The sequence below is a fragment of the Papio anubis genome, chromosome 1 (genome assembly GCF_008728515.1).
Source record: "Papio anubis isolate 15944 chromosome 1, Panubis1.0, whole genome shotgun sequence".
NCBI lineage: Eukaryota > Metazoa > Chordata > Mammalia > Primates > Cercopithecidae > Papio > Papio anubis.
Window position 1 is genome coordinate 106557636 of NC_044976.1, and position 72089 is coordinate 106629724.

A 72089-nucleotide genomic window follows, 5' to 3' on the forward strand; every position below is an offset into this window, starting at 1 on the left:
TCCTGGGCCTCCCGGGCTGTGATGGGAGGGGCTACCATGAAAGTCTCTGACATGGCCTGGAGACATTTTCTCCATGGTCTTGGGGATTAACATTAACTGCTCCTTGCTACCTATGCAAATTTCTACAGCCAGTTTGAATTTCTCCCCAGAAAATGGGTTTTTCTTTTCTGTCTCATAGTCAGACTATAGATTTTCCAAACTTTTATGCTCTGCTTCCCTTATAAAACTGAATGCCTTTAACAGTACCCAAGTCACCTCTTGAAGGCTTTGCTGCTTAGAAATTTCTTTGCCAGATACCCTAAATTCTCTCTCAAGTTCAAAGTTCCACAAATCTCTAGGGCAGGGGAAAAATGCCCCCAGTCTGTTTGCTAAAACATAACAAGAGTCACCTTTGCTCCAGTTCCCAAGAAGTTCCTCATCTCCATTCTAAATCACCTCAGCCTGGATTTGATTGTTCATATTGCTATCAGTATTTTGGGCAGAGCCATTCAACAAGTGTCTAGGAAGTTCAAAACTTTCCCACATTTTCTTGCCTTCTTCTGAGCCCTCCAATCTGTTCCAATCTCTGCCTGTTACCCAGTTCCAAAGTTACTTCCACAGTTTCAGGTATCTTTTCAGCAACGCCCCATTCTACGGTTACCAATTTAGTGTATTAGTCCATTTTCACATTGCTGATAAAGACATACCCAAGACTGAGCAATTTACAAAAAAAGGTGTAATTGTAGCTGGGGAAGCCTCATAATCATGGTGGAAGGCAAGGAGGAGCAAGTCACATCTTACATGGATGGCAGCAGGAAAAGAGAGAGTTTGTGCAGGGAAACTCTTGTTTTTAAAACCACCAGATCTCATGAGACTCAATCACTATCATGAGAACAGTGCAGGGAAGACCCACCCCCATAATTCATTCACCTCCCACCAGTTCCTCCCACGATATGTGGGAATTGTGGGAGTTACAATGCAAAATGAGATTTGGATGGGGATAAAGCCAAGCCATAACAGGTGCCTAATAAATGCTCACTGCAAGAACAAATGAGTGAGTGAATGCTGGTAAATAAATGCTGAAGTGGCCTGGGGTTAGTGGCTGTGGCTGAGTGTCTGGGTATAGGGCTCTGGGGCCCACTGACAATCATCTTCATTTACACTGTGATCAGAGAGCTGGTCAGCTTGAACTTGAGCACAGTGGAAGGGGCTGGGCTGGGAGAACATCATAGGATGTGCTCTCCCAGAGAGTGGCCTAAATGACTTCAGACTACTCCACGTGTCTCCCAGTGAGAGGATATGGCAAAGGAGGGTTGCTCCCTCCATAATATTGTTACTCTTTTGGTGCTCTTCTCAAAAAAGGACATTCCACAAGAACAAAAGGGCTGGTAAAATTCCTATTGGGCGATGAGGAAGCCATGCCACACTTTTACAAATGCAACCTAATGTCAAGCTCAAAGTCAAAACACTGTAAAGTACAATCTCTGCTTGCATAAATTTATTCTCTTGACTAGGAGACAAGACTAATAGGCAAGACACAAATATGGCAGCATTTTTCTAACAAAGGTTCCCTGAGAACAGAGGAGCAGATGCTGGCAATTGCGCCCTGTGCAGCTGTGGATAGGGACAGGTATGTGGGCAGGGAACTGTGTCGGCTACAGCCATCTTACCTGTCAGGTATTCAGGTAAGCGAGAAGCTTACAGAAATAACTGATAAGTTATTTCTGAAGTCTGGGTAGTACTGGAGTTGAAATGCAGAATTTCTCTGCAGTCTTATGTTTTAATTTTTAAGTCAAATTTTGCATTTGTAATCTGCATTATAAAATTTTAAAAAATTACTTACCAGTGAATTCAACTTAGAATTTTTTCCCCACAATTTCAAGACAAACTGATACTCCACGGCAAGATGAGCCAGGCCAATCCTGTAGCTCTGGGTCCCCCTTGGTACTGGGAACCCCAGGGCTGTAACTCTAGTTGGTAAATGTGGAATTTTGATATCACAAAAAATATCATCTTGTGTCAAAATGCATCATACAGACAATATCTACAAAGGCTGCTCGGGAAGGGCCAAAATGTTTGGAAAGACTACATGGAGCCAGATGTAAAAAGCATGATTCAAACCGGTGCCAAACATCTAAGCCAGCTAAGCTGTAGGACACACTTTTTGCTTTATTTACAATTTTTTTTAAATTAGGAAACTGAGACTTAAGAATTTTCTCTGAAATAATAAAAACTGGAAAACAAGTAATTTTAGAAACAAATATATATTTTTGATAGAAACTGTAAGTAAATATTCAGTACTGCCAGAAATATACTATCTTCGACTCTCGGCTTTTATCCAAAAGATACAGAATTATTTTTTGGAAAAGATACAAGATGTACAGACAAATCACATTCATACCTTACAAATGTTAAATCGGGAACAATTTAAATTCATAATGAACAATGAATATTTTCATATTTTCCAGAAGTTTGAAATTTCAAAAGTTAGCAAAATTATTCATTTCCATAATTTTTATGAGTAAAATTAGAAAGAGCTGATCATGTACCTTAATATTGTCACTTTATATATTACTCAAAAGTACAAATAACCCTTAAAATAGAATCCCAGGCTTATCATATTACAAAAATACTAAGATATTTATCAAACATAACTAATATAAATGAAATTACATTTTAAAAAATGTTTCACAAACACCAGTCCATCTTTCTCTTTGGTTCAGAAAATAAAAGAGGTAGGTTCAAATAAAGAAAATGCCTATTACATCATTAGATTTTCATTAAAATGCTGGCAATTTATAACATAAATTATTAGAAGTCAAATGAGTTTAAGAACTAAATTAAAAACTGATAATAACTTCAACTAGTAAATATTTTTCTATGTTCCAATCACACAAATAAGAAAAGAGAGTTGACTACAAAAATGGTATTAGTAAAATTTAAAAAAAATGCTCTCATTATTATAAATTAAGTCTCCTATATCATAACATGTTCCTAAAACTTGGGGCAAGAGAAAATATGAACGCATATGTTTACAAATTGGGCCTTTCATTTAAAAATAGGTATCTAATGTATAAGAGTAATACATACTACTATTAATATGTATCTCTCACCTTTGTGCTGCCCAAATTGAGAACAGCAAGTTCAAAGATATTCAACAATGAGGGAGAAATAAGCACATCATTTGCTCACGATCAACCCACTTCATGCAATTAAAAAAGAAATTTCAGGTTACTAAGAACGGTCCCAAGAAGTCTTCCTGACTAAAATGGAATCTGATTCAAAATGTAGGAAACAAAGGACAAAGGAAAACAAAGATGCTCTTCAGAAGCTGATATAAGTCAAAGGATTTCATTTCTTGCTGCTTTTCAAAGCAATGACAGAATAAACAGAATCTTTCAAATAAGTTGTCTTGTGTTGATAATTGAACAGTAATACACTGAAAATTAGTGTATAACTCCAGGAACCAAATAACGGTACATATAAAATGGAAAAGTGCCCACTGAAATAAATATAATTTCATCACTTCTCTTTAGAAATTCTACCACTGTGTTCACTCCTATTCAGCTGAGAGAAAAATAAGGACATAAACCCTACACTTCTTTGGATGCTTTTGCTGTAAGGTATATTTTAAATGTAATGATTTTCTATTAGTGGTTCTTCTACAAGGAAATTTAAAGAAATCCATAAAGACATTCAAAATATATAAAACAAGACATTTAAGTATAAAGGAACTGGCATAAACATGAACCACCCGAAATAAAGATTAATGATTTATAACTCTACCACACAAAACAAATTTTGTTCAAGCAAGTACATTTTCAGATTTCGGATTCAGGGCAGAGATTTGCAGGATTATTAAGAAAAGACAAAGTAAAATTGTGTGGCCTTTTCAAAACACATTAAAACTATGATTTTTAACATTTCTGTGTACATATAATTGAGCCCAAAAGTTTGAAGTCACCATTGTTGTCGTCTTCCCTTTTGTGAAAAAAATGCAGCTTCTTTTGCCATAGACTTGTTTCAATTCGAGGAGAAAAAGTCACTCCAAGGATTGTTGAAAAGTTTCAATTATCACGCTAAAGCAAAAAAATGCAACATCATTTCTGGGTTACTCCTAAAGTTTGCTTCATATTTTCATAAACCACATAACTGATGCCTACAGCAGGGAGCACCTTCATGAAGTTTGGGGTGATGCCTCTGTAAAGTCCTGGAATTCCTTCTTTGGAAATGATTCGTCGAAAGAGGCCAACCATGTTCAGCTGTGGGGAGCCTTCTAACATGGCTAAAAAATAATAAAAGAAGAGAGTAATTTAATATTCAAGCATGTTTCATTATTATTACAACAAACAATTATGATTCAGAATGATATTCTAGAATACGGTAAAAGGATAACATTTATTCCAAGGAGCCCAAGACAATATCCCTTTTATGATCCTCTTTGTATAGCACCTAACAGTGCGTGTCCTAACTATAAAAATGATGGTAATAATAGTTATTTATTAATTACTATGTTCTAAAGACTGGGTTAATTACCTTCCATACCAATCCTGCAAAATAAATATTATATCAATTTTATAAGTGAGCAATTGGAGGCTTAGAAAGATGGAGAAATTTGTCCTAAAAATCCTAAGTAGAAAATGTTGGGGCTGAGATCCAATGGTCTGACTCCAAAGCTGGTATACTTTCCACCACCCCACACTGCTGCTGTCTCCTTCTTACCAGACAAGCGCTGAAGAGAGAACAGTTAAATCCCAGGATGTAAGGGGAGTATGGAAGAAGCTCTGGGAAGCTTGGGGAAAGCACAAGGACCTGGGCCTTGGAAATGACCTCAACAAGCAACAAGAGAAAGCGAAATCCAGTGTTGCTGGCACAACCAAGACAACGGGAGGACCACCATGTGCTATGGAGATGCAGCTGATTGTCGTATGTGGTTATTACACAGATAGTGAATAAAGTGGGGCCAGATTATTAAAGGCTTTGAAATTCCCACTAAGAACTTTGGAACTGATACCGAAAGGTTGCAAAGATGTTTGAACAGATATAAAATGATCAGACTTTGAGGTCAGAAATGACAATCTATCAGCCACAGACAATCTATCAGCCATATCAGCCATGCAAAGGTCTGGATCGGAGCTGGCAGACAAGAGGGTTGGAATCAGACTGCATGTGTCTGATTTCCAGTCCCACTATTTACCACAGGTATAATCTTGTGGGAGTTACTTAATTTCTCTCTGCCCCAGCTGCTCATCTGAAAAATGGGGATAATAGTAGTATTCCCATCCCCAAGATGGTTATGATGGTGAAATGAGAGAATACATAAGAAATGTGTAGTTCACTACTTTGTGTTTTTCTCTACAGCCATGACTGTCTCTCAGCTCCTCCAATACACCATGTTGGTGCCTGCCTCAGTGTCTTCACACATGCTTTCCCTCAGCTGGAATGTTTTCTGCTCCCACTCCACTGGCCTGTGCCCACTCATCTTTCTAGTCTCAGCTTCACTGACAGCATTCTGCAGCTCCCAAGTTAGGTTATAGCTCCTTGTTCTGTGCTCCCCTAACAAAAGGGGAGTTGGTTTAACCAGGTTGTTTACTTGCTGGATATACGTCTTCTCTACTCTACACTGGTGGGGCCACATCTGACTTGTTGACTGCTCTACCCCAAGCATCTGTCAGTGTCTAGAATAGGACATGGCTCAGGGAGTATTTGCCAATTAATGACTGACTGCTTGGCTGGGGTTGCTGTGGCTGGCACTTGGAAGGGAGGTTGGGAATGGAGCTGTAGATGCCCAAGGTGTACTACTTAAGAAAACAATGGATAAGACTGACCAGGGAAAACATCAAAGAGAAAAGAAAGGCATTTGAATGCATACTTTAATAGAGTTGGGATAGCAATAAAAGTGAGCAAATGGTAGCAGTTATCAATGGGCTGGCAGAACAACCAGGACGGTACAGTGTAATCAAAGCCAACCATGGAGACAGTGTCACAGTGAGGAGGAATCACAGATCAAAACTTGTAGGGTCCACACAACACTAAAAACTGATTCCAGCCACCATTTACCAAGAATTTAACAAACCCAAGATGCTTTATTTATATTGTTGGTAATTCTTACAACACTGTACAATTTTCATTCCCATTAAAAACCCAAGAAGTCTGAGGCAAGGATATGAACCCAAATCCATCAGATACCAAAGCTTATAATCTTAAAACGTGCATGTAACACAGTCAAAAAAATCTTACTCTGTTTATGTATAAGGCATATGTATGCACACAGTACATATGCAATGCTTCAGTCACATAAAAATTTCATGACGAGGGAGTATTCAGAAAAAGAATTTCTGAGAAGATTCCTTAAGGAGGCAATAATGAAAAAATGGTTGAGAAATGCCATCTTAAAACTACACTCTGCATCTGAGTAGAACTTGGAGTTCTAAAAGCATATTACTGGTGCAGCACTTTTATCGGTGTGGTTCTGTAATCAAAAATTCACCTTGAGCCTGCATGCGAGTTCTCACCAAAGCCAATGGGTAGCTGGCCAGCTGACCACAGGTGCTGGATAAGGCACCGCATCCCAGCAACACCATGACTCCAGGGTTCACAGAGTCTTTTGCAAAATTATCCAGCCAATAGGACTTCAAGAGCTGCCAGAGAAATAAAGAAGAAAAATAATTAACGAACTCTACAACTTCACTCAATGCAAACATTTTCACAGTTATTCTCAGCCTCATGACAAGCCCCATATCTGCAGCACGGGGCCACGCATTTGTAGAAGCTGCAGGCACTGTAGGAGGCAGCGGCTCTGTGGAGAGGTGGGAGGCCACTAGGGATGCAAAACACATGAGCTTTGCACTGGTTACTCACATTCTTCTAAACAAATGTGAACTGCGTACCAAACGCTGCAGGATCTAAAGAACACCTCTTATGGTGAGTATTAATAAAACAATATAATTCTACTAATTGTATCTCATTTTACACTTTACATATATTTCATTTGGGCCTTACAAAAACTCTGACATAAATCTATTATTCTGATTTTATTCTGATTTATTCTGAAATGAGGAAAATTCATCTCAGTGGAGTTTTTCTTTGTTTGTTTTTTTGAGATGGAGTCTCACTCTTTTCACCCAGGCTGTAGTGCAGTGACCCAATCTCAGCTCACTGCAACCTCTGCCTCCTAGGTTCAAGCGATTCTTCTGCCTCAGCCTCCTGAGTAGCTTGGATTACAGGCGTCCACCACCACGCCCAGCTAATTTTTGTACTGTTAGTAGAGACGGGGTTTCACCATGTTGGCCAGGCTGATCTCAAACTCCTGACCTCAGGTGATCTGCCCGCCTTGGCCCCCCAAAGTGTGGAGACTATAGGCATGAGCCACCACACCAGGCCCAGAGTTTTTAAAGAAGGACTCAGAACCAGGCATGCTGATCAAAAGGCCATACTTTATCCCCTATTACTCTAGATCTCTGTATTTCATTAGAAGGCAATAATTAGGAGAAACTGCATAAAATATATATGATAATCAACTTTTTAAACATAAGCTATTTTAAGTATAAAATACATGTTAATTGTTATATAACTAGTTTAATTTTTTTAATCCTGTAAGACTAAAAATTTTAAATCCTACAGGATTAAAAAATTATCTCAATGGATTAAAAAATCCATTGAGTGCATTTCTCAAGCGAAATCTTGCAGGTCAGAAGGAAATGGAATGTTATATTCTATGTTTTGAAACTTAAAAAAACTGCCGAACAAAAATACTGTATGGGCAAAACTGTCCTTCAAAAAAGGAGAAATTAAGACTGTCCCTGACAAACAAAAGCTGATATAGCTTATCACGACTAGACCAGCCCTACAAGAAAGGCTAAAAGGAGAAACAAAAGGATGATAAATAACAACACAAAACCATATGAAAACATGAAACTCTATGGTAAAGGTCAATATTTAGAATATTATAAAATTCTATAGTGTTGTAATGAAGGTATAAAAATAACTTTAAAATCTATTTCAAAAACAAAATTTAAACAGAATTTAAAGAAGAAAAGCAAAAAAAGTAACTATAAATCTATGTTAAGGATATATAATATCAAAAGACATAAAGTTGGTGGGGAGGAGGTGAAAGATGTAAAGAAACAGTTTTCTATACCACTGAAGTTAAGTTGTAAACAGTTTAAAATAAGTTGCTATAACTTTAGTATGTTTTATGTAGTTGCAATGGTAACCACAAAAATAGCATCTATAGAATGCACACAAAGGGAAATGAGAAGGGAATCAAAACATACCACTACAAAAAAAAAAAAATCAACAAAACACAAAAGAAGCCAGGAAGAGAGGAAAGGAAAGACAAAAAAGCTACAGGACAAAGACAAAAGGCAGCTAGCCAAATGACAACAGTAAGTCCTTCCCTATCACTAACTGCTTTAAATGTAAATGGATTAAATCCCCCAATTAAAAGATACAAATTGCTGAATGAATAACACATACAGAATCAACTATACCTTATATATGAGACTCACTTTAGATCTAAGGACACACATATGCTGAAAGTGAAAGGATGGAAAAAGATATTCCGTAAAAACGGGAACCCAAAGAGAGCAGAGTGGCCATAATTACATCTGACAAAATAGACTTTAAGACAAACTATCACAAGAGACAAAGATGGACATTACATCATGATAAATGGGTCACGTTACCAGGAAGAAATAATAATTATAACTATATATGGACCAAATATTAAATTCCTACATATATGAAGCAAACATTTATAGAACTGAAGGGAGGAATAAACAGCAACACAGTAATAGTAGGAGACTTCACAACCCCACTTAATGGTACTGGGGAAGACGTGGACAAATTGGAATCTTGGTGTACACTGATAGAAATGTTAAAAAACAAAAAGGTCTAGTCACTGTGGGAAATGACATGGAGATTCCTCAAAAACTTAAAAATAGAATTACCATCTGACCCAGAAATTCCACTTCTGAGTATATGTCAAAAAGAAATGAAAACAGTATCTTGAAGAAATATTTGCACAACCATGTTCACTGCAGCACTATTCACAATAGCCAAAATGTAGAAACAACCCAAATGTCCATCAACAGATAAAGAAAGTGTGATATATATATACCCAATGAAATATTATTCAACCTCAAAAACAAAAAAAAATCCTGTCATATGCTATTGCTATCACATGGATGAATCTTGAGGAAATTATGTTACGTGAAATAAGCCAGTCACAGAAACAGAAATATCACATGATTTCACTTATACAAGGTATTTAATGTAGTCAAACTCATAAAATGAGAAGTAGGTTACATGGCGCTGGGGTGAAGGGGAAATTGGGAGCTGTTGTTTAATGACTATAGAGTTTAAGTTTTGCTAGGTGAAAAAATTCTACAGATCTGTTGCACAACAAACCACAAACAGCTAATACTTACTGTACCATATATCTAAAAATGGTTAAAATTGTAAACTTTATGTTATGTGTTTTTAATCATAATTTTTAAAAAAACTCAGCACAAGAAGTAAAGTCCTAAACCATGATACCACCTCACATCTAAGAGGATGGCTACAATAAAAATAAGCTTTTTTAAAATGGAAATTAAGTGTTAGTAAGGGTGTGGAAAAACTGGAACCTTTGTATGTTGCTGGTGAGAATGTAAATGGTGCCGCCACTGTAGAAAACAGTCTGATAGTTCCTAAAAGCTAAACACAGAATGACCACATGACTCAGAAATTCCATTCCAAGATATATACCCAAAGGAATTGAAGGCATAGACTCGAACAGATACGCAGATGCCAATGTTCACTGCAGCATGATTCACAATATTGAAAAAGTAGAAACAATCCAAATGTTCTTCAACAGATGAAGGACTAAACAAAATGTGGTATATACACATAACGGAATATTACTCAGCCATGAAAAGAAATGAAGGGCTCTGATACATGCTACAACATGAACAAACCTTAAAGACATTATGCTGAGAGTAATAAATCAGACACAAAAAGAAAAATACTGTGTGATTCTACTTATAAGATACCTTGAATGGGTGAATTCCTAGACATAGAAACCTGATTAGAGGTTATCAAGGGTTTGAGTTAGGGAGGGTAGGAAGTTATTGCTTAAAGCTTAAGGTGTTTCTGTTTGGAGTGAGGAAAAGGATTTGGAAACAGATAGTGTTGATGGTTGCACAATATTGTGAATGTAATTAATGCCACCGAATTGTATACTTACAATGAGTAAAATGGTAAATTTTATATTTTATCATAATTTTTAAAAATTATGTAAGAAGCCAGGTGCGGTGGCTCACGCCTGTAATCCCAGCACTTTGGGAGGCCAAGCCGGGCGGATCACGAAGTCAGGAGATTGAGACCATCCTGGCTAACGTGGTGAAACTCCGTCTCTACTAAAAGTACAAAAAACTGGCTGGGCGTGGTGGTGGGCGCCTGTAGTCCCAGCTACTCGGGAAGCTGAGGCAGGAGAATGGTGTGAACCCGGGAGGCGGAGCTTGCAGTGAGCCGAGATCATGCCATTGCACTTCAGCCTGGGCAACAGAGTGAGACTCTGTCTCAAAAAAAAAAAAAAAATATGTAAGAGGCCAAAAATGATTTGCTTGTATACTTCAAATAAGTGAAATGTAAGGAATATGAAGTAAATCTCAATAAAAAAAGTCCAGTCTTCTTTAAAAAAAAGTCCAGTCTTCTTAAAAAAAAAGTCCAGTCTTCTTAAAAAAAAAGTCCAGTCTTCTTTAAAAAAAAGTCCAGTCTTCTTAAAAAAAAAGTCCACTCTTCCTCTATGCTGTAGCTTAGGTCCCATCCTAACATGCACCCTGGCTCATGTCTACCACAGCACAGCTAACCACACTAGGTTTTAGTTGTTTGTTTGTCTCCCCCACCAGACCTTCAGTTTCTTCAAGGCACACAGTGAGTCCTTTGAATCCCCAGATCCAGTGTCTAACCCAGAGGTTTGTATAGTGTGTGCTCAATAAATGTTTGTGAGATTCATAAATTATTAAATGATTTAGATTACAGGGTTGATCCAAGATTTGTATTCTTCAGTACAAGAAATGAAACTGTATTACTCACATTAGTCACGTTAATCACTTGGCTTAGTGTCAGATTTTTGCAAATCCAAAACAAAGGAATTTATTTGCTTTGTCTTCCCTGAAAACAATCTCTATAACCACCTTTTAAGGTGAACAACTATACCTAACTTTGAATCTACTCTTCATTAATAAAAGCAATTCCCAAGAAAATCTAATACAAAAGTGGCCCTATGTACATTCACACTCGTTACTTGAAAGTTCAAATAACATATACTTGAATTTACTTCTGGTCACAAACTGTTTTATGGTATATGTCTACTTCACATAAAGTCCAATTCTAACAAGAGCTATTTAACTGCATTTTCAGATTCAAAAGATTCTATAAACTCACCTCATACACAGCAAGATCTATGCCTGCATAAGGTATGATACCTAATAAATTGGGAACATAACCTTTGTAAAAAGCTCCCAAGCCTTCATGTTTCAAAATCTTCTTGGCACAATCATATATTCCGGAGTATTGCCCAGTTTTGCCTACAGCCAGCCTGGTTTTCATAACCTGGATATAAAAAAAATAACAAAATATTATTGTTCATATTAACTCTATCATCACAGAATTCAAATGAAGTAATTTTACACGGATCAAATACCTAGCACATATTGTCACTCAAAAGACTGTACAGTTTGTTGATACATTCTCCTTCATGTATTACCTCTATTGAGGGGCTAAGACCACAGCCAGAGAGACCCGTTGACTGCAAGGAGGATCTGGTGAAGGAAGTGACCAAGGAAATGGAGGCAAGATAATCTGTTAATGCCTTAACAAAACTGACCAGTGACCACCTGCGTCTGGAAGGTGAGGGAAATGGTAGTATAAAGGATAACCCCAGTGTTTCTAGCTTGGAACACAGGATGGGGCAGTGGGGAGTTGGGAAGGTGATACTATTAATTGATATGGAGGATATAAGGGGAAAAATAGGTATTAAGATTTTTTTGAGAGGTATGTGGAGTAATATAAACAATCATATTAAGATGCTTGGAAAAAAAGCTATATTAGCATGCATACCACATATTGGTGAAAATCGTATTTATCTTGCTTAAGTCACCAGTTACTAAAAAACCCTCTGCTATATCAATAAATTCCACATCTACAATATTATTTTTTGCTATAAAGCAGTAGTTGGAAAACTTTTCCTGTAAAGACTAAATAGTAAAATATTTGTCATTGCAAGCCTAAAATATTAGGTCTCAGTTGTACATTCTTTTTGTTTTCTTTTGTTTTTGCCTGCTTTCTAAAAATTATACTTTAAGTTCTGGGATACATGTGCAGAACATGCAGGTTTGTTACATAGGTATACATGTGCCATGGTGGTTTGCTGCACCCATCAACCGGTCATCTACATTAGGTATTTCTCCTAATACTATCCCTCCCCTAGGCCCCCACTCCCAACAGGCCCCAGTGTGTGATGTTCCCCTCCCTGTGTCCATATGTTCTCATTGTTCAGCTCCCAGTTACAAGTGAGTACGTGTGGTGTTTGGATTTCTGTTCCTGTGTTAGTTTGCTGAGAATGATGGCTTCCAGCTTCATCCATGTCCCTACAAAGGCCATGAACTCATCCTTATTTTATGGCTGCATAGTATTCCATGGTGTATATGTGCCACATTTTCTTTATCTAGTGTATCATTGATGGGCATTTGGGTTGGTTCCAAGTCTTTGCTATCATGAATAGTGCTGCAATAAACATACGTGTGCACGTCTTTACAGTAGAATAATTTATGATCCTTTGAATATATAACCAGTAATGGGATTGCTGGGTCAAATGGTATTTCTGGTTCTAGATCCTTGAGGAATCGCCACACTGTCTTCCACAATGGTTGAACTAATTTACACTCCCACCAACAGTGTAAAAGCATTCCTATTTCTCCCCATCTTTGCCAGCATCTGTTGTTTCCTGACTTTTTAACTAACTGGTGTGAGATGGTATGTCATTGTGGTTTTGATTTGCATTTATCTAACAACCAGGGATGATGAGCCTTTTGTCATATGTTTGTTGGCTGCATAGAGGTCTTCTTATGAGAAGTGTCTGTTCATATCCTTCACCCACTTTTTCATGGGGTTTTTACTCCTTGTAAATTTGTTTAAGTTCCTTATAGATTCTGGATATTAGCCCTCTGTCAGTTGGATAGATTGCAAAATTTTTCTCCCATTCTGTAGGTTGCTGGTTCACTCTGATGATAGTTTCTTTTGCTGTGCACAAGATATTTAGTTTAATTAGATCCCATTTGTCAACTTTGGCTTTTGTTGCCATTGCTTTCTGTGATTTAGTCAAAAAGTCTTTGTCCATGCCTATGTCCTAAATGGTATTGCCTAGGTTTTTTTCTAGGGTTTTTTATAGTTTTAGGTCTTATGTTTAAGACTTTAATCCATCTTGAGTTAATTTTTGTATAAGGTGTAAGGAAGGGGTCCAGTTTCAGTCTTCTGCATATGGCTAGCCAGTTTTCCCAACATCATTTATTAAATAAGGAATCGTTTCCCTATTGTTTTTGTCAAAGATCAGATGGTTGTAGATGTGTGGCATTATTTCTGAGGCCTCTGTTCTGTTCCATTGGTCTATATATCTGTTTTGGTACCAGTACCATGTTGTTTTGGTTACTGTAGCTTTGTAGTATGCTTGAAGTCAGGCAGCGTGATGCCTCCAGCTTCGTTCTTTCTGCTTAGGATTGTCTTGGCTATACGGGCTCTTTTTTAGTTTCATATAAAATTTAAAGTAGTTTTTTCTAATTCTGTGAAGAAAGTCAATGTTAGCTTGATGGGGATATCATTGAATCTATAAATGTCTTTGGGCAGTATGGCCATTTTCATGATATTGATTCTTCCTATCCATGAGCATGGAATGTTTTTCCATTTGTTTGTGTCCTCTCTTATTTCCTTGAGCAGTGGTTTGTAGTTCTCCTTGAACAGGTGCTTCACATCCCTTGTAAGTTGTATTCCGAGGTATTTTATTCTCTTTGTAGCAATTGTGAATGGTAGTTCACTTGTGATTTGGCTGTTTGTCTATCACTGGTGTATAGGAATGCTTGTTATTTTTTCACATTGATTCTGTACCCTGAGACTTTGCTTGAAGTTGCTTATCAGCTTAAGGAGATTTGGGGCTGAGATGAGGAGGTTTTCTTTCTTTTCTTTTTCTTTTCTTTTTCTTTTTTTTTTTTTTTTGAGACAGAGTCTCGCTCTGTCGCTCAGGCTGGAGTGCAGTGGCCGGATCTCAGCTCACTGCAAGCGAGGAGGTTTTCTAAATATACAATTATGTCATCTGCAAAGAGAGACAATTTGACTTTCTCTCTTCCTATTTGAATACCTTCTATTTCTTTCTCCTGCCTGATTGCCCTGGCCAGAACTTCCAATACTATGTTGAATAGGAGTAGTGAGAGAGGGCATCCTTGTCTTGTGCCGGTTTTCAGAGGGAATGCTTCCAGCTTTTGCCCATTCAGTATGATATTGGCTGTGGGTTTGTCATAAATAGCTCTCATTATTTTGTTATACATTCCATCAACATCTAGTTTATTGAGAGTTTTTAGCATTAAGAGGTGTTGAATTTTATTGAAGGCCTTTTCTGCATCTATTGAGATAATCATGTGGTTTTTGTCACTGGTTCTGTTTATTGATGAATTCGGTTATATTGATTTGCATGTTGAACCATCCTTGCATCCCAGGGATGAAGCTGACTTGATAGTGGTGAATAAGCTTTTTGATGTGCTGCTGAATTCAGTTTGCTGGTATTTTATTGAGGATTTTCACATTGATGTTCATCAGGGATATTGGCCTGAAAATTTCTTTCTTTTTTTTTTTTTTTTTTTTTTTGAGACGGAGTCTCGCTTTGTTGCCTAGGCTGGAGTGCAGTGGCACCATCTCGGCTCACTGCAAGCTCCGCCTCCTAGGTTCATGCCATTCTCCTGCCTCAGCCTCCGAGTAGCTGGGACTACAGGCACACACCACCACGCCCGGCTAATTTTTTGTATTTTTAGTGGAGATGGGGTTTCACTGTGTTAGCCAGGATGGTCTCGATCTCCTGACCTCGTGATCCGCCTGCCTCGGCCTCCCAAAGTGCTGGGATTACAGGCGTGAGCCACCGTGCCCGGTGAAAATTTCTTCTTTGGTTGTGTCTCTGCCAGGTTTTGGTATCAGAATGATGCTGCCCTCATAAAATGAGTTAGGGAGGAGTCCCTCTTTTTCTATTGTTTGGAATAATTTCAGAAGGAATGGTATTAGCTCCTCTTTGTACCTGTGGTAGAATTTGGCTGTGAATGTGTTTGGTCCTGGGCTCTTTTTGGTTGGTAGGCTATTAATTACTGCCTCAATTTCAGAACATGTTACTGGTCTATGCAGGGATTCTGTTTCTTTCTGGTTTAGTCTTGGGAGGGTGTACGTGTCCAGGAATTTATCCATTTCTTCTAGATTTTCTAGTTTATTTGCATAGAGGTGTTTATAGTATTCTCTGACGTTAGTTTGTATTGGGATCAGTAGTGATATCCCCTTTATCATTTTTATTGTGTCCATTTGATTCCCCTCTCTTTTCTTCTTTATTATTTTGGCTAGTGGTCTATCTATTTTGTTAATCTTTTCATAAAACCAGCTCCTGGATTAATTGATTTCTTGAAGGGTTTTTTGTGTCTCTATCTCCTTCAGTTCTGCTCTGATCTTAGTTATTTCTTGTCTTCTGCTATCTTTTGAATTTGTTTGCTCTTGCTTCTCTAGTTCTTTTAATTGTGATTTTAGCGTGTCGATTTTAGATCTTTCTCGCTTCATCCTGTGTCGCCCACTTTTTAAAAATGTAAAAAAGCATTCTTAGCTCAAGGGCTGTACGAAACAGCCCATAGGTCTGTGTTTTGCCAACCTATGTAATAATGAAAGGATGTCTAATTAGGATACCACCATATAATCAAATCCTGAGATTCCATTACTAAATTTATCACACAGAAACTCTTTGGACAGGAGTGAGAATTATATTTCTCACCAACACAGTGGCAGCCAGCCTCTAATGTGACCCCCAATGACATTTGTCTCCTGGTATTCACATCATTATACCATCCCCTCCCACACTCTACCAGGGTTGGTCTGTATGATCAACAGAATACAGCAGAAAAGGCAAAAGATATCAGCTTTCGTCTTGGGCACTCTCTCTCTCTCTCTTTCTGTTGGATCACTGACTATAGGGAAGCCAGCTACTGTGTTTTGAGGATACTCAGGCAGTCTACAGAAAGGCTCATGTGGTAAGGAACTGATGTTTCCAGCCCATAGCCAGTGAGGCCTGGCTGCAACCATATGAATGAGCTTGGAATCCACCCCCAGCCGAGTCTCGAGGTGACTGCAGCACTGACTACCATCTTGACTATGGGCTGTGAAAATCCCTGAGCCAGAGGCACCCAGCTAAGCTGCTCCCAGATTCCTGACCCATACGAACTCTGCAATGATAAATACTTGTTTTAAACTGTTGATTTTGGGATAACTTGTTAGAGAGCAATAGACAACCAACACAAACACCATCACACAGTCAGACTTCACAATGGTACTCACCTCCATTGGATATATAAAAGTCTGTGCAGTTGCTCCAGCCATGGAACCAGAAATAAATCTCTCAAATGTTCCGATTTTTTGTCCTTCTTCAGTAAGTAACTTCTTGTACTGTATAAATAAGTTTTAAAATGCACATTACTACCTGCCGTGGACTGAGCTGTGCCCCCACCAAACTCATATGTTGAAGCCCTAACCTCCCATGTGATGGTATTAGGAGATGAGGCTTCTGGATTAGGGTTATGAGGTCATGAGGATGGAGCCCTCATGAAAGGATCAGTGTTCTTATAAGAGCAGACACCAGAGGGCTCACTCTCTCTCTCTCCCCTCACATGTGCACCAAGAAAAGACCATGTGACCACACACCAGGTGTGTCTATAAGCTTATAGACCATGTCTATAAGCTGGAAAGAGAACCTCACTAGAAATCAAACTGGTTTGGCCCTTGATCTTAGGCATTCTAGCCTCCGAAACTGTGAGAAATGAATTTCCTCTGTTGATTCCACACACTCTGTGATATTTTATGGCAGCCCAAGCCAACTAGACAATCCTAGAATACAAATCAGCTCCTAGAAATCAATAAATTGACAAATGTGATGATGTGTCTCCAGATGTATATACTACATTAATAATACGTAGCAGAAGAGTAAGGCCTAAATGCTACTACACGCAGTTACTGGACAGTGGTTTTCAAGTCAGATTTCTACAGAACACAGATGTCTCCCAGGTTGGACCAAGTTGCTCCTTTGCTGAAACAGCATAACAGCATTCTTCCCCAGACGTACAGAAAATACAAGGTTAATCAAGTTTTCACAGTGTTTGGATAGTTTCCCCACAGTTTTTAAAAGATGAGTTTATTTCCACCAGTGCAAATAAAACGAATAAATAGGTGACAAACAAATATTAACACAACAATTTATAAAAACAGTTTTTGCAGGTAATACATAGAATTATACTAACCTATCAAGCCCAGCATCTCCCTGGCTATCAGTACTAAAGTGACCCAACATAGCTAACTGGATCAAAGGTGGAAATATGACCCCAATACAGCCAAAATAGTGACTGGTCAGGATATTAATATCATGCGATTGAGAGTCAGGCAGACCTGGGCTGGAACTCAGGCTAGACTGCAATGGTGTGATCTCAGCTCACTGCAACCTCTGCCTCTCGAACTCAAGTGATCCTCCCACCTCAGCCTCCAGAGTACAGGCACACACCCCAAGCCCAACTAATTTTTATATTTTTTGTAGAAATGGGGTTTTGCCATGTTGCCCAGGCTGGTCTTGAACTCCTGGGCTCAAGCAAACTACCTCTCAAAGTGCTGGGATTAGAGGCGTGAGCCACCATGCCCAGCTTCCCTTCATCTTAATGGCTTGAGATTGAGGCAAATTGAGCTCAAATTCCAGTCCGGCAGTTCTGTCTTTTCATTCACTTAATAAGAGTTTCCTGGCACTGGGCAAGGTGCTAGGAATACAAGTAGCTACTGCCTAAGGAAGCTCACAGTCTCACCAAGAAGATAAGTGCAGAGAACATCAGAATTCAGTGTGAAATAACAAAAGGAAATTAAAACAGAAGCATTCCCGGAGGAACTAACTCCTGAGTAAGGTACTAAAGGACATTCCCCACCATATGACACATAGAAAGAGGAAGGGTGTATATGTGTTGCTGAAGCAGGGTCAGGAGACAGGGAGTAGCAGAAAGATGACGTGCATGGTGGATATGTTGAGTGTGAGGCACTCCTAGGCCATGCAAGCAGAGATGCTGAAACACACAGTACACAGGTAGATCTACGGTGTTGAGATAAAGAGAAAGATATTGGAGTGGAATGCAGTCAGTACAGAGATGGCAGCTGAAACCATGAGAACACTACCCCACACTACCACCCTGTCAATGACACAATTACACTACTATCGTAATGACAACCCACAGAGAACACAGCTTTACCCCAAACTGATGATGTGTTTGACAGAGCTACACACCAGGTTGAAAAGATCTTTTTCTTAGTTTCCTAAAGTACTAGCTATTCAATGAACAAAACCTATCTGAATCTAAAAGTGAGCTAGTTACATACTCGGGGAAATTTGAGAATATATACAGCCTATTTACCCTGAAGTAATTTAGAACCCACGGAGAAAACAATGGGTTTTCCATCATCCAATGAAAAATGGGATATTCTGCAATTCAGCACTCGAGGGAGGCTAGATAGGGGAGGAACTGATTTTGGTTGAGATGCTTAGGACATGCTTCTCATAAGAAGGTGGCTTTTAGAGAGCCCCGAGGGATGAATGGACCTTCAGCAGGACAGGAGAAAGCGGCACCATAGGCCCAGAGCCCATAAGAACACTACACCACACTGTGTAGACAGCTTTCTCTTGATGTCTAAGAAAGTTAGTGTGCAGAAATCACAATACTATAAAGAGGTCTTAGGAAGGAGCTTGGGTGGACAGAAGCAGAGGATGCCTGCTGGTGGTATCCAAGGTAAGAATTTGACAAATGACATAAAGTAAAATATGCATATTTGTTTGTAATACCCATGGACTTTCAAAAATACTAAACTTCTTGCATACTAAAATAACTGCATTGAGTATTTGTTTATTTTAGGCTCTGGCTTTCCTATCATAAAATCCAAGTGTGAAGTCAGAATAACCTAAGGGTATCTCAAACATTAGCCCTTAATAATCATGATTTGAATCTTCAAACCTTCACATAAGGAAAATAACCTTCCCAAGGATACGTTCTCATTAAAATCCTGGAGACTAGATTCTCTTTAAATTTTTTTTTTTTTTTTTTTTTTGCTTCTCTATTTCCCAGGCAAAGAAAAAGGATACCATAATCTTCTCAAGAGTATTCTGTTGCTCAAGAACAAAACACTCTCCAGAATAATCTAAAATCTACATGGAATAATACAAAAACTACAGGGGTGGGGAGTTGAATTTCAAGGCCCTTACAGTCCTTGATAAACAACGATGGAATAAATAATGGAAAAAGTAATCTGTGGCTGCTCAACTAGACAGTTCTGCCAACGACCATAAAGAGAACCCAAACTCTAAAACTTACCTCTGTATTTCCCCTTTACATTGAGTTAGGCTGAAGCAATAGCTCAAAAAATCCAAGTTAACAAAAGTCAACAGAGAAGTGATTCAGAGGTAAATGCCTTTGTTCAGTCATTCATTCTTTCAACACTCACTTGGCACTTATCACATGCCAAGCTCTGTCTAGGTGCTGGAGTACATGGGGAAGAAGCCATGCCCCTGCCTTCATGGAGCTGTCACTCCAAACTCAGCTCAGTTTTACAGCAATGTCAAATTACACAAAGGACTTCAACTTGTAAGTTTTCCTTCCACAGGTTAGATTGTGACACTTTCATAAAACTTACGTTAGTGTGCTGCTTCTGCTCAGAATTCAGAATGAATAAACTAAAATTCTACCCTTCCTTTAAGAACTACTTAGAAAAACAAACTTTCTTTATAAATAATATGATGAATTAAGAATCCCGTAACTTGGTCGTGAGAAATCTCTGATTTTATTTAGTCTAATCTATAAGTGATACTTCTTATGGAGTATACGCGAAAGATTATTGTGTATTAAAACAAGAATCCCAAAAGCATTATACATTAACCTTTATTGAATCCGTTTACTAACTCCTCTTTGTTAATAAATTCCATAGGTGATAAAAATTACCTGTTCATATGCCCAGAACTTAACAGCTGTCTCAGGAGCAATTTTGATGACATTTGTACCATTTCCCCTCCAAAGCGAGCGGATCCCTCCCTCTTTTACCATCTGTCGAAAGCCACCAAATATGTTCATTTTGTCTGATTTTGAACCATGAACCTAAAAATAAAAGCAGAATGATATAAAATGCTGCTGGCATATTACTGTTACTTTTTCTAAAGCAACCATACAATCTTTTTCAATACTGTTTCTAACTGCAAGAAGATATATTTGAAAATAAAATATAGAAAGGTTGAAAAAATAAATTATACATAATGATGGGAGGGAGTATTGCCATGATTTTAGACGCCTGTCTCTGACTCTAAAACTAAGAATAATTGGTATCTTCGGTGTGAGAAAGCAGAGAGAGAAGACAAGAAGAACATTAAAATTATGAACAACCTTCATAAGATAATATTAACTAAATTATGTATCAGGCAATGGAACACCCTTTGAAACATGAACAAGCTCAGTTAAAGAGAAATAAAAAAGTATACTGCAGGTAATAATATTATATTATTATATTATATTATATATACTGCAGGTAATACTGTTTATATTCTTGAGGAGAGGGAGTAGTATCTTACTCCCTCTCCTCAAGAAGTAGTACAGCCATGAACTGTAAATGGGTCTGAAATGGTATGGATATTGTGTGTATCAGGGTTACAAACACTGGAATGCATACAGCCTGAAACCAAAAATAAAAATTGTACCTTCTTTGGCATTTGAGGCCTCTCTAGGCAATAAATTCATTACAACATGTACCCATCCTGTGAATACTGATAAATGACTTGGCTTATACTACAGGTGTGGTAGTCATTTAAAAATACTATACCTTATGACCACCTACAGAAAAAGCTGATTAAATCCAATACACCAAAAATAATTAAACAAATCAGACATTCTTCTGATTGTTTCAGCTCACATAAAAGGGGTGATTACCACTAAATGGACACACACACACACAGGCACACACACACGCACTCACAGAAGGGGGTGAATTCTGAAGGCCAGCCATGTGGCCAGTATGAAAACGGGGCCCAATAAGAACTCTGCACACCAAAGGCTCAGGTGAGCCTCCCTGGTTGGTCTGCAATATTCCGCGCCTAGTGTCACACAACAGTGCCAGGAAAGTAAGACACGGAGATTCCACAGGGAGAGGATAACAGAAGCTCTGTCCTATGAGCTTCTTTACTTGACTGATTTTTACCTGTATCTTTTCCCTATAATAAACCATAACCAGGGATAATAAGCTTTCAGTGAGTTATGTGAGTATTTCTAGAGAAGTATCAAACCTGAAGGTTGACTTTGGAAACTCCTCACATTTGCAGAAACTAAATTCCAGAGAAATCCATTTTATTTTAAATAAATAAACTTCACAATAAAATAGGATAAAGGAAAAAATAAATGCTTATTCAAGTTCTCTAAAAGTCAGCTTACTACTGTTCCTAAAGAAAAACACACACCAATCCCCTCTCCTTTTCCTTTAAAGCATTAGCTTTGCCCCTAAATACATTTTGGGATTTGGGTACATTCTGAAGGAATGCTAGTTTAAAATACTGTCAGAAATCTTTTTGTCCAGAAATCTATGGACAAATATAAAAGCTGCTGACCATAAGTATAACAAAGTTTTAAAAATATTTTGTAAACTACTACTATGTTCCAACAGGTTATTCCAGTGTACCGGACATTTTCACATACCTGATATTGTTTGATTCTCACAACCATTCTTGTTAGATATTCTTATCCCCATCCCAGAATGAAGGAAAATGAGACCTCAGAGGTTTCATGCAGCATGAGAACCAAGAGCACTGGAGGCAAAGATACTCCATTCCCCCTCTCATTTGTGGTAAAGGAAAAGTTAATTCCCTGGGCCTCAGATTCCCCCTGGAAAAATGATAAAATACCTACTTCACTGGGCTGCTGCAAGCATTAACTGGCTTACCACAATAAGCAACTACATATTAATTATTTTCCTTTCCCTCTTTCCACTCTGGCCAGCCCAATGCTACACGGCTAGTAAATAACAAAATCAGTCTATAAAGCCAGACTAACCTCAGCTTCAGAATAATTTTTAAAATTACATTGCTGGTCTAAGATTCTAGATTTCAGAAACACTTTACTTTTGATAAAGTATATAAAAAGGAAGGAAACTATAAATAAGGAGAACCCACAAGAATAGCTAGAGATATTATTTAAATTAAACGTTTGAATAGTCATAGAATGCCAAAGATTAAAAGTTCATTACATACACGTACTAACAATCTAAGGTTTGGTACACTGCCATACTTACATGGACTGAATTCAGAGTTAACAGCAACAAAATAGATTTATTTTTTAGGGTATAAAAGATTATTACTGAGAAATTTTAAAACTTCTTTTTCAAAGCACCACATTTCTCACTGTTTTAGAATATTTAGGGCAAACCTGGACACACGATAATAAAGCTCACCTGCATCATGATTTTCAGACGGTCCAAAGGGGCAGTGCTTGTTCGAGAGACAGCACCAGCAATGCCTCCTGCCAAAAGCTGCCTCCACCATTGTCCGGATTTTTTTTCATCTTCCGTGAATTCATCTGGAATAGTTAAGCTATCCCCTATGTCAATTCCCTGTTAAAATGAAAAAAAGATCCCCTTAGTTAAAAATATATAATCCCAGAAGACGTTTCTGTTTTAGTGAGAATCATATGCTATTTTACTGTTAATATGAACTTCACTCCCTAGAATTTATACTAAACCAATTTGAGCACAAAGATTATGTCTTCTATTCACAATGAACAATGTACAGTATCAGTTCACAAGAAATGAAAATAAACAGTAATTACAAATATACAAAACCAACAGTTACAACTTTCTTTCATCATAGATTCACAGTATCTTTTCTTCTCTAGGTCTAGGTTAGAATGAAAGGGCAGCATTTTATCAGATATAGTCAATCTTTTTTACTGCAACCACTTTTCATAAGGCTAGAAAACCAATTGGTGATGACATCTTTTAAGAAATTAGTTCATCAGTGCTTAAACAATACTTCCTTTATCTCAAATTTATATCCACATTACACTTTATACCATGATGTTTTAAACATGTAAATAAAAATTAAAATTGTGTATGTGAATACCCCTAAACTCATTTTCTACTGTTTATAAAAATAGTTTTATAAATCTGACTTGTCATTTAAAACATGCAATAGATTCTATATAAAATTTAGCTAATGGAGAGGTATTGTTTCAAATCATCACCCCTTCAACCTATTCTACATTACCATAGCTTGAGAGAAACAATTCTATATTATTTTTACAATTCTATTATCTAAATTGTTTTGGCATAAAATTATTTTTACAAGCAAGAGTGCCAGGGGAAGGAGCTATCCTATTATCCTATGGTAGTAACCCTCTCTTCCTTCATTCTACCATCAATAAAATGGAGATATGATTGTAGTCTCACCTGTTATCAACTACCTTAAAAAATACAGTAAGAATTATGTAAATAAAACTTCACATAGTGTAAAATTTATCTAGGCAACTGAACTACTAGTATATTATTTTATACTCATAGCTGAGAAGGCACTAATCGCCAACAATTTTATAATGCTTTATGTAAGCTTAGGCATTGTTACTAGTGGCAATGTGAACTCCTGACTTCATTTAATGCATATTTAATTTAGTAAAATCTTAAGTGCGTAGAAGACAAGCCCATTAAGAAAAAAGAAAAAGGCTGGGCCCGGTGGCTCCGCCTGTAATCCCAACACTTTGGGAGGCTGAGGCAGGTGGATCACGAGGTCAGGAAATGGAGACTATCCTGGCTAACATGCTGAAACCCCGTCTGTACTAAAAATACAAAAAATTACCCAGGCGAGGTGGCGGGCGCCTGTAGTCCCAGCTACTCGGGAGGCTGAGGCAGGAGAATGGTGTGAACCCGGGAGGCGGAGGTTGAAGTGAGCCGAGATGGCGCCACTGCACTCCAGCCTGGGCGGCAGAGTGAGACTAGTCTCAAAAAAAAAAAAAAACAAAAACAAAAACAAAAACAAAAACAAAACTCCTTCAGAAAGTTCCCAATAGTTTCAGGAGCAGATTGCATAATAATAGAACTTGGTTTACATCAGTATGCAGAATATTAATGAAACAATCAAAATTTGAAAGCTTTGTGGAAAACAAACTGGTATGAAATGCTAAGCAGATGAAGCAAAAAGATTCTGTAACTTTTAATGCCTTTGATGAATATTGTAAGTGCCTTAAGCCAGAGATAAATCTAAGCAATCTGACCAAACAAGGACACAGATCCTTAGCAACCATGAGGTGCTGAGATTATTTGGACAATACGCCTGTAATCCCAGCACTTTGGGAGGCCGAGGCGGGCGGATCACGAGGTCAGGAGATCGAGACCATCCTGGTTAACACGGTGAAATCCCGTCTCTACTAAAAAATACAAAAACTTAGCCAGGCGAGGTGGCCGGCGCCTGTAATCCCAGCTACTCGGGAGGCTGAGGTAGGAGAATGGCGTGAACCCGGGAGGCGGAGCTTGCAGTGAGCTGAGATCGCGCCACTGCACCAACCTGGGCGACAGAGGGAGACTCCCTCCCAAAAAAAAAAAAGTAAAAGAAAAGGCTACAACTTTTACACTTCCCTATGGCAGAATACATAAATGCCGATAAAAGCTGGACAGCTTATTCATCAAGGTGGTATTTCTTCCAAGTTTTCAGAATGGACATTTATGCAGTCTTGGGTTTTTGTTTTTGTTTTGTTTTTTTTAAATAACTCTATAAATCTATGCCTAATAGAATAAATAGAACTCTACAGGTTAAGGAGCTACTGGGACTCAGGTATCCTGGCCCATAAGTGTTACAGAGTGTTCTTGGTTGATAACTGTACCTATGGTTTATAGCTCCAAATAAGTATAAATACATAAAGTATACTTACTGTAGAATGTTTCCAGAAACGGATAATTTCCTCAATGTCTGTAACAGGATTAAATAAGAAGTAGTCTCTCCATTCATTCCAGTCCACGGTCATTGTCCCATCAGCATCAATGCTGAAATTAAAAAAAAAAAAAGATCAAAGAACAAAACTAAATTGATAAATAAAACTAACAATAGTGGCCACTTTACAGAATGACAGTTTCTTTTCTAACATAATATTCTTTTTAAATTAAAAAACCCCATCCACAAATATAGGTTGTCGGAAATGGCAGCAAGCATTTTATGGTCCTGTTAGATAGTTTTAATTATCTACATAAAAATGGGTCCCAAAATTACAGCCAGCTCACCAAAGACTACTTTCAGCATTCTGTCAAACTCTGCCAATGAGCTACAAAACACAAAACCTGAAAGATAAAATATTGAAAGATGGTAATGAATAGATTCACTATCCATTTTTTCACGCACTTAGTGGATCATGAAGATAATTCTTAATGTTCTATTGCAACATTTGAATGTAGTTTTGAAATATACTCAAAACATGTTATCAATTTCCTCCAAGTTAGAAAAATTAAAAACTTAACAGTGATTGTAAAAAATCAGACTCAGTGACTGTGCCTTTGCGTCTTAAGAAATCCTGGCACCTCATTTTCAATCTTAAAATTAACATATTATAGTCTTAAATATTTATCATTAATATTTGGCTTGTTTTATAAGTTTCTTGGTAATTAATGCCATTTGTATCTGTTTTCTCCTAAGAGAAATTCCAATTGTGCCAGGATTTTGACTGTTTTATTCCCTTCTTTGGGCCACCTCTTACAGCGGCTGGCACAAAGAAGGTGCTCATTTATTTACTGAATTAATGGATTTTTTTTTAAAAAAAAAGCTTTGGTGCACCCTACAAATTTTATTCTATAATTAGTATGAAAATGATGCAAAAGGATAGCAGTCAAATAAAATGCAATTTTCAGATACTCATTATTGTGTTTTCTAGTGTCATTTTTTTATTTTGACCTGCACATGGGAAATTACACTTAAACTTTCACTTGTCCCAGCACAGAGGTATATCTGCATGAAAGTCCTAGTCACTACTTATGTTTATAGTATTACTCTGGGTTGCAATATTTATAGCTTTATTTATATCACTATTTTCTATTTTAATGTAATTGTTTGTTGCCTGACCCCACCACCCAACCTCCCACACATAAGCAGCCTGCACAAGGCAAGGATTTTTTTTTAATTTCATTCAAAGTTATAACCAAGGTTTCTAAAACAGTGCCTGCCACCAAGTATTTATTGAATAAATAAATGAATTACAAACTCTGTAGCTTAAAACCACAGAACATTTAGTGTATTGACAAACTTCTTAGATAAGATAGTCTTGCTGTGGGTATAACTTGCATTTCCCTTCAAATCACTAAAGATGTTGAGCATCTCTTACCATGTTCATTTGCTACTGCTGTTTCTTCCATGTGAAATATGCTGTTCATGTCTTTGTCCATTTTTCTAACAGGTTGTATATCTTTTTCTTATTTATGTAGTTCTTTATATCGTTCATTCTAGTCCTTCAAGTTATAAGTTGGCAAATACCTTCTCTTTGTCTTTCCACTCTACGCTGTCCAAGTACAGATGCTCTTGATTTTAATGCAGCTGAATTTAATCTTTTTAATGTAGTTGAATACAGTCTTTTCATTTCTGTGTATGGCTTTTTGTGTCTTCTTTTTAAAATAAATTCTTCCCTACACTGAGATAAAGATGTTTCTTCCCCACCACCTCAAGCTGTTATAGTTTAACTTTCACGTTTAGGTTGATGTTTGTGTACGGTAAGAGGCAGGTGTCCCAATTTCCTTTTTGTCTGCATGAGCATGAGCATGAGCATCATCTATTGCATACACTCTCCTTTTCGCAAAGTTTTGCGAAGCTACTTCTTTCATGTGACAAATCCAAAATATGGATGGGTCTGTTTTTGGGCTCTCTATTATGTTCCACTTGTTAACTTGTCTGTTTCTGTAGAAATAGCACTGACTTGGTTATGGCTTAGTAACAACTCTTGGTATCTGATAGGGCAGGCCCCTGGCTTCTTACAGTTCTTCATGGATGTCCTGGATATTCTTAGGCCTTTGCTCTTTGATATAAATTTGAGACTCAGCTTGACAAGTTCCTCAAAAAAAACCAGGTGGGTTTTTTTCAATGGCACTGAATCTCTATTACCAATTTGGAGAGAAGGTACATCTTTTCTATACTGAGTCTTCTTTAATGTCTTCTAATAAATTTCGTTAAGTTGCTCTTATAAATGCATTGATTGTGGTGTATTTTTTAATACAGCTGATTCAGTTTGCTAACATTTTCTTTAAATTTTACATATAAGACATAGGTATCTTGGCCTATACTTTCCCTGTTTCATAGACTGTCTGCTTGTGGTGTTATAGTTATAACAATCTAGAAAGGATAGGATAGTGTACTTCTACACTCTGGAAATGTTTGTACATCTGTTCTTTAATCATTTGCAAGAACCATCTGGGGCTAACGTTTTGTTTATGAGAACATTTTAAATTACTGACCCAATCTCTTCAATTGCTTAGATACTATCAGCTATTTCTTCTTGATTCAGTCCCAGTAAGTTCTATTTTTCTAGAAATTCATCTACTTTGTCTGTTTTCAAATTTATTGGCATTAATAATTCATAATATTTTATCAGTTCTTTAAAAGTTCTTATGTGTCTCTTTGTAACTGAACATGATTTACTTACATCTCATTTCTCTTTTTTCTTCATCAATCTTTCCAGAGGCTTGCCTTTTCCAACAAACAGCTTCTGGCTTTGTTGATCCTGTTACTGCATCTTTGCTACATATTCTTTATTACCTCCTTCCTCCTACCTTCTTTGAGATTATTCCAGTTTCTCTCCCCTAACTTAGCACATTAATTTTCAGACTTAATTATTTTCTAATAAAAGCTTTCAGACTATAAAATTCCTACAAGTGCCATCTTAGAAATATTCCATAAGTTTTAATGTTTTCAAGTCAATGTGTCCTTGAATTTCCACTTATGATTTCCTTTGACCCATAAGTTGAGAAGTGTATATCGCATTTTAAAATATTGGCATTTTTATAATTTATGTCTGTAATTGACTTCTACTTTAATGCACAGTGGTCAGAGAAAGTAGTTCTTGTGATACCAGTTCTTTGAAATGTGTTGAACCTGGCTTTACCGCCTACTGTGAAATCAATTTTTATACATGTTCCATATCACCTAAGAAAAAATATTTTTTCTAATTTTTTGATGCAAGGACCTATTACATGCCCATTAAATCAAGCTTATGTATTTAAAATGTTTTGTCTTCACTAAAGTTTTTCTCTGCTTGACCTACCAAATACAGGAAGAACTGTGTTAAAATCTCTCACCACTGTGATGGATTTGCCAATTTATCCCCAGAATTTTATCAACCAGCTTAAAAATTTTATATCCTTATACTGAATTTTAAAATGTGGTGACATTCTATTTTTACTAATGTTTTTACTATATAATCTATTATGAATAGATTATTAATAATAATAATATTAAATTAGTTGATATTAACATAGCTATCCCATAGCTGATATTAACATAGCTACCCCAGCTTTTTTTTTTTGGTTAGTAGGACTTTATTTTGCTTGTTCTTTCATCTTACAATCTCTACCTTCTGACAAAATGTACATTAATTTTTATTAATTGAAGACTAAACTGAGAAAGTTCTAACTGATCAAAAGGTGATTATCTTCTAACTTACTAGTCACCCACCTCAAACCCCCATGGAAACAGGGTAAGAACTTTATTTAGCCTGCCCCATTTGAGAATGGAAATGAAGGGAAATCATGCTCCAACATTATTGCAGGGCACATTTTAGTGGAGTTTTACTGCGCTTGAATTTATTTCTCACATCTTACCTATTGCTTTCTAATTATCTCTTTCTTTCTATGTTTTTCCCTCTCCTCTCTCCCCTTCATTGGATTGTTTGAATCTTATGTTTTTGTATTTATTTTCTTATTCCATTTCTTTCCTCCCTGGTTTTGAAGTTATATACTCAACTACTATAGTTTCAATCATTTACCTTGAAATTTTACCACATACATATAACAAAGTCTAAACTTAATGTTTGACCCCACCATCCTAAATAAGGTAACAATTTTAGAACGGTTTAAAATAAATCATCCCCTCCCCTCTTAACTTACACACTATTATCTAGTATTGTAGTTGTCCTTTTTCTTAAAACTCACAAATGGGTCATTATTATCACATCCATGGCTGTTTCCAACAGACTACTGAAATAATCCATAGACCACTAGCTAAGAGGTGGCCCACTATGGTCTAGAGAGTACCAAGAAACATTGTGTGACCCATTCCCCATATATGCTGCTTCCAGGACTGTATGTGCCCTTTCCCCTACCTACCTTCAACTCACCCTTTTCAGTAGCATAATTCTACTCATTCTTTAACATATTCTTCAGTATTTTCTGAGAGTCCATTATTGTAATATGGTAGACATAGAACTGTTAACCAGATACACATGGTCTGTGCCCTCAGTGGGAACAACAAGCACTAAACAAAAGCAAGCAATACCCAATATTCATTGAGCATTTGCCAGGCATTGTTCTAAGTACTTCCCATGTTAACTCATTTAATCCTTAAAACAAGCCCATGTATTTACTATACTCTCCATTTTACAGACAAAGAGAGGTTAAGGATTTTGTTATAGTCACAAGGCTAGTAAGTAGAGTACAATTAAGAGTTTCAACCCAGGCATTTTAATTCCAAACTGTACTCCCAACCACTGAGATACACAAATAAGTCAATGATTACAAACCATAAGAGCCATGAAGCAGAGAAACAAGTTGAACAGACAAAGAATAACTGGAGTGAAGGGTTCCAAGGTTCTGAATAATTGTGGAGAAAGAAACCTAAAGATATGAAAATGAGAGGAAATGGGAAATGAGATGGAGATGAAAGCCTAAAAGAAAAATGAGAGCAGAAGATAATTATGATGTATGTGAAACCCGTTTCAGAGGGAATGCCTGCTTTAGCTACTTCATATCTATAGCTTCTACTGAACAGGTGTAAGTAGGAAGCTATATTTCAACCCAGTGACTCCTCTCTCACACTGTGATGACCCAGTCACAGCTGTTTCAATCAGCACTGTTAATCTGTTTTGCGTTTTTTTAAACGAACACCTGAGACTCAGGAAGTTATAAAGAAATGAGGCTTATGTGGCTCACAGTTCTACAGACTGTACAAGCATGGCACCAACATCTGCTCAGTTTCTGGTGAGACCTCAGGAAGCTTTTACTCATGACTGAAGGAAAAAGGTGAGCAAGTGTGTCAGATGGTGAGAGAAGGACAAGAGAAATGAGGTGCCAGGCTCTTATAAACAAGCAGCCCTCATGAACTAATAGAGTTCACTTATCACCAAGCCATTAATGAAGGATCCACTCTCGTGACCAAATTAGTCCCTACTTCCACCACTGAAGGTCACATTTCAACATGAGATTTGGAGGGGACAAATACCCAAACCATATTAAGCACTATTTAGATGTTTTTCCCATGAATTCAGGTTTGGGACACAAAGAGACAGTGAAATGGAAGAAAACAAGCTGACATTTGGAGTGACATGAGTAACACTAATGGCTAAGCACTTGAGGGAAGGTCCATGATGGTTATATAACTATAGGAAACTCTGGTCACATTCTGCCTTTAAAAAGTGTTTTTAACATTTTTACTGAAGAAGTACAAACACTAGTAATAATAATAATAATAATAATAATAATAATATCCCAAAAGTACAAAAAAAGTCACTAGCCATGAAAGAAATATAAATCAAAGCCACAATGAGATATCACTTCATACCAATTATATATTAGTCAGGGTTATCTAGAGAAGCAGAACCAATGGATTGTTAAAATCGAAAGAAATCAAAAGACAGTTCAGATATGGTGGCTCATGCCTGTAATCCCAGCACTTTGGTAGGCCAAGGTGGGTGGATTGCTTAAGCACAGGATTTCAATACCAGCCTAGATGATATGGTTTGGCTATGTCCCCACCCAAATCTCATCTTGAATTGTAGTTCCCATAATTTCCATGTGTTGTGGGAGAGAGCTGGTGGGAGGTAATTGAATTATGGGGAGTGGTTAACCTCATGCTGCTGTTCTCGTGATAGTGAGTGAGTTCTCATGAGAGATGACGGTTTTATAGGGGCTTTTCCCTCTTTGCTCAGCACTTCTTCTTCCTGCCACCATGAGAAGGACATGTTTGCTTCTCCTTCTGCTATGACTGTAAGTTACCTGAGGCCTCCCCAGCCATGCGAAACTGTGAGTCAATTAAACGTCTTTCCTTTATAAATTACCCATTCTCAGGCAGTTCTTTATAGCAGCATGAGAATGGACTAATACAGTAAATTGGTAGCAGGAGTGGGGTGCTGCTAAAAGGGTACCCAAAAATGTGGAAGTGACTTTGGAACTGGGTAACAGGCAGAGGTTGGAACAGTTAGGAGGGTTCAGAAGAAGACTGGGAAAGTTTGGAACTTCTTAGAGATTTGGAGGGCTCAGAAGGCAGAAAGATGTTGGAAAGTTTGCAACTTCCCAGAGACTTGTTGAATTGCTTTGACCAAAATGCTGATAGTAATATGGGCAATGAAGTCCAAGCTGAGGTGATCTCAGAGGGAGATGAGGAACTTGTTGGGAACTGGAGCAAAGGTAACTCTTGTTATGCTTTAGCAAAGAGACTGGTGGCTTTTTGCCCCTGCTCTAGAGATCTGTGGAACTTTGAACCTAACAGAGATGATTTGGGGTATCAGGCAGAAGAAATTTCTAAGTGGCAAGGCATTCAACAGGGAGCAGAGGATAAAAGTTTGGCAAATTTGCACCCTGATGATGTGACAGAAAATAAAAATCTATTTTCTGAGGAAAAAATTCAAGCCAGCTGCAGAAATCTGTATAAGTAACAAAGAGTGAAATGTTAATCACTAAGACAATGGGGAATGTGCCTCCAGGGCACTTCAGAGGTCTTTAGGGAAGGCCCTCCCATCATAGGCCCAGAGGCCCAGGAGGAAAAAATGGTTTCATGGGCCAGGCCCAGGGCCTTGCTGATTTGTGCAATCTCAGGACTTGGTGCCCTGCATCCCAGCCATGGCTAAAAGAAGCCAATGTACAGCTCAGGTAATGGCTTCAGAAGCTGCAAGCTCCAAGCCTTGGCAGCTTCTACAAGGTGTTGAGTCTGCAGGTACACAGAAGAACTAAGGTTTGAGATCCTCTGCCTAGATTTCAGAGGATGTACAGCAATGCCTGGATGTCCAGACAGAAGTTTGCGCAGGGGTGGAGCCCTCAAGGAGAACCTCTGCTAGGACAGTGCAGAAGGGAAATGTGGGGTTGGAGCTTTCACACAGAGTCCCCACTGGAGCACAGCCTACTGGAGCTGTGAAAAGAGGGCCACCATCCTCCAGAACCCAGAATAGTAGATCCACCGACAGTCTGCACCATTCACCTGGAAAAGCCACAGACACTCAACGCCAGCCTGTGAAGAGAGCCAGAAGGGGGTCTGTACCCTGCAAAGCCACAGGAGTAGAGATGCTGAAGGCCATGGGAGCCCACTTCTTGCATTAGCATGAGCTGGATGTGTGACATGGAGTCAAAGGAGATCATTTTGGAGATTTAAGATTTGACTACCCCACTAGATTTTGGACTTACTTGGGGCCTGTAGCCCCTTCATTTTGGCCAATTTTTCCCATTTGGAACAAGTGTATTTAATCAATGCCTGTACCCCCATTGTGTATAATAACTACCTTGCTTTTGATTTTACAGGCTCATAGGCAGAAGGGACCTGCCTTGTCTCCAATGAGGCCTTGGACTTTTAGGTTAATGCTGGAATGAGTTAAGATACTGGGGGACTGTAGGGAGGCATGATTGTGTTTTGTAATGTGAGAACATGAGATTTGGGAGGGACCGGGGCAAAATGATATGGTTTGGCTGTGCCCTCACCCAAGTCTCATCTTGAATTATAGTTCCAATAATCCCCATATGTCATGGGAGGGACCCAGTGGGAGGTAATTGAGTCATGGGGGAGGTTACCCTCATTCTGATGTTCTCATGATAGTGAGTAAGTTCTCATGAGATCTGATTATTTTATTTTATTTTATTTTTTGAGACAAAGTCTGGCTCTATCGCCCAGGCTGGAGTGCAGTGGCACGATCTCGGCTCACTGCAACCTCCGCCTCCTAGGTTCACACCATTCTCCTGCCTCAGTCTCCTGAATAGCTGGGACTACAGGTGCCCGCCACCACGCCCAGCTAATCTTTTGTATTTTTAGTAGAGACAGGGTTTCACCGTGTTAGCCAGGGTGGTCTCGATCTCCTGACCTTGTGATCCGCCCGCTTCGGCCTCCCAAAGTGCTGGGATTACAGGCTTGAGCCACCGCGCCCAGCCGAGATCTGATTATTTTATAAGGGTTTTTTTCCCTCTTTGCTAGGCACTGCTCTTCCCGCCATCATGTGAAGAAGGACGTGTTTGCTTCCCCTTCCACCAATGCTTGTAAGTTTCCTGAGGGCTCCCCAGTCAAGCAAAAGTGTGAGTCAATTAAACCTCTTTCCTTTATAAATTACCCAGTCTCAGGCAGTTCTTTATAGCAGCATGAGAATGGACTAATACACTAGGCAACATGGCAAAACCACATCTCTACAAAAAAATATAAAAAGTAGTCAGGCATTGTGGTACATGCCTGTGGTCCCAGGTACTCAGGAAGTGAGAGGATCAACTGAGCCAGGGAAGTTGAGGCTGCAATGAGCCATGATTGTGCCATTGCACTCCAAATGGGATGATGGGATGACAGAGCAAGACCCTGTCTCACAAAAAATAAAAATCAAACGACAGACAGTAATGAGTATTGATATGGCTGTGGAGAAACTGAAACCTTCATTCATTGCTGCTGAGATTATAAAATGGTGTAGACACTTTAGAAACAGTTTGAAAGTTCTTCAAAATATTAAAGATATTTAATTAAATATTAAAGAATCTCTAGACAGGCTAACTGTTGACGGGCATTCTCATACAAAGCCAGTCTGCAAAGACTGAAATAAGCGCCTACTTCTTCTAATGCACAGACATAAACACAGGGCCACAACCATCGACAACAATCAGGAACAAATAACATCACTTAAGAAACAAAATAAAGTACCAGTGACCATCCCTAAAGAAACAGAGATGTATGAACTTACAAAGAATTCAAAATAACTGTTTTAAGAAAGCTCAGCAAACTTCAAGAAAACACAAAGAAACAATGCAATGAAATTAGGAAAATAATCAGTGACCACAATTAGAAAGGTAATAAAGAGATTGAAATAATAAAAGAAAAACACCAAACAGAAATCATGGGGCTGAAAAATACAATGAACAAAATTAAAATGCAATATGGGAGCATCAACTGCAGAAGTAGTCAAGAAGAAGAAAGAAACTATGAACTCAAAGACAGGTTATTTGAAAATACACAGAGGAGAAAAAAGAATGAAAATGAATGAAGAAAGCTTACAAGATTTATGGAACAGCATCAAAAGAGCAAAGTTTTGAGTCACAGGAGTTAAAGAAGGAGAAAAGGAAGATAAAGGGGGTAAAAAGCTTAATTAAAGAAACAGTAACAGAAAATTTTCCAAACCTGAAGAAAGATGTAAATCTCTACATACAGAAAAAGTCAAGGGTCTCTAATCAGATTCAGTCCAAACAAGACTACCTCAAGACATATTACAATCAAACTATCAAAAATTAAAAACGAGAGGATCCTGAAAACAGCAAGAGATAAGAAGCAAATAACATATAAGAGAGTCCCAATATGGTTGGCAACAGACTTGTCAGCAGAGACCTATCAAGTCAGGAGAGAAAGGGATGATATATTCAAAGTGTTCAAGGAGAAAAATACCAACCAAAAGTAATGTACCCAGCAAAGTGTCCTTCAGAAATGAAGGAGAGATACTTTCCCAGACAAACAATAGCTATTTAATCATGACCACACCTATTTTATAAGAAATGTAAAAGGAGTTCCTCAAGCTGAAAGAAAAATATGCTAATGAGTAACACGAAAACATCTGAAAGTATAAAACTGACTGCTAAAAGAAAGTACACAGGTAAATTAAAAATACTCTAATACTGTAACGATGGTATGCAAATCACTTATATCTGTAGTAGGAAAGATAAAAGAGAAAACTATTAAAAGTAATAATAGCTAAAATAATTTGTTAAGGGATACACAATATGAAAAAATGTGAACTGTGACATCAAAAATTCAAAATGTCAAGGGATTAAGTAAAAGTGTAGATTTTGTTTGTTTGTTTGTTTTGGAGGGTTTTTGCAATAAAAATGAAGTTGTCAAGTTAAAATAAACTATTATAACTCTTAAGATGTTTTTTGGTAACCACAAATCAAAAACCAATAGGAGACACATAAAAACTAAAAAGCAAGAAATCAAAACATACCACTAGAGAAAATCACTTCACCACAAAAAAAAGACAGCAAGAGAGGAAGAAAAGAATAAAGGATCTACAAAAGAACCATGAAACAATAAGCAAAATGGCAGTACAAAGTCCTTACTTATCAATAATTACCTTGAACATGAATGGATTAAATTAGCCAATCAAAAAACATAGTGTCTGAGTGGATAAATAAAACTAGATCCAACTATATGCTGCCCATGACAGACTCATTTCATCTGTAAATACACACACAGACTGATGGTGAAGGAATGGAAAAAGATATTCCATGGAAACAGAAACCAAAAGAGAGCAGGAGTATACTTATATCATATTAAACAAACTTTAAGTCAGAAAGTGTAAAGGAGAAACAAAGATCCTATATAATGATACAAGGGTCAATTCAATAAGAGGATATAACAATAAGTTATATGAAGGCACTTTTACTCCAGTTCTCCCATTTTGAATTTTCAATGTCACAATTTATATATTTTACATTGCATATCCCTTAATAAATTACGTAGCTATTGTTTTTTATAAATATATATGAACCCAACATCAGTACACCTAAAGATAAATACCAAACACTGGCCAGGCGCGGTGGCTCATGTAGTCAAGAGATCAAGACCATCCTGGCCAACATGGTGAAACCCTGTTTTTACCAAAAATACAAAAATTAGCTGGGAGTGGTGGCAAGTGCCTGTAGCCCCAGCTACTCAGGAGGCTGAGGCAGGAGAATCACTTGAACTGGGAGGCGGAGGCTGCAGTGAGCCGAGACCCCGCCACTGCACTCCAGCCTGGCAACAGAGGAGACTCCGTCTCAAAAACAACAACAACAACAACAAAGATAGACTGCAATACAGCAATACTAGGGGACTTCAACACACTACCTTCAGCAATGGACAAATCATCTCAACAGAAAATCAGTAAGAAACATCAGATTTAAACTATACTCTAGAACAAATGGACAGATCAGACATAAAACATTTCACCTAATGGCAAGAGAATACACATTCTTCTCAACTGCATATGGAACATGCACCAGGGCGCACCAGGAGATATCACATGTTAGGCCACTAAACAAGTCTTAACAAATTTAAGCAGAAGGAAATCATATCAAGTGTCTTTTCTGACCACAATAATAAAAAATTAGAAATCAGTAACAGAGGTGCTTCAGCAAATTCACAAATACATGGAAATTGAACAACATGCTCCTGAATGATCAGTGGGTCAATGAAGAAACTGAAAGCAAAATTCAAAAATTTCCTGAGATGAAAAAAAATGGAAACACAGCCTACCAAAACCCATGGAACACAGCAAAAGCAGTTTTAAGAGCAAAGTTTATGGCAGTAAATGCCTACATAAAAACAAAAAACCTCAAATAAACAACCAAAAAACCCCAATAGACATCTTTCAAAGACATACAAATGTCCAAAATGTACAAGAAAAAAAAAAAGCTCAATATCACTAATTACCATAAAAATGCAAATAAAAACCACAATGAGATATCACCTCATACTACACTTAGAATGACGATTACCAAAGAGACAAAAGATAACAAGTGTTGGCAAGTATGTAGAGAAAAGGGAATTTTTGCACCCTGTTGGTGAGGAGGTAAATTAATACAGCCATTATGAAAAGCAGTATGGAGTTCCTTTAAAAGTTAAATACAGAACTACCATATGATCCTACAATCCCACCACTATATGTATGTGTGTGTGTATACATATATATACATATATAAAATGAAATCAATATATGAAAGAGCCATGTGCATTCCCATGTTCATTATAGCACTATTCATAATAGCCAAGATATGGAATCAACCTAAGTGTCCACCAATGCATGAACAGAGAAAATGTGCTACACATACACAAGAGAAAACTGTTCAGCTATAAAAAAAGAAGGAAATCCTGTTATTTGTAACAACATGAATGAAATAAGCCAGGTAAAGACAAATACTGCATGATCTCACTCATGTGGAATCAGAAAAAGTTAATCTCATAGAAGCAGAGAGCAGAATACTTTGGGAGTGGGGTATGGTTTGTGTTAAAGGACCCACAATTTCAGCTTGACACGAGGAATAAGCTCAAGAGCTCCACTGTACAACATGAAGACTATAATTAATAATAATATATTATATTCTTGAAAAATACTAAGAGAATGGATGTAAAGTGTTCTCACCACAGAAATCATTAAATATGAGATGTATCATGTTAATTAGCTAGACTTAGTCACTCCACAATGTATATATACTTCAAAACATCATGTTGTACATGATAAACACATATAATTGTCAATTTAAAAATGAATAAATGTTTTAAATCACTTAATTGTATACTTTAGAAAAGTGAATTTATGGTATGTGAATTACAACTCAGTAAAGCTGCCAGCTGGGCGCAGTGGCTCACTCCTGTAATCCCAGCACTTTGGGAGTCCAAGGCAGGTGGATCACCTGATGTCAGGAGTTCAAGATGAGCCTGGCCAATATGGTGAAACCGCCTCTACTAAAAAAAAAAAAAAAATAGCCAGGCGTGGTGGCACGTGCCTGTAGTCCCAAGCACTCGGGAGGCTGAGGCAGGAAAATTACTTGAACCTGGGAGGTGGAGGTTGCAGTGAGCTGAGATCACACCATTGCATTCCAGCTGGGCGACAGAGTGAGACTCCATCTCAAAAAAAAAAAAAAGTTACATAAATCGGAGGAAAAAAGACAAAGAGATCTTGGACATACATAATGAAGACTAGGGAGGTGTTTTAAAGCCACACTTACAAACACAGAGTTCTAATGCAGGATATTAAAGTGAAAGTCAATTGTTGACCAACATGAAGAGCTTACCTTTGAAGAATCAACTCTGCTTGTTGTTCAGAAATAGTCAGACCCAGTGTCTGGAGAGACTGGACAATTTCTGAAGCCTCAATTTTTCCTTTAAAAAAATAAAAAGGGCAAAAATAAAACTCGGAACTGACAAGAGCCACAGAAATCATGAATTTCAAATCTCTCATTTAAGAGAAAGCTTTAAACTGATTAAGGCAAAATTATGCATGTAGGTGAGTTATAGATTTGCTTAAATGCCTATCCCAACATCAATACTAAAAATGTAACAAATACATTAAACAAATAAACACACATTTTTTAAAAATTCAGTAATTATAACAGCCTTATAGATAAATAATATTCCTCCAAAGAGACCAACTTCTCAAGTGGCCTTACCAAGTAATGTAATTAAGAAGTAGCAGAACTAAGATCCAAATCAAGATATTCTAACTCTAAGACAAATTCAATTAAAGTAGGATCTAGTCATTTAAAAAGTATCTATTTCTACATTTTTAATAAATTACTAGACATTTACTATGCAAAACATCATATATGGCTGAGTTAAAGAGAAGTAGTAAATGAGGAAATAGAGCTAAAGCACAGACTATTCTTTTAAAAATCTGGCAGTAAAAGGCCAGGCATGGTGGCCCACACCTGTAATCCCAGCACTTTGGGAGGCTGAGGTGGGTGGATCACCTAAGGTCAGCAGTTTGAGACTAGTGTGGCCAACATGGTGAAACCCCATCTCTACTAAAAATACAAAAATTAGCCAGGCATGGTGGCAGGCACCTATAATCCCACCTACTAGGGAGGCTAAGAGAGGAAAATTGCTTGAAGCCGGGAGGCAGAGCTTGCAGTGAGCTGAGATTGCGCCATTGCACTCCAGCCTTGGTGAGAAAGTGAGACTCCGTCTCAAAAATAAATAAATAAAAATAAAAATCTGGCAGTAAAAATAAGGGGAACAAGGAAAAAAGAACAATAATAGACAGAAAATTTTTAATACTAGGGAAATTAGAGCATGTTTGTAGACAGAAGGAGAACAATCAGAAGACAGGAAGAGAATATAGAAAATAAAATAGAAGCAATAAATGTAAGCAGTGCTATATTTCCTTCCAGCAATTCACAGGCTCATGAGAATCCTAAGACTACTGTACATGAAAAAGAATGAAACAAAACAAAGAGAGGGTCTGGTGCTGAAGCAGCATAAGCAGCTGACTTCTCCAGAAAAAGAGGAAGACAAAAATTACTGTTAGTGGTGAAAGGATAGACTTTCTTGGAGAAAGGACCCTGGAGAGATGACAGGATTGTGAGAGAATCCTCCTGGGGAGAGGGAAGGAGCAGCATGAGAATCTGGACCATGTAAGGACAGTGAGAGGCAGCATCTGTTAGCAAAGAAATTATGCAAATACCCTTCTGAATATTCTCCTTTAGAACTGCACTCTTAAAGAGATATGCTCAATTCTCATTATTCACAGTAATCATGTTCCATAAAGTTCTATATTCATTGCAAACACTGAATTAGCAAATACTGAACCATTGTTCCTACAGGAAAAACAGGGTTAGGTTCCTGTGAGCCTCTGATCACAACACTTTCATAACTGATTAATACATAACCTTGTTTTATGTCTGTTTCTCTTTGAAGGCACCTCATTTAATGTGTGTTGTTGATTCACTAACATTGAATTTGGGGCAAAGCTTATCTAATGCATATATTTTCTCCATAAGGCATGCCATGGCTTTCTTGCATTTAGGAACACTAGATAGCATTTCAGCACTACATTTGGTGAACATTTTAAAAAGGAAATTACCAATAAAAATACGAAAATGCAAAAACTGGCACAAAATAGACTTTGAAAGGGATACTTGCTAATTAGTAGTATGAGAGCTGAAACAAGAAGGCAGAGTGTTGTCTTGTTCTACTAGCTAGGAATGTACATGCTAAGCAACTCAAGTTTTTCACTGCTCTGTGCGTGTCCAGGAATGCCTGGGAAAGTACTGTGAGTATATATTTTGGGGTTACTTTTGGGATAAATTTTATTGAGTAGGCAAATTCACAAATACAGAATCCCCAAATAATGAGGATCAACTGTATATGTTTTGTATTAAAGAAGTCTGAAAAATAAAAATATGAACCTATAATGCCACAATGTTTTAAAATATACAAACATGGTAAATTATGGAAACATTGTGTGGATTTCCTACAAATATACCATCAAAATTTCATCTTTATTTCCTCTAGTTCATTCAGAATTTTATAAAATGAACAATTGATATGTATACAACTTATGTACTGGGATGACTGACCTCTGATTATCTGGCAATTGATCTTAAGGTAGCTCCATCTCTCAGCTACTGCCTGCCATAACAGCACACAGACAATCTGACCCGCAAGACAATCCGAACTGCAGATGGTCCATGTTGGAATGAAAGTTTGCAGAGAAGAAAGAAAGCTGAATTTTGCTAGAAGACTGGACTAAGACTAGACTTGGTGGCATATATTGTAAGGCTGATGGGCAACAAATGTTTCAACAGCACTACTTCCAACCCAAACTCAGCTCTTCCTGGCTGAGAGTCACAGATGTGAATAATCTTCAAAACCATTTAAAGACTTCAGTTTGTTTGTTTGAAGGAACTTGCTTTGAATTAAACTTTAATATTCAGTGTAAATCAGGGATGGCAAACTATAACCCTCAAGCCAAATAAGGTGTATTAACTATCTTTGGAAATAAAGTTTTATTGGAAATCAGCCATCCCCATTCATTTACATATTGTCCATGGCTGCTTTTTAGGTACAACAGCAGAGATAAGTAGCTACAACTGAGACCACATGACCCACAAAGCTAAAATATTTATTATCTGGACTTCTGGACAAAAAAGTTTGCTTATCTCAGACATGAACCACATCTCCTGTCAATGTATTTGTTTAACTTGTTTCTTTAATAACAAGTCTGTAAATGAAATGACTCTGACTATTCACAAGTAGGGAGGGGTCTGGTACTGCATTACAATTTTTATAAATTCTCTCTTCCTGTTAAAGGTTGCCTCTGGTGATGAGGGCTTCAAGACTCTATTTCTAATTAGAATTAGATAAGGTCTTCAGAGTAGGGTCCCCATGATGGGACTAGTGGCTTTATAAGAGGAAGAGAGATCTGAGGTAGCGCATTTGCTCTGTGATGCCTGCTAGCATGTTATGACACAGTAAGAGGCCCTCACCAGATTCAGCTCTTCAACTTTGAACTTCCCAGCCTCCAGAACTATCAGAAATAAATTTCATTTCTTCATAAATTACCCAGTCTATGGTATTCTGTTATAGCAACAGAAAACAGATTAAGAGAAACTCCAACCTATTAATCAAAATAGAGAAGTCATACTCTTAACTAGAAGGTACATACTTAAATGTTTATATGCTACTTTCCCCTAATTTCCAGGATCAGAGTATCTTCTCTAAATTAATTCTTCCAAAAATACTAACAAATGCAAGATAATCTGAAAGTTTTTTAAATTTTAGACTACACAATTGTCATTCTTGTATACAAATAAAAACAAATCTCACTTACCCAGAGGACAAGAAAATACAATTATTATTTTTAACCTACAGGTTTAAGTCAAATCAGCATAATGTTCCATAGTTAATATTTACAACAGGCCCTGCCCACAGTTTATAATTCAGCAATGTAATTCATTACATTTGAAAGTAATGAAAAAGAAAAGCTATCTATAAGTTTTCTTCACTAAATAATATAAACTCTACATAAAAATCATATTACTAAGAAAAATAAGTATTAACACAAATAATAATTATCATCTAAAACCACAGAGATTAAATAAGCAAGCTTTTAGATTCTTGGAAGCACGAGAAATGCTTCTTCATAGCTGGTGATAAATATAAAAGAAAGACACACCATCATTATTTTTGTCTAAACTCTTAAATGCCAACTTCATTTTCTTCTCATGGTCTTTAAGGTACTTCATAAATTCTTCAAAATCCAGCTTCCCATCTTTGTTGACATCTCCAGTAGTAAAAATTTTCTATAAAAAGAACAAAAAACATTAGAAAGAAGTTGTTGCCAATATGGGCTGATGCACTAAATTATTTCTACACATATTTCAAGCAGATTGGCTGTTTTCCTAAAAGACTATAGTACCTATTTTTGGCCAGATGTATCATCATTCATTATGGCAAAGATCTATAATAAAAGTAGTTGTACTGCTGCAAAAAGATTCTGGGTTTTGTGTTAAATTTTCAATCAGAAAAATGATGCACTGATTTTTATAAAACATGACATTTTTAAAGCTAATATAACCACACCCTAAATTTCTTGACATGTACTTTATAAACCCCAAGATAGAAGACAAACACTTGACCTACCACAGGATTTAAAATATTGCAGCACTTTGGGAGGCTGATGGGGGAGGATCACTTGAGGTCAGGATTCAAGACCAGACTGGACAACATAGTGAGACCTCATCTCCATAAAAAATTTTTAAAATTAGCCAGATGTGTTGGCACATGCCTATAAATACTAGCTACATGGAGGCTGAGATAGGAGGATCACTTGAGCCCAGGAATTTGAGGTTACAATGAGCTATACTGCACCACTGCATTCTAACCTGGCGACAGAGAAAGACCCTGTCTCTAAAAAAGAAAGAAAGAAGAAAGCCTAAAATGGTGTTTTTCCCTTTGATTTCAAAAATTAAATAATCTTTTACTAAGGATGATCCATATAAAAAGCTGTCATAGCAAACTGTAAGCCCTCTCCTACCACCACCCAAAATATAACCTATCTACCTATTATGACACTCACAATCACCCACTCAAAGATCACAAATTCTACTGTTCTGATGGTCATACTCTTCCAGGTAAATAATGCCAAGTTAGGCCGGGCTCGGTGGCCGACGCCTGTAATCCCAGCACTTTGGGAGGCTGAGGCGGGCGGATCACCTGAGGTCGGGAGTTCAGGACCAGCCTGACCAACATGGAGAACCCCCCATCTCTACTAAAATACAAAATTAGCTGGGCGTGGTGGTGCATACCTGTAATCCCAGCTACTTGGGAGGCTGAGGCAGAAGAATCGCTTGAACCTGGGAGGTGGAGGTTGCAGTGAGCCGAGATCACACCATTACACTCCAGCCTGGGCAACAAGAGTGAAACTCCATCTCAAATAAATAAATAAATAAATAAAAATAATGCCACATTGTGACTGGATAGTTTAATGGTCATGGTCAGATCTCCAACCTCCAGACTTAGAGAGACAGATCTGAAACTTGTGAGCTGCAACTAAAGCTACACTTAGAGAAAGATTTCTGGTTTAAAATCTTTAGTAATTAATCTTTCATAATTAGAAAAGAAGAAAGACTGGAAATCAGTGACCAATCACTGAGGCTTATCTCAATCTCAGGAAATTATTTAAAAATGAAGCAAAAAAGAAGTTGAAGGAAATAAGGAGCAAAACGTAATGAGAAAGAAAACACGTCATTGGGAAGATTAACAAAGCCAAAAGACAGTTCTTTGAAAAGACTCTTAAAATTGATAAACTCCTAAAACTGGCCAATAACTAATGTCAGAAAGTAAAGATGGAAACTACTAGACACTATAGACATTAGTGGCCACTATAGACAAAACTGGCCAATAACTAATGTCAGAAAGTAAAGATGGAAACTACTAGACACTATAGACATTAATGATATTATGAACAGCTTTATATAAAAAATGTGAACGTGAGATAACAAACACCTATAAAAACTTATTAAAAACTGACAGAAGACAGCAGAAATTCTGTGTAGCCCTATACTCAGATTTTAAAGAAATGTAAAGTGTAATTTGTAAACATTCCCATGAAGAAAAATCGAGGCCCACATGGTTTTAACAATAATGTCTACCAAACTTTAAGGAAAAAAAAAAACACCAATTTTCCAGAGAATTGAAAGGGTGGGAACATTTGCCAACCCATTTTATGAGGTGGGTATACACTTGATTCTAAAACCTAACAGGGACATCACAAAAAAAAAGGAAAATTACAAGCAATGTCAACTAGTGAAAAAGATGCAAAACTCCTACAGAAAATATTAGCAAATCAAATCTAATAATACACAAAATGGATGACATTATATATATATATGTACATATATATTCATGCACTGTATACATTTCAGTCAATGACAGACCTCATATATTACAGTGGTTTAGTAAGATTATAGTACCATATTTTCACCATGGAATACTACACAGCCATAAAAAATAATAAAACCATGTCCTCTACAGCAACATGGCTGCAGCTGATGGCCATTATCCTAAGCGAATTAACGCAGAAATAGAAAACCAAAAACCACATGTTCTTACATATACATGTGAGCAAAACATGGGGTGCACAGGGATATAAAGATGGAAACAGCAGAAACTGGGGACTACAAGAATGGGGAGGGAATGGGAAAGGGTTGAAAAATTATCGATTGGATACTATGCTCACTACTTGAGTGACAGGGTTCAATTGTACCCCAAACCTCAGTATCACGCAATATACCCTTGTAACAAATGTACACATACCCCCTGAATCTCAACTAAAAGTTGAACAAATTACCATATTTTTACTGTATCTTTTCTATGTTTGGATACACAAATACTAGTGTGTTATAACTGCCTACAGTATTCAGTACAGTAACCTGCTACAATCCAAGAGAAAATGTCACAGCATTCTGTGGCGCCATTTATGTACTGAAGTTTCCTGTAAGAGGTTTATATTTTGGCCAATGGAAACATCAGTGAACAAGAATAGTCACTGACCAAAAGGGGCTTGCTGCCCAATGAACTAGAAGTCAATACTATAACACCAGGTTTTGAGAAAAGAAAAGCTTCTTATTGCAAGATGACCCACAAGAAGACAGGAGTCCAGCTCAAATCTGTCTCCCTGTGCTGGCTTTAAGGTAGTCATTTTATTAGAAAAGGTTTGGGGGCAGATTCTGGATTAGTGGGTGATTGGTGGAAGGAAAGGGGGAGGTCTCCCAAGACCTTAGGCATGCATAGTTATCTCTTCATGCTACCTCACGGATTGTGTGTGAAAATCTGGGGGGAGTTAGTATAAAATACGTGGTGGAAATTTGGGCTGTAACATCAGCAAGTTCGTTCTGTGCAGACTTGAGTTGACCATATTCATTCCAACCAGTTTTAACTAGTTTTGTGTTATAAATGGAGAGATTTACACTGTTTCAGCAAGTTGCTTATTTTTTAATCTGTCATCCTGAAAACAAGATTTTCTCTTAGTCATTGGTTCCTTTCACTCTTTGGGACCGCAGTTTTCACTACCATTTTGGAAGTAACAAGCTAAAGGTCAGTTTTGTTTTTGTTTTTTTTTTTTCAAAAAAACTTCGAACAGTTTTTTTTTTTTTTTTAACCCATATTTCTGCAGCATTTCTTGTGGTAAATCAAGAGTTATGATTGCCTAATGAGTCTGACTTATCAATACAATAGTCCTCCCTTATCCACAGTTTCACTTTCTACAGTTTCAGTTACCTGCGGTCAATCATGGTCTGAACTATTAAAAGGAAAACTCCAGAAACAAACAACTCATAAGTTTTAAATTGCACACCATTCTGAGTAGCATGATGAAATCTCTCAACATTCTGTGCCATCCAGCCCAGAAGGTGAATGTCCTTTCATCCAGCATATCCACACTATAGATGCTACTTGCCTGTTAGTCACTTAGTAGCCATACCAGTTATCAGATCAAAAATATATAGTCTATGGCCAGGCGTGGTGGCCCACCAGCACTTTCGGAGGCCAAGGTGGGCGGATCACTTGAGGTCAGAAGTTCGAGACTAGTCTGCCCAACTTGGTGAAATCCCATTTCTACTAAAATTTAAAAAAATTAGCCAGGCATGGTGGCATATGCCTGCAGTCCCAGATACTCTGGAGGTTGAGGCACAAGAACTGCTTGAACCCAGTAGACAGAGGTTGCAGTGAGCCGAGATTGCACCCCTGCACTCCAGCCTGGGCAACAGAGTGAGACTCCATCTCAAAAAAAAAAAAAAAGAGCTAAAGCTAATTAAAGATAAAGTAAAAAAAAAAATACTAAAATATACATATGTGTGTGCGTGTATATATATATATATGGTATATATAGGATTCAATATTACCCCCCAGTTTCAGGTATTCAGTGGGGATCTTGGAAAATATGCTCCCCTGCAGATAAAAGGGGACTACTATAACATGAAAGACTAGGAATTGATTCCCCTTTAAATTTTCCTGTATGTTCCTTGTAGAAATAAAAGACCAATCAAATGAGAAAAGCAAAATCTACCTGGCCCAAGCTTGCTATAGCAAGGCAGTCACGCACTCTCACTTGCGTATTGAGAGAGACTCAAAGGCAGGAAGAGGAGTGGGAAAACTTTACAGTGGGAAAAAGGGAAGGCTTCGGGCATTTCCTGACTGGGGGCTGCTGGCCCAGGGAAGCTGTAAGTGGGCTCAGCAGAAACAGGGCATCCTATTTGATTAGTAGGTGGTGCATATTTAACTTTCTCTGGTTTGTCCTAAGTTGGAAGTGAAGAAAAAAATTAGAGGGGCTGTCAGTTATTAATCAAATTCTGACCATTTGGGGCTGTTACAGCAGTTATTGCATAGCTTTGTGTATTGTCTCTAGAGATAGTAACCTGACTTCCTATAAGTCTGACATAATAGGCTGGTTTCCTGGTCTGTTTATTTTAGATAAAGGGCTGGTTTTCTGGGCAGACTGCTGTAAATTTTGAGTCAAAGTTCTATTTTTATTTATGGTCTGACCATTATCTCTTCATATACTTAGTTTCTCAACTTTCACAGGAAAAAAACAAAACAATCTATTGTTCAAAAAACAGACCATTTTCACAACAAAAAGTTATTGCTTTTGTATCTTAATACGACAATGTAAGTACCATTTCTTTCTTTTTTTTTTTTTTATCAGTTGAGTTTTGTCTATATAAACAAATTTTCCTACTAGGGGAGGTAGAGACGTGTGGGAAGAGACCTCATATCAAAACTTCCAAGTGATGTGACTGTCACCTGAGGAGAAGTCACAACGGTGCTCTTCTGAAACAGAATGTTCTGTGTGGTTGGTGCAGAATTCTCTGGGGATACCCCTCCCTTGGGTTTTGACATGTGAACCCTCGTCAGTCACCACTAGGTACACAAAGCCTCCTTGCCAAAAATGCAAGACAGATCTGCAAACCTTTTGTTTCAATAAGGAAGAAATGTGTTTCAAAAGATTTGACTTGATGGCCTAACTCATAATTTCTTATGAAAGGCTAGTTTGTATCAAATAAACGAACACAAGTCACACTTGCAAATCTAAATATGAGTGTCTTTAAACAAATATGAAGAACACTTAACTTTTTTCTTTTCTTTTTTTTTTTTTTTTTTTGGGATGGAGTCACTCTGTCGCCCAGGCTGGAATGCAGTGACGCAATCTCAGCTTGCTGCAACCTCTGCCTCCCAGGTTCAAGTGATTCTCCTGCCTCAGCCTCCTGGGACTACACACACCCACCACCACACCTGGCTAATTTTTATATTTTTAGTAGAGATCGGGTTTTACCATATTGGCCAACCAGGTCTTGAACTCCTGGCCCCAAGTGATCCACCTGCCTTGGCCTCCCAAAGTGCTGGGATTACAGGCATGAGCCACTGCACCCGAACAAGAACACTTAACTTTAAAAGGAGAAACGCTTTTTTTTCTAGAAATTAAAAATCCAGATAAGCTTTGCAGAAATAACATTTTGGACTGAATTGGTCCACAGAAAGTACACAGTCCAGGCCTCTGATATAACAGATGAGGACACCAGGGTACAGGGCTTGGAATATAGAATGTGCTCAAACTAGAACTGACCCATGACTGAATGGAGCTTCAATATTCCCAAAGTTCATGTGGCTAATAGAAAGAGTTTTACTAAATTTTAACATGTCAACTGACAGCTTTTTGGGCACAAAGTACCAATTATCCAAAATAAATTCAATAGGCCGCCTGCCCATGGATCTCCCAGTCTACTGGGTCAAACATCCAAAGAGCAAATATACTTATAAAGTAATTATTATATACAACAAATGAATTCCAAATGGAAAATGACTTGGAAATACTGCAATAGGAGTATCTACGAGGCATTGCTGAGAAGGAGCCTGTAGGTTAGCCTGCTGGGAAAGAGAAGGGTTAGCCTAAGCTCAGTACTGATAACTAGGGTCCATTATTAAGACATATTATGAAGAAACCTCAGCACTAGTGAAACCCAAGAGTACAAGCCACTTATACTGCCGCCCTTCCAGGAACAGAAATCAAAACATAACATCAGAAAATTTCCAATCACCACCCCACTCCCAAATACATGTAGAGTGATTATCTCAGTTCTCTGAACTGGGGAGGGCGCATCTTTGGCCCAGACGCCCCTCTGGGTGACTGACAGGTGAGCACATTGAACAAGGTGACTCTTAAGACAAGGCTGTATGTAGCCAACATCTTGACAGCAATCTGAAGTTGGAGATTTTACTACAGCCAGGGAGAAAACGGAGAAAAATACTTGAGAAATGTGTTAGCTGTGTTGTGTTATTCTTAGTAAACAGTTAATGTTGGTCAACCACCTGAACACTGCAGTGGGCCCAGGTCAAGCATGAGAACATGTAAATTTTGCTCTCTCTGCCCAGTGCCTCTCCAGGGCTCCCAGCCCCAACGTCTCTCTGATTAACAGCGCCAGTGAGACCCACCTTCGCTTCCTCTAGAGACTGAATGACCCCTATATCCTCCAGGCCTTCCTGAAGCTCAGAAATGTCCAAGGCCCCATCCTCATTATAGTCCAGGTACCAAAAGAGATCTCCGTAGAGGGAGTCCATCGAGGATGTCTCCCTCGTAGCTCCGAGGCCGGAGTGAGCCCCAGCGGGGTGGAAGTGCGACGGACCAAGGGGGATCTCTGCCCACCACACGGCCAGTGGGAAGAGGCCTAAGACAGCATCCTCCTCAGGGGCGCCAAACACAAAGCACCTTCATCAGTTAAAGCGCTGGAAGGAGAGGGCTCATCCTAACGGCTCCAGCGCAAAGGCGCGAGCGCGCAGGGCCCGGGACCGGGACCTCGGTGGGACCGCACTTGGGGCTTCGCTGAGAGACCGCGGAGTTCCTGCCGCACTCACGTCTGATCAGAAGCGCGGGCTCCCACTCCAGGAAAAGTCCAGTTAGGGCAACTCACACCCCTTTCCCCAGAACCTTCCAGGGAGAACCCAGCACAGGGCCATCTAAAACTAGATCTAAAAACTTTAGGGCCATCTAAAAACTTCTTTTTGGAGAGTAGGTCGGGAATGTTGGGACATGGGCTATTGTAGCATAAGTGATTGGCGGTGGGGGCCTGCCAACATTTAAAAAAGATTGTTTTGCTGCACCTGTCTAGGAATCCTTCTTTTTAAAAATCTTTATAATGATTTTTAAAAATAAAATAATTTTATTGTAGATTCAGGGGTCACACCATCAGCTTGCTACAAGGGTATACTGTGTGATACTGGGGTTTGAGGTCCTAATGGTTCCATCACCCAGATTGTGAACAAAGTACGCAGTAGGAAGTTTTTCCAGCCCTTGCCCTCCTCCCTCCCTCCCTCCTTCCTTTTGGAGTCCCTGGTGTCTATTATTCCCATGTTTATGCCCCATTTACCCAAGGTTTAGCTCCCCTCCTATAAGTGAGAACACAGTATTTGTTTTTCTGTTATTACATTAATTCATTTAAGTTATTGGCTTCCAGCTGCATTCATGTTGCTGTAAAGGACATGATTTTGTTCTTTCTTATGGTTGCATAGTATTCCATGGTGTGTATGTACCACATTTTCTTTATCCAATCTGCTGCTGATGGGTACCTACACTGTGTTGTAGGAATCGTTTTCTAAGGTTGCAGCACTGGAGAATTGCTGTAATAAAGACTAGGAATTGAATGAAAATCTGCCCACATGGGCTGTTTCTTCTGTGACACCTCCCCTCACAGTTTTTTATTTTTTATCTTCATCTAACCACTACAATGGCTCCAGGGCAAGCCTATCCTTCAGCTGTTAGTGGCTGGATTGTAAAGATGATCTCAAAATAGGCAAAAGTTCAGTGATCTTGAGTCCCAGAGAGAAGTTAGGAGATACTCATAAACACTATCCAGGGCTTCCTCTTAATCCTCACCCTCTGGAACCACAGAGGGCCCTGGTTTCCCCAGACAAACACCTGTGGTCCCTCATCCTGCACCACAGGGAATGTGGAGGTACAGTTTCACAATAAAAACTCTCTACTTTTTATGTAATTTATTTTCCTAAATATGGAGATTGGGTACCCTAAAAAGTTGAATATTAAAATTCAAAAAGAAAATTAATTTAGCCATTATCTGTTAGCTCTTGCTCTACACCACCCATCATGTCAGATACTGGGGACATAAATGGACCACCACATGTCCCTGAAATACTCGTAAGTTTCCCCTGGGAGGAGGTTGCACCATGGTTAGTCAAAAAAACCACTGTATGCTTCTCAATCAACATTTTCCCCCAGAGCTGTTGAGCAGTGGCAAATGTCTAATGCTGTTTCACAAGATGTGCTGTGGCCCAATCAAGAATGAATTCTTTCAAAAAGAGAATTTTATGGTCCACAGGGAATAGTCCTTCCCTGTGCATCACAGAGAATGTAGGTAGTGGCAAAGAGCCACAGAAGGCAGATAGCCAGGCAGAGAATGAGCCTTGGGTTAGAGTTTACAAGACCAAGCAGAAAAGACAGAAATCATGGCCAGGGTGATAAGGAACACAGACTGACGGCATTTAACAGAACTGACAGGAGAGAGCAAACCATAGAGTTGAGAGTTTCATCTAATAAAAGGCAAGTATTTTTGTTGAATAGCTCTTTCCACTTTTTGAAATTACTCTGTTCATTATTTGCTTATTATTTTTTATTCCCCAAGTACCTATGCAACATACGCAGACCTATTTACTATAGGGAGGGTGTTGAGAATACAATGAAGAAGGCTGTTGGTATTTACCATAGGGAGGGTGTCGGGAATACAATGAAGAACACCGTAGGTCTTGTTTACCACTATATCACCAGTTCATTAAACATGTCTGGCACTGTTCGAAAATATTAAATGAATGAATTTACTATTTATGCTAAGTTACTGGGTAGTTCTTACCATTTGTAGTTAACATTTGAGGCCTCCAGGCATTAAATAACATGCCCAAGGCCACAGTCTAGCAAGTGGTGAAAACATTTGAACCCTGTTGTTTCCACAGCCTGTAATAATAACCATTATATCCACTAAACCAGTTCATGTGTAGTAAACACTACGATCCACATTTCAGGGTTAGGCTTCAAACTTTCTCAACAAATCCTTTTGTTTTCATAAATCCTGTCAAATATAGATAACTTGGTGGGCTCCATTTGATCCTTAAAAAGATTTTTGAACTCGGCATGGTCAAAATAAGCAGTGTATTACAGAATGTTGTCTTGTGGAAGCTTCTTTCTAAATGTTTTTTCCAGAATACCGATAAAGAAAGTGGGCTAGGAAAATTATAAAGTTTAGCTGCGCCCTTAAACAATGGGAATCATATACCAGGCAGAGAAGGGGGAATGAAAGAAATCTCAGGCAGAGAGAAGAAAATAAAGGGATCAATGTACATAGTTGTGGTCTAGTCAGGGAATATGGCATGTTGAGAGTTTGGAAAGGTGACTGAAAAGGCTTAGAATGCTACAAAGATTGAAAGGGTATTTTATGCCTTACTAAAGAATTCTTCCAGTTTTTTCATTCTTTCAGACACTTTATTTCTGCAGAGAAGGGTAACATCAAATTTGGAATATAAATCAGGAGAAAACACAAAAGATACAGATTTTATATATTTTAGAACATTTGATAGAAATGTAGTTGGAATTTCATTGTTTTTCTTATACCATAATCTTTCTGTTGTGATGCCCTAAAATTCACCCTATCATTTCTGTATCATGTCTCCTTAATATTGTGCCAGAAACCATAAAGTGTCTGACAATTAAAATATTAAGTAAATGGGCCAGCCATGGTGGCTCATGCCTGTTATCTCAGCACTTTCAGAGGCAGAGGCAGGCAGATCACTAGAGGCCATGAATTCAAGACTAGCCTGGCCAATATGGCAAAACCCCATCTCTACTAGAAAACACAAAAATTAACCAGGTGTGGTGGCATGTGCCTGTAATCTCAGCTGCTTGGGAGGCTGAGGCACAAGAATCGCTTGAATCCAGGAAGCAGAGGCTGCAGTGAGCCGAGATCGCACCACTGTACCCCAGCCTGGCTGATAGAGTGAGATTCTGTCTCCAGAGAAAAAAAAAAAAAAAGCAATATTAATGAAATAAAAATCGAATGAACTCTCCTTATTAACAGAGGAATTACTTAATGGAGTGAATCCTGATTCCATTCAATGCAATAAACATTTGCTAAGCTACTATTCTTCTATGTGACTATTTTTTCTGTGATTGTAAATGTAAAAATTTAAAGACAGAATAAAAAAAAATCATAGAATGTAAGAGTTAGAAGGGCCCTTAAATCAGGTTACCAGTCCACCCACTCCTCTAACACTGGGTGATCATTCGGCATACACTTCATACCCATGGGCACAGAGGGTCCTCAAGAAGTTTACCAGCTAGTAAATGGGACGCCACATTTTAAAGGGTTTTTTAACATGAAATTTCATATTCAGCCACATATGACCTTGTTAAAAGCTCTGTTCAGGACGCAGGCAAGATATCTGCATTTTAAGAATAAGAAAGTAAAGCTCCAGTAAGGCTCAAACTTGCCAAGGGTTTACACAGTCAATTCATACCAAGGATGGAACCTTTTGTAGCTTGCTGCTTCCCTTCTTGTTCTTGGCAATTGTCCTAGTCCATCTGGGGTGCTATGACAAAAATACTATTGGCTTACTTAAACAATAAGCATTGATTTCTTGCAGTTCCAGACACTGGAAGTCCTCAATCAAGGTGCTAGGAGATTTAGTGTCTAGTGAGGACCCACTTTCTGGTTCCATGGACCACTGTTTTCTCAGTGTCCTCACACGGTAGAAGGGGCAAGGAAGCTCTTCTGGGTCACTTTTATACAGGCACTAATCCCATTCTTGAGGGCTCCACAAAAAGAAAGAAGATGGGGGTAGAAGGAGGAAGAGGAGAGGGAGAAGGAGGTGCATAAAGAGAAGAAAATAACTGAAGATTTTTAAAAGGAAATAGGATTACTAGACAAGTATGAGAAAATTAGTAATGTTAAATACTGTATCTTCTTGTTCTCATACTACATTCTACTCTCAGTCTATACCCTTATACTACTGAGTCGTAGGAGAACGTAATGTGAATTTTCTCTAATTTTTAACTTTAATTTTTTACTAATTTCATAATGAGGAGATTTGGAACATATAGAAAAGAAAGGTCGTATCAGAAAAAAAAAAGTACGCTTTCACTTCTAATTGGTTCTTAATTTTGTCTCAGGACTTGCCTTGAATTCTTTTCTTTTCCCTGGATAATTCTGGAACATTTAGTAATGGTTAGCTATTATAGTCCTTATGCCTATTTCTACATTCTACTCTTATTTCTACATTCTTTCCATCTAAAATCTAAAGAAACTTAAACAGAAATTTGTTCTCTTCTAAATGCTCAATTCATTACAAATGCTTGGAAACACGGAGATGAGATCAAATCAGATGAAAGTTTATAGAGATTTCGCTTCAAGCTGAGTTTTGGTTTCAATACAAACTACTATCTTGAAACTTTCCACTGAAGAGACATCCCACAGTTCTCATTTCTATGCCCAAGTGGCCAATCTCCTCACTCCTTGACATTACACAAACCCCTGACACACCTCTGAAATTTCCCCCCATAAATGTAATCCTAATTCTATCCCACGTGTGATGGTTAATTTTATGTATCAACTTGTCTGGACTAAGGGATGCCCAGATAGCTGGTAAAACATGATTTCTGAGTGTGTCTGTGAGGATGTCTCTGGAGGAGGGTAGCATTTGAATCAGTAAACCAATTAAAGAAGACTGCCCTCACCAAATGGGTAGGCATAATGCAATCCTGTGGAGGGTGTGAATAGAACAAAAAGCCAAAGCAAGTACTATGTTTTGCCTGTCCCCACAAAAACTCACGTTGAAGTCTTATCCCTGATGTGGCCATGTTGGGAGGAGGGACCTAGCAGGAGGTGTCAGGGTCACGGAGGCAGATCCCTCATGAATGGCTTGGTGCCATTCTTGCAGTAGTGAGTGAGTTCTCTCTCTCATGAGACTGAATTAGTTCCCTCAGGAATGGATCAGTTCCCTCGAGGCTGGGTTGTTATAAAGCCAGAACAACCCTCAGATTTTGCTTCTTCACACATGTCCACTTCCAATTGACTTTCCACCATGTTGTGATACAGCAGAAAAGCCCAGCAGATGCCAGCACCACACTTCTTAAACTTCCCAGCCTGCAGAACTGTGAGCTAAATAAATGTCTTTTCTTTATAAATTACCCAGTCTCAGGTATTCCATTATAGCAACACTAAATGGACTAAGACAGGAAGTGAAAAGGAATTCCACTTGCAGAATAGGAGACTTTATAAAGACTGATACCCTGAATGAACGAGGATGTGGAGAAGCAAGCACTGTCAGTCAAAAAAGAGTGAAAATGGGTCCAAGGTTTCCGAAAGGCAATATGTATCCCAATTTAAAATGCGTGTTACCTTCAGACTCAGCAATGTCCCCTTCTCAAAATTTATCCTATGAAAGTAACTGGACCAGAATGAGAAAATGAATACAAAGGATATTCATTGCAATTTCACTTACATCGTTTTTAAACTATCAGTAAGCTAAATGGTGGTTTAAAAAGAATTGGTAACATATACTACGATACAAACATATAACAGAATATGATGCAGTTATATAAAAAAAGATGGTACAGCAGCGATTATCAAGCTTTTTGATCTCAGGATCCCTTTACAATCTTAAAAATCACTGAGGACTCCAAAGAGCTTTTGTATATTGTAGGGACTATGGAGTTGTACCACTGAGATCTCCCTTCAAAGGCGCCTACTGTAAGGAACACAGTCGACTTCCACCCTCTAGCCTCTAGCCCTGGCATCTGCTGATGCACTGCAGTAAGGCCGTCTCTTTCCTGGGCTGCTTCCAGCCAATGATTGGACATGGTGGGGAACTCCAACAGGGCCATTTCTGGGACAATCAGCAAAAAGTACCAAAAGTTGATTCTTTCAAAATATGAATAAAATACACAAAACTTTGGCAAGATTGAAGGGGAGAAAAGGATAGATATGAGGAATGAAATAGAGAACCCACCTACAGATATAGTCAGAAGTTTTATAAAATCATCAGCGAGTATTATGAACCTTGGATAGAATGGGCAGTTTCAAAAAAGAAAATTGTAACTTACTAAATCTGACTCTAGAAGAAACAGTAAACTGAAGAGGCCTGTAACTACCAAAGACATTAAAAGAGAAGTTAAATATAACAGTATAACAGTTGTAGGCCCTCACAGTAACCTAATCACTTTCCCTCTTTGGATAGAGAATGCCAGTGTCAGGGAACGCTTCAACAGAGTTGGAGAAGTTCCACATATCTCCACCCTACTAAAGGGGCAGAAGTTCAGGGGCACAGTTAAGATGACTCAGAGAAAACGAAATTGCTCAGCCGCAGGTTAACCCTTCAGATCAATTTCTGTACCTAGGGCACTAACCTAGAAATGTCTTAAACAATGGAATGTCGCCATTCCTTCTCAACAGGAAGTGGGGGAAACATGCGATTCTTTTTCAAACAGTTTTGAAACAGTAGACAACACATATAGCTGGTGTAACAAAGCAGCTTCGAAGAGATCGAATGTGTGCGCCTTTTTACAGAACTTGGGACACACTTAATTCTGACGGCTAAAAATGATTACATGTTTGCAAGGTATTAAAACAAAACAAAACAAAAAAACAGACAAAAAACCTGGGATGGATTCAGGACAAAAGGGTCTTAAAAATTTAACAGTGCCCGTGGGCCACAGTGTCCACAACACTCATTTTATCTGGACAAATACCAGTAGCCTTTTGTATTATGACCCACTTCTGTTACCGGGGTCGCCGGTCGCGGCCCCATGCCCGAGTTTCTGAAGCCACCGGAGCGCTGGGCGCCACAGTTCCTCCTTCCTCCTGGCAACGCCTCGGGCCGCCGCCCTCCTCGGTCCTCGCAGCGTCCCCAGCGCCCGCAGCCCTCCCTGCGCTCAGGCGGCGCCCCGACGGCGACCCACCTCCTCGGCGTCCTGGCCCAGGGGGATGCCCAGGTTCCTGAGACCCTCCTGCAGCTCGCCGATGTCCACCACTCCGTCCCCATTGCGGTCCAGCGCCTGGAAGAGAGTCTCGTAGCGCGTCGGTGGCTCCGCTTCCTGGCAGGCCGCGGTGGGCAGCACGAAGCCCCGCAGCCAGCGCAACATGGTCCCAGAGGCGCGGGCGGCCTGGCCGAGGAAGTCACGGGAGATCGAGGGCTGCGGGGCGCGACTGGGACCAGCGCGAGGCCAGGCTGGGCGGGACGTGCGGCTCAACAGTGTTTGGGGCGCCGTCCGCTGTGCGCCTGCAGCGCGCAGGGCGCAGGAGCGGAGACCTCACCCGAGCCCGCGCGACGCGCAGGGTGTGGCCGTCCCGCCGCTGCTGAGGAGGAGCTCGGCGCGCTGGCCTCCGCGGCACTGGCCGGGCCCGCCTCCGGAGGGCAGGAAGTGAGGGAGCTGCGAGGTGGATCTCGGGAGGGGCTGTGCGGGCCCGGGGTCGATCTCCGCCCAGTTGCCAGTCCCGCCGTCAGCAGTGCGGGTCCGAGGAGGAGGACCCCAGAAGGTCTAGGGCTGCAGCGTCAGCGCGTCAGTGGTTTGGGAGCCGGGTCTTGAAGACCGGTTACTCCACCTAAAGACCCCCTCGGGCCAGAGCCTAGGCGGTCCGCCCAGAGCCGCTTCTCTCTGCCTGGAAAGTGGGCCATGGAGGGCATTGTCTCTCATGGATGTCTAACTTTTTCGTGGTTGCGCACCTGGGATGGCGATTCTGCTTTAAAAAGCGGAGAGTTAAATCCGAAAGCTTCTATTGGAGCAATTATAAAAACAAAAAGGAGAAACTCCTGGATTTGTTGCAGAAAAGACCAACAGCCATCTACGTGGGCAATGAGAAAAAGAGGGACTAGTTTGGTAGACAGCTTAGCTAAGATTTGCCGTGATTAAACGTATAGAGTGCCAGCTGCGCTTATCAGAAAAAACAGCGCCCTCCTCCTTCTCAAGATGGGTGCGGTTCCGAGGTTTGGAGCTTGTTACTCAGGCAAGACAGAACTTGTTACTGCCTAGCATGGAATAACGGAAGGAACATTGGACTCAACAGAGAAAGTACCCAATCCTTCAGATGTGACATAGCCTCTCCAGGTAGTCTCTCATCAGTAAAATGAGAATGTAAATATCTGCCTTCACAACAAGGTTGTATATTATGTGTGAATGGTCTTAATTATCTAAGGCGCCCATCAAATGAGATCTGGTTAATTGTAATAATTCTGTTCATTCACAGTTGCTTAAGAGAAACTATTGTTGTACTGCTGTTTGCAGGAAAGAAGACACTTCTGTACTTGTAAATTAGGCTGTCTCACATCTTCTGAATCATTACACAGAAATCAGTTGTTCCAACAGCCAGGAACTCAGACCCTGAGCTTACCTCCCCTTATATCATTTTGTATGTTTAAGACATATGTGAATCTAGAATTTGTAAGTTAAGGGCTGCCTGCTTAGTAAAGTCATCTTGAAACTGATTTATCTTTTTATATCACTTCCAACTTCCAATCTTACTAAGAATCATCGCTTTCTTTTGGAACTGCCTTCGAACTTCAACAAATTTTCTATCTGTCCTTGAAAACCTCTTTTAATCCCTGCTGTGAATATTCTGTACATCAAGAGCGGTTGCTTGAATCAGTCATCTCACACTTACATGCTTTCATTTTACTTTTTTTTTTTTTTTTGAGACAGTCTCGCTCTGTCGCCCAGGCTGGAGTGCAGTGGTGCAATCTCGGCTCACTGCAACCTCCGCCTCCTGGGTTCAAGTGATTCTCCTGCCTCAGCCTCCTGAGTACCTGGGGCTACAGGCTATTTTACTTTTTTTAAAAAGTAATACTTAGAAACATTACCTGTCAACATATTTTCTGAGAAAATTATCTTCACACCGAAACTTTCCCTTGAGTGTTTATAGCAGTTCTATTCATAACTGTCAAGCTCAGCAACAAAATGTTCTTTAATGGGTGAACTGGTAAACAACCTGTGTTGCATTTATACAGTGAGATAGTAATTAGCAATAAAAAGGAATGAATTACTGATACCTGTCAACAATGACATTCTGGAAAAGGCAAAACTATAGGGACAAAAAGCAAATCAGTAGTTACCAGGGCCTGGGACTTGGGGGAGGGGAATTGATGACAAAAGAGCATCAGAAGGTTTATGGGGGTGATGGAACTATTTTACATCTTGCTTATTATGGTGGCAGTGGTTACACAACCGTATGTGTGTGCCAGCAGAGCTGCATACTAACATGGGTTAATTTATTCTGGGATATCTCAATAAATCTGACTTAAACATGAGTAAAATGGAACAAGAATTTTCAAAAGATCAGTGTGAAAATCAAAACGGTTTATGAATAGTTATGAAGTATGGGCCACATGCCAGCAGCATTGGTGTCACATCAGTGTTACTGTGAAAATCAAAGAGTTTATGAAGTGTGGGCCACAGATCGGCAGCATCAGTGTCACTTGGGAGCTTGTCAGAAATAATCTCAGGCCTGCCCAAGCCCACTAAATAAGAATTGCACTTATACAAGAACCCTGGATGAGCATTTCATAAAGTTAGAGAAGCACTGCTAGTATGAAACAAACCACTCGAAGTGCAACCTGTTACCTGTCTGCAACGAGTCAGACATTGAGAGGAAGGATATAGAAACTTTATAGCAATTTGATAGAGTAATTTTGTTTGTTATATCTAATAATAAAACTTGTCTTTTTAATTTCAATTTTCTAGGATTGCATTTTTACTGTATTTTACACAACTATGTCTGCAATGAATTGAGATAATACCATGAAGATAAAAGGTGTAATTTAACACTAGCAACTTCCTGCATAAGAGAAGAAATCTTTACATGGATATTTAAATATCTGGGCAAAAGAAGGCATCCCTGCTTACTTCTACTGGCAATTCCCAAAGACCAGTGGTTCCTAGAGGCCAGTAGTAGAAACCCAGAATTCACACTTCCTTAATTCATTTCCTTGGTCAGAACAAAAGTCTAGGGTTCAGCCCAATTCAGCTACTTCTATTGTCCCCAACTTCTAGCCTTCTCATGTACTACCATTTTCCACTGGAATAACCTTCAGACTTGACCAGTTTCAGTCCTTGAAGACCTCTTTCAGCACCCACTTTGGAATCTTTTAATAATCATTCTAGATTCGGCTAGTTTTAGTTGGTAAACACATTTCTCCCTTCTATGCACTGAATCACTTACTTATTGTGTAGTGCTAATAAGACCAAAGAATCTGCCTCTCCACAAGGAGCAATTCTATTTCAAAATCCTTCAAGAATATTCAGAAAGGAAAAAAAGATCCTGGTCATTGCTCCCTCAAATTTGAGTAATCACAGCATAGGCTGTGTAACAGAATTTGATTGGTTCAGTATAAAGCCATAACCATTACTGGAAGGATACTTTTTTTTTTTATTATTGTACTTTAAGTTCTGGGATACATGTGCAGAATGTACAGGTTTGTTACATAAGTATACATGTGCCATGGTGGTTTGCTGCACCCATCAACCCGTCACCTACATTAGGTATTTCTCCTAGTGCTATCCCTCCCCTCCCCAACCCCAACAGGCCCCGGTTTGTGATGTTCTCCTCCCTGTCCATGTGTTATTGGTCAATGCCCTCCTATGAGTGAGAACATGTGGTGTTTGGTTTTCTGTTCTTGTGCTAGTTTGCTGAGAATGATGGTTTCCAACTTCATCCATGTGCCTGCAAAGGACATGAACTCATTCTTTTTTATGGCTCCATAGTATTACATGGTGTGTATGTGCCACATTTTCTTTATGCAGTCTATCATTGATGGGCATTTGGGTTGGGTCCAAGTCTTTGCTATTGTGAATAGTGGTGCAATAAATGTGCATGTGCATGTGAATGATTTATAACCCTTTGGATATATACCCAGTAATGGGATTGGTGGGTCAAATGGTATTTCTGGTTCTAGATCCTTGAGGAATCGCCACACTGCCTTCCACAATGGTGGAACTAATTTACATTCCCACCAACAGTGTAAAAGTGTTCCTATTTCCCCACATCCTCTCCAGCATCTGTTGTTTCCTGACTTTTTAAAGTTCACCATTCTGACTGGTGTGAGATGGTATCTCATTGTGGCTTTGATTTGCATTTCTCTAATGACTAGTGATGATGAGATTTTCTTCATATGTTTGTTGGCCGTATAAATGTCTTCTTTTGAGAAGTGTCTGTTCATATCTTTTGCCCACTTTTTGATGGGGTTGTTTTTTTTCTTGTAAATTTGTTTAAGTTCCTTGTAGATTCTGGATATTGGCCCTTTGTCAGATGGATAGATTGTAAAAATTTTCTCGCATTCTGTAGGTTGCTTGTTCACTCTGATGATAGTTTCTTTTGCTGTGCAGAAACTCTTTAGTTTAATTAGATCTCATTTGTCAATTTTGGCTTTTGTTGTTTTTGGTGCTTTTGGTTTTTTCGTCATGAAGCCTTTGCCCATGCCTATGTCCTGAATGGTATTGCCTAGGTTTTCTTCTAGGGTTTTTACGGTTTTAGGTCTTATGTTTAAGTCTTTAATCCATCTTGAGTTAATTTTTATATAAGGTGTAAGGAAGGGGTCCGGTTTCAGTTTTCTTCCTATGGCTAGCCAATTTTCCCAACACCATCTATTAAATAGGGAATCCTTTCCCCATTGCTTTTGTCAGGTTTGTCAAAGATCAGATGGTTGTAGATGTGTGGCATTATTTCTGTGGCCTCTGTTCTGTTCCATTGGTCTATATATCTGTTTTGGTACCAGTACCATGCTGTTTTGGTTACTGTAGCCTCGTAGTATAGTTAAAAGTCAGTTAGAGTGATGCCTCCAGCTTTTCTCTTTTTGCTTAAGATTTTCTTGGCTATATGGGCTCTTTTTTGGTTCCATATCAAATTTAAAATAGTTTTTTTCTAATTCTGTGAAGAAAGTCAATGGTAACTTAATGGGATTAGCATTGAATCTATAAATTACTTTGGGCAGTATGGCCATTTTCATGATATTGATTCTTCCTATCCATGAGCATGGAATGTTTTTCCGTTTATTTGTGTCTTATTTCCTTGAGCATTCATGTAGTTCTCCTTGAAGAGATCTTTCACGTCCCTTGTAAGTTGCATTCCTAGGTTTGTTATTCTCTTGGTAGCAATTGTGAATGGGAGTTCACTCATGGTTTGACTCTCTGTTTCTTATTGGTGTATAGAAATGCTAGTGATTTTTGCGCATTGACTTTGTAACCTGAGGCTTTGCTTGAAGTTGCTTATCAGCTTAAGGAGTTTCTGGGCTGAGACAATGGGGTTTTCTAAATATGCAATCATGTCATCTGCAAACAGAGACAATTTGACTTCCTCTGTTCCTATTTGAATACCTTTCATTTATTTCTCTTGCCTGATTGCCCTGGCCAGAACTTCCAATACTACGTTGAATAGGAGTGGTGAGAGAGGGCATCCTTGTCTTGTGCCAGTTGTCAAAGGGATTGCTTCCAGCTTTTGCCCATTCAGTATGATATTGACTGTGGGTTTGTCATAAATAGCTCTTATTATTTTGAGATACGTTTCATCAATACCTAGTGTATTGAGAGTTTTTAGCATGAATGGGTCGTTGAATTTTATCGAAGGCCTTTTCTGCATCTATTGAAATAATCAGGTGGTTTTTGTCATTGGTTCTGTTTATGTGATGAATCACATTTACTGATTTCTGTATGTGGAACCAGCCTTGCATCCCAGGGATGAAGCCAACTTGATCATGGTAAATAAGCTTTTTGATGTGCTGCTGGATTCAGTCTGCCAGTATTTTATTGAGGAGTTTTGCATTGATGTTCATCAGGGATATTGGCCTGAAATTTTCTTTCTGTGTTGTGTCTCTGCCAGGTTTTGGTATCAGTATGATGCTGGCCTCATAAAATTAGTTAGAGAGGAGTCTCTTTTTTTCTATTGTTTGGAATAGTGTCAGAAGGAATGCTACCAGCTCCTCTTTCTACCTCTGGTGGAATTAGGTTGTGAATCCATCTGGTTCTGTGCTTTTTTTTTAGTTGGTAGGCTATTAATTACTGCCTCAATTTCAGAACTTGTTATTGGTGGTATTTAGGAAATCGACTTCTTCCTGGCTTAGTCTTGGGAGGGTGTATGGGTCCAGGAATTTACCCATTTCTTCTACATTTTCTAGTTACTTTGCCTGGAGGTGTTTATAGTATTCTGTGATGGTAGTTTGTACTTCTGTGGGATCAGTGGTAATGTCCCCTTTATCATTTTTATTGTGTCTATTTGATTCTTCTTTCTTTTCTTCTTTATTAGTCTGGCTAGCAGTCTATCTATTTTGTTAATCTTCTCAAAAAACCAGCTCCTGGATTCATTGATTTTTTGAAGGGTTTTTCATGTCTCTATCTCCTTCAGTCCTGCTCTGATCTTGGTTATTTCTTGTCTTCTGTTAGCTTTTGAATTTGTTTGCTGTTGCTTCTCTAGTTCTTTTAATTGTGAAGTTAGGGTGTCGATTTTAGATCTTTCCCGCTTTCTCATGGGGGCATTTAGTGTTATAAATTTTCCTCTAAACACTGCTGTAGCTGTGTCCCAGAGATTCTGATACGTTGTGTGTTCGTTCTCACTGGTTTCAAAGATATTATTTATTTCTGCTTCAATTTCGTTATTTACCGAGGAGTCATTCAGGAGCAGGTTGTTCAGTTTCCATGTAGTTGTAAGATTTTGAGTGAGTTTCTTAATCCTGAGTTTCAATTTGCACTGTGGTCTGAGAGACCGTTTTTTATGATTTCCGTTCTTTTGCATTTGGCGAGGAGTCTTTTACTTCCAATTATGTGGTCAATTTTAGATAAGTGCTGTGTGGTGCTGAGAAGAATGTATATTCTGTTGATTTGGGGTGGAGAGTTCCGTAGATGTCTATTAGGTCTGCTTGGTCAGGAGATGAGTTCAAGTCCTGAATATCCTTGCTAATTTTCGGTCTCATTGATTGGTCTAGTATTGCCAGTGGGGTGTTAAAGTCTCCCACTATTATTGTGTGGGAGTCTGAGTCTTTTTGTAGGTCTCTAAGAAGTTGCTTTATGAATCTGTGTGCTTCTGTATTGGGTGCATACGTATTTAGGATAGTTAGCTCTTCCTGTTACATTGATCCCTTTACCATTATGTAATGCCCTTCTTTGTCTTTTTTGATCTTTGCTGGTTTAAAGTTTGTTTTATCAGACTGGGATTGCAACCTCTGCTTTTTTTTCTTTCAATTTTCTTTGTAAATATGCCTCCATCCCATTATTTTGAGCCCATGTGTGTCTTTGCACGTGAGAAGGGTCTCCTGAAAACTGCACACCTATGGGTCTTGAATCTTTATCCAATTTGTCACTCTGTGTCTTTTAATTGGGGCATTTAGCCTATTTACATTTAAGGTTAATATTGTTATTTGTGAATTTCATCCTATTTGTTATTTGTTATTTGTGAATTTGGTCGTTATGATGCTAGCTGGTTATTTTGCAAATTATTTGATGCAGTTTCTTCATAGTGTCAATGGTCTTCACATTTTGGTATGTTTTTGCTGTGGCTGGTACCAGTTTTTCCTTTCCATATTTAGTGATTCCTTCAGGAACTCTTGTAAGGCAGGCCTGCTGGTGACAAAAATCCCTCTGCATTTGCTTGTCTGTAAAGGATTTTATTTCTTCTTTGCTTATGAAGCTTAGTTTGGCTGGATATGAAATTCTGGGTTGAAAATTATTTTTTTTAAGAATGTTGAATATTGGCCCCCATATTCTTCAGGCTTGTGGGGTATCTGCAGAGAGATCCACTGTTAGTCTGATGGGCTTCCCTTTGTGGGTAACCTTACCTTTCTCTTTCGCTGCCCATAACATTTTTTCCTTCATTTCAACCTTGGTGAATCTGACAATTATGTGTCTTGGGGTTGCACTTCTTGAGGAGTGTCTTAGTGGTGTTCTCTTTATTTCCTGAATTTGAATGTTGGCCTCTCTTTCTAGTTTTGGGAAGTTCTTCTGGATAATATCCTCAAGTCTTGTTTTTCAAATGGTTCCATTCTCTTAATCACTTTCAGGTACACCAATCAAATGTAGGTTTGGTCTTTTCACATAGTCCCATATTTTTTGGAGGTTTTGTTCATTTCTTTTCTTTCTTTTTTCTCTAGCCTTGTGTTCACACTTTATTTACTTAGGTTGATCTTCAATCTCTGATATCCTTTCTTCTGCTTGATCAGTTCAGCTATTGATACTTGTGTATGCTTCATGAAGTTCTCGTGCTGTGTTTTTCAGCTCCATCAGGTCATTTATGTTCTTCTCTAAACTGGTTATTCTAGTTAGCAGTTCCTGTAACCTTTTATCATGGTTCTTAGCTTCTTTGCATTGGGTTAGAACATGATCCTTCAGCTCGGAGGAGTTTGTTATTATCCACCTTCTGAAGTCTACTTCTGTCAGTTCGTTAAACTCATTCTCCATACAGTTTTGTTCCCTTGTTGGAGAGGAGTTGTGATCCTTTTGGGGAGAAGAGGCATTCTGGTTTTTCAAATTTTCAGCATTTTTATGCTGATTTTTTCCTCATCTTCCTGAATTTATCCACCTTTGATCTTTGATGTTGGTGACCTTTGGATGGTGTTTTCGCATGGGCTTCCTTTTTGTTGATGTTGATGTTATTGCTTTCTGTTTGTTAGTTTGCCTTCTAACAGGCCCCTCTTCTGCAGGTCTGCTGGAGTTTGCTGTAGGTCCATTCCAGACCCTGTTTGCCTGGGTATCCCCAGCAGAGGCTGCAGAACAACAAAGATTACTGCCTGTTCCTTCTTCTGGAAGTTCCATCCCAGAGGGGCACCTGCCAGATGACAGCCGGAACTCTTCTCTGTGAGGTGTCTGTCGACCCCTAGTGGGAGTTGTCTCCCCGTTAGGAGGCATGGGGGTCAGGGACTCACTTGGGAAGGCAGTCTGTTCCTTAGCAGAGCTCCAGCGCTGTGCTGGGAGACCTGCTGGTCTCCTCAGAGCTGGCAGGCAGGGATGTTTCAGTCTGCTGAAGCTGCGCCCGCAGCTGCCCCTTCCCCCAAGTGCTCTGTCCCAGGGAGATGGGAGTTTTATCTATAAGCCCTTGACTGGAGCTCCTGCCTTTCTTACAGAGATGCCCTGCCCAGAGAGGAGGAATCTAGAAAGGCAGTCTCGCAACAGCTGCTTTGCCGCACTCTGGTGGGCTCCGCCCAGTTCAAACTGCCTGGTGGCTTTGTTTACACTGTGAGGAGAAAACTGCCTACTCAAACCTCAGTAATGGTGGACACCCCTCCCCGCAACAAGCTCGAGTTCCAGGTTGACTTCAGAGTACTGTGCTTGCAGTGAGAATTTCAAGCCAGTGGTTCTTAGCTTGCTGGGCTGCTTGGAAGTGGGATCTGTTGAGTAAGACCACTGACTCCCTGGCTTCAGCCCCCTTTCCAGGGGAGGAAACGGTTCGGTCTCACTGGTGTTCCAGGTGCCACTGGGTTATGAAAATTGAAGGGGTGGCCTGCCCCTCCACACCTGTGGGTGTTTCTCGTAAGGTGGAACGAGAGACTTGAGAAAAGAAATAAGACACAGAGACAAAGTATAGAGAAAGAAAGCGGGGCCCAGGGGACCGGCGCTCAGCTTACAGAGGACCCACGCCGGCCTGGTCTCTGAGTTCCCTTAGTATTTATTGATAATTATCTTTACCATCTTAAAGACAGGGGAGTGGCAGGACAATAGGATCAAAGAAAAAAGAGGAAATCGGCAGTAAGACGTATGAACAACCTCTGTGACATGAATAAGTTCAAAGGAAAATGCTGTGCCTTGAGATGCATATGCAAACATCTCCATAAACCTTTTAGCAGCATAGTTTCAGTCTATCACATGGGGAGAAACCTTAGACAATACCTAGCTTTCCTAGGCAGAGGTCCCTGCGACCTTTGGCCGTGTACGTGTCTCTGGGTAGTTGAGATTAAGAGAATGGTGATAACTTTTAACCAGCAAGCTACCTTCAGGCATTTGTTTAACAAAGACACATCCTGCACAGCCCAAAATCCATTAAACCTTGAGTCACTGCAACACATGTCTCTTGCAAGGACAAGGTTGGGGGTAGGGTCACAGATTAACAGCATCTCAAATACAGAACAAAATGGAGTCTCTTATGTCTACTTCTTTCTATATAGACACAGTAACAGGCTGATCTCTTTCTTTTCCCCACAAAAATAAACTCCTGCAGCTAGCTTGGGTGCCTGCCCAAACGGTCACCTAGTTTTGTGCTTCAAACCCAGGCCCTAGTGGTGTAGACACCCCAGGGAATCTCCTCATGTGTAGGTTTTGAAGGCCGTGGGAAAAGCATAGTATCTGGGCCGGATAGCACTGTCCCTCAGGGCACAATCCCTCAAGGCTTCCCTTGGCTAGGCAAGGGAGTTCTCCCACCCCTTGCACTTCCCAGGTGAGGCGACACCCCACCCTGCTTCTGCTAGCCCTCCGTGTGCTGCACCGTCTAACCAGTCCCAATGAGATGAGCCGGGTACCTCAGTTGGTAATTCAGAAATCACCCGCCTTCTGTGTTGGTCTCGCTGGGAGACCAGATCTGTTCCTATTCAGTCATCTTGCCCCACAAAAGATCTCTAGAAGGATAATTTTATGGTGCAATAAATTTTGAATTTGGGTGTCCTAGTAGTCTTTAGTGAAACAATCATTTTAAGTTTTGGCTCACTTACATCACATTAAGCTAATTGGAAATTCCATCAGGTTTTCCAATTCATTTAGGAAATGGAATTCCAGGTAAAACACATTCCATCTCTTGCTCTGCCTATCTACTAACCCCATTCCATCCTCCAAAATAAATGCAAGCAATTCTCAACCACAAAAATGTGGCTCTTAGTTACCGGAAAATTGCCATCATCACTAAAATATGTAAATACTTCTCATTTCAAAATAGTTGTGTTAAATTCAAACTGCCTTAAAAACCACATACCTCAGCATTTTGAAATGATTAAAGAGACTATACTAAGACTGTTTCTAGATTTTCAGAATTTAAATTATGTCCTAAAGATTGATATATCTAAAATTAAAAAATACTTTGTACTTCCAAGAATCAATAATCATGGAACTTGAATTGATATTTTACACTTATTTTTTATGTATAAAGCCCCCACATCCGTACTTTCCTTCCTTCCTTTCTTCCTTCCTTCCTCCTTCCTTCCTTATTCCTTTCTTTTTTCCTTCCTTCCTTCCTTCCTTCCTTCCTTCCTTCCTTCCTTCCTTCCTTCCTTCCTTCCTTCCTCCTTCCTTCCTCATCAGATTAAAGTCATTAGGCAGGCTCGAATGAGAAAAGCTGCCCAACCAGAGTCAGAACTCAGGGCTGAGAAGGGCAACAGCCTAATAAGGCTGAGGGATTGGTTATAAACAAGGGGACTGAGCAAATAAATATGGTGAGGATATTGAGAGCTAAGTCAGAGGAGTGAGTTACAAATATGAAAAGAGTTAAGATAGAATGAATCCTATAGTGTTGGATTATAATTAGTAGTTTTGGTGTGAGATCATGGTTTTACATATTTGTAGATATAGAAATATAAAGGGATGTGTGTGTATGTGTGTAATGTGTGTGTATGTATGTATGTACACACTTACATACATATATTTTCTACCTCTGTCCACTGACAGGGCCTAGTAGCAATGAGCACATCCAGCACCCAGATCTTTCTTTCTAAATATCACTCTCTGAAAGAAACTAGGGAACCTTGGAGAAATAGCTGATTCCAGGATAGGGAGAACAAAGGTGCAAAATAAGCTCAGAACATCTTGTTTCACCAGATAGTAAGTGCTCAAAGAATGGAGTAGCGTCAAAAGGACACAGAGTCAGCTCGAAGGGGCTCTCCCTGGAAAAACCTAAGACAATTTGCACATCAAAATAAATAATGTTAGCAGATTATCTCACAGTAGATGAAACAGGAATCCATCAATCCACATGGATGTCATACAAAGGGGATAAAAGAAATTTCTTCTCTAAAGTTGAATGCCAACTAATAAATGTTAGTGGAATGATGGAATTAGGATATCACCATCTGGTGATCATCATGGTAAAAGTAATTAATTCAGGCAAAAAACATCAAAAATTGCTAACATTCAGTGGGTAAGAGTTGAATAAGAAGTGTGATATTGACCTTGTTTCAAACTGTCTCAATAAAATATTATACATTACAAATGGAATAAAGCATTTATAGTGAAGAAGCTTAGCAAATACTTGCTTACTCAAATGACCAAATTTAACATCACCAGTAACAGGAAAGAAGATCCTGGGTCATGTGATAGAGAGAATATCATTTCTGTGATAGTCCCAACAAAATGCATAACGTGAATCGAATCATGAGGAAACATCAGAGAAAACAAATTTGAGGATATTTTACAGAATAACCAGCCTGTAACCTTCAGATATGTAAAGTCCCCAAAGATCAGGAATGACTGTGTTGTTTTGAGTTGAAGAAACTGAAGAAATCTGACAAGTAAGTGTAATAAGTTGTTGGGACATTTGGTGTGAAACGTGGATGGAATCTCTGGGTGAACATATATAGGCATTACTTAAAGTGTGCTTGAAACTTTTTTGTCAATTAATTTTTCTTATTGTACAAACTTCTAATGCCCTTTAAAAAGCCCTCCCTAACTTCCTCAGATTGTACCACTCCTCAGGTTTGCCTGTGATATATTTTCCCCTGCAAACTGCCTCTGTGTGATCTAAACAAAACCAACCTATAATACTGTATCAGACCAGCAGTGCACTACAGCAAAAGTGGTCAAAGTGATGCTAGACTGATGGAATACCTGCCGTTGTTGCCTAGTTTCATGGCCATGAATGAAGTTTATCAGGGGAACCTGCCCCCGATAGTTAACGTGGGTTCTTTTCTATTTCCCTAAGTGTCAGCTGGTTTGAGAAATAAAGGGAAAGAGTACGAGAGAGAGAAATTTTAAAGCTGGATGTCCGGGGGAGACATCACGTGTTGGCAGGTTCCATGATGCTCCCTGAGCCGTAAAACCAGCAAGTTTTCATTAGCAATTTTTAAAAGGGGAGGGAGTGTACGAATAGGGTGTGGGTCACAGAGATCACATGCTTCACAAGGTAATAAAATATCACAAAGTAAATGGAGGCAGGGCAAGATCACAGGACCACAGGATGGGGCGAAATTAAAATTGCTAATGAAGTTTCAGGCATGCATTGTCATTGATAACATCTTATCAGGAGACAGGGTTTGAGAGCAGACAACCTGTCTGACCAAAATTTATTAGGTGGGAATTTCCTCATCCTAATGAGCCTGGGTGTGCTACAGGAGACCCGGGCTTATTTCATCCCTTCGGCTTTGACCGTAAAAGATGGCCGTCTCCAAGGGGGCCATTTATAGACCTACCCTCAGGGCGCATTCTCTTTCTCAGGGATGTTACTTGCTGAGAAAAAGAATTCAGCGATATTTCTCCTATTTGTTTGTAAAAGAAAAGAAATATGGTTCTGTTCCGTCTGGTTCACCGACAGTCAGAGTTTAAAGTCTTATCTCCCTTGTTCCCTGAACATTGCTGGTATCCTGTTCTTTTTTCAAGGTGCCCAGATTTCATATTGTGCAAACACACATACTCTACAAATAATTTGTGCAGTTGACGCAATCATCACAGGGTCCTGAGGTGACATACATCCTCCTCAGTTTATGAAGATGATGGGATTAAGAGATTAAAGTAAAAAACAGGCATAGGAAATCACAAGGGTATTGACTGGGGAAGTGTTAAGTGTCCATGAAATCTTCCCAATGTATGTTCTTCTGTCATGGCTTCAGCAGGTCCCTACATTCAGGGTCCGTGACTTCCCTCAACAAAGTTACAGCAGATAATTTACCTTCCTGCAATCTCTCCACTTGTTATGCTGTCTCTGATGCTGCTAGCATCACGGAGAAGGGCTTAGAAAGCTGGCATGAAGACGGCTGCAAAGGTGAGTGGAAGCAGTGATTATTCCATACCCACAAAGGTCACTAAGGGAAAAGGGAATTGCATACTAGGTGCATAGCATATGATCCATCCTTAACCAGACAGAATCACAAGGTAAGATTATGCTGGCATTCATCCCAAAAATTCCCTCTGGAATACCTTCCTTCTGCTTATTTTGGGGCCAAATGTCTAAAAGAAAGGGTGAACGAAGAATAAACTAAATTCCCGTAATACTCACATTTCTTCCTATTTGTGTAGGAGACATTTCAAATAAGCACTGGCAAGATGCAATGTATGTAATGGTTACTGAGCTTATTTGATGTTGTTTCTTATATACTTTGAGAATATATTCTATGGAAAAAGTTCATAAAGACTCCAAACTTTCCCAGCTTTCATTTGAAGATATCATGTGCTAGGAGAAAAATGTGTTCTATTTGTTAGATGATACATGGGGATAACACCTCATTCATATGAAGATGGAATTCTCAGCTCCACACAGAGACTGTGCACTGAAACCCTGATTTTTGGTCCTTATTCAGAGACATATTCAGTTTTATTTAACATCTGGCTCTTGTCATATTTGCTTAATTGCTTTCCAGCAGAAGAGCAGATTCATAGCAGGAAAGCCTAAAGGGTAGCTGGGGAGAGGTCAGGAATGTCTGAGCCAGGCACAAAGACAGAAGAGACTAGTGGGTGGAGGAAGAACTAACATCCAAGCTAGAATTTCATTACAACACGAGGTAATCATAAATATTAAAACAAACAGAAAAAAAGCATAACTCCAAAAAAGGCTAATTATTATCTACATTCTTTGCTTGAGAGGACAGGGGAATTGCTACTACATTAATTAAAAGTTTAGATAGGATTATTTAAGAGCACAGTTGGGCCCCTTACTCCTGGCTGCCCAATGGGCTGGACAGGAGGACAGACATGGTGGTGGGAGAGTTTGCAGTAAGATGGAAGCCACGAGGGACCAAATCTAGAAGGTGGTTCCATAGTAAACTCTTTTTATGCTTTTCAAAAGAATTACAAGCAGGTGTGGCCATGAACATTTCTTCCACCATACTTTATTCCTTCAACTAATGATATTTATTATGAGTGTCTACTATGCTGTCATATGCAGATCTTCATACTAGGGGATGCAACAGTAAGAAAACCAACAAATTCTCAGTCTTCCTACAGCATATAATCTAGTCAAGGGTCACACTTAAGGGTTTTATAGCTAGAAGAAATTTGGGTCATATAAATAACAATTAACCTAAGAATCTATAAAAATTGTTCCCCTAACATTCATTTTAACAGCTAACACACGCTGCAGAGAAGAATTGTAAATGCACATTTCTTATTTTAAAGTATCTATTACTCATTTTTAAAGTAGAACTTTTTGTT

The 72089-nt window shown here is 38.9% G+C and overlaps 1 protein-coding gene across 2 annotated transcripts; it reads right to left on the bottom strand.

The window, feature by feature from the left end:
• Positions 1–2224: 2224 nt before the first annotated feature.
• SLC25A24 (solute carrier family 25 member 24) lies at positions 2225–58258 on the bottom strand. 2 transcript variants are annotated; one of them, XM_003892296.5, is made up of 10 exons: positions 56742–58258; positions 42408–42534; positions 38527–38614; positions 25218–25329; positions 22753–22911; positions 20268–20420; positions 16591–16698; positions 11410–11577; positions 6470–6620; positions 2225–4264 (listed from the first exon to the last, which is right to left on the bottom strand). In XM_003892296.5, the coding sequence occupies exons 1-10, from the start codon at positions 56922–56924 to the stop codon at positions 4080–4082; spliced, it is 1434 nt and encodes a 477-aa protein (XP_003892345.1). In that variant the 5' UTR covers positions 56925–58258; the 3' UTR covers positions 2225–4079. The 2 variants fall into 2 exon arrangements, with proteins under 2 accessions (XP_003892345.1, XP_003892346.1); XM_003892297.5 differs by lacking the exon at positions 56742–58258 and adding an exon at positions 49220–49912.
• Between the last annotated feature and the right edge of the window lie 13831 nt (positions 58259–72089).

Coding starts and splice junctions, on each gene's coding strand:
- SLC25A24 (XM_003892296.5), bottom strand. CDS start 56,924: ATGTTGCGCTGGCTGCGGGGCTTCGTGCTGCCCACCGCGGCCTGCCAG. Junction 6,621..11,409: donor TAGATCTTGCTGTGTATGAG/GTGAGTTTATAG, acceptor TTTCTCTGGCAG/CTCTTGAAGTCCTATTGGCT. Junction 4,265..6,469: donor AACTCGCATGCAGGCTCAAG/GTGAATTTTTGA, acceptor ATTATTTTTTAG/CCATGTTAGAAGGCTCCCCA.